The following is a 72,089-nucleotide window of genomic DNA, read 5'->3' as shown; positions in this document are numbered from 1 at the left end:
AACATCAATTAAAAATTCTACAAAAGATTCTAAAGTAAATATGGAGACCTCATTTGATTTTTTGTTTTTGTTTTTTTAAAATTAAACCTATTTCATCCATATTTCTTACCATGATTTGCAAATTTTTTAAATATAAGAGTTGAATTCTTAACCAAATTCAAAAAAAAAAAAAATATTTTGAAAGTTTTTTTTAGTTCTCAAAATTTGGCTTTTATTTTTAAACTTTTGGTGAAAAGTAAATAATAAAAAAGAAATTTGAATGTGAAGGTAGTGTCTATAAGTTTAATTTTAAAAAACAAAATGATTACCAAATAAAGCCGAAATTAAGGTGTTTTTAAAAATAATTTAAAAAAATTTAATTTAAATATGTTTTGCGAAACGCAAAAAACGATTAAATTTTTTTTATAACTTTTTGATACAACTAACACAATAATCAAACGTAACCTTTAACTATTTAAAAATCATTTATAAATATGTAGTATAATATATCAAAATAACTCATAATTTTTCATTTCCCCCGCAGAAGTAAGAAAAAGACGAAAACACCCTTCCTAATTGTTGAGTCGCTTCAATTGATATGGGAAACCGGAAAGCGAAACACCGTTGCTGCCGACTGGGATTTTTTTTTAGAAAAATTAAAAATTATTTTTCAACTGTTTTGCATTTATAGTTTACAAAAGGAACGAATATTCCTTAAGATTCCGTAAGGCTTAAAAAGGGGAAGAAAGAAAGAAGAAACAGAAAGTTTCATATTTTAAGTTTAATTAATATACTCCTCGATTTTTGGAGGCCCTTAAACTTTGAAAATTTTAACCTTCAAATTGCAGAAGTGTTGCAGTTTTTGTATGTGGTAAATTTTCGTTTGACCATTCGTGCTTATTTAAACATTTGTGAAAGTAGTAATTTAATGGGATTTTTTAAATATAAAAAAATATTTAAAAATATTTACCGTAGAAAGTAATATATATATATATATATATATATATATATATTTGTGTATTTAATTTAATATATAAACTTTAGTACGAAACAATTTAATTTGTATATTTTTAAGGTTGAAATAATTTAGTCCCTAACATAAAAAATAAAAAAAAACAAAATTAGTCGATTTTTATTATTTTATGATGTAGACTTTGTATTTATTAAAACATTAAGTCTCTAATTAGTTTATGAGTTTATTTAGGCAAAAAATCTCATTAGTCTTAACCTTAATTTCTACAATAGGGACTATTGGTTGAAAATTTTAAAGTACAAGAATTAATTTATATTATTTTATGATTTAGACTTTATTTTATGAAAATATTGAGTTTCTAATTAGTTTATTAGTTTATTTATGTAGAAAAAATCATTAAATCTAAAAGGGGCTAATGGTTACAAAATTTAAAATACAATAATTAAATTTCTATACAATAAATTTTAAGGATTAAATTATTATAAAATTAAAAGGGGCTTTTTTAAATATAAAAAAATATTTAAAAATATTTAAACTTTATAGTAAAAAGTTCCAAAAGTACAAAAACATTAAAAGGGACAATTTTTTCATTTATAAGAATTTTTCAAATTAAAAGTACAAGGACTAAAGTTCAAGGATTAAATTGTTATTTCTATCAAAATTTATGAACTCAAAGTGATTTTTAACCAAAATTCTTAGGAAGGGATTTTCATATGTTTTTGAAAAATATTAAACATAAAAAAATAATAAGATTTATAAGAAAGGAAAAAATAACAGATAAGAAAATAAAACATTAGAGTTTTTAATCTATTTAATCGTTAATTTGTACATTAATCAAACTCAAATAATATTATAAAATTTTGAGTTAAAAAACTTACATTTTTTTTTTAAAAAAAAAATTGGGTTAAATCACAAAATTGGAATCTATGATTTTGAGAACGGTAGAATTTAGTTCTCATGGTTTAAAAGTCTGAGTGTATCCCTGTTATGATTGATAAGACTTCATAAATAGTCCCTATGGTTTCATAAAATTCTCAAAAATAATGGTTATCGTATGCATTATTTATGTGATTTTTATCAAATCATAAAGACTAAACTTTAATATAAATAATATAGACTAAATTTTAACTTCATTCAAATGATTTGGACCAAATTTGTAATTTAACTTATAAATTGCAATATTTAACTAAGTCCATGGTCTAATTCGGGAAAAAAAAATTTAATAATTTTTGGTGATATTGATACAACATAGCTTGAGCATAAAAATTGAAATTTTCACAATATATATATATATATTTTTAAATATTTAAACTTTGAAATTATTCTAAAAAATACTATGCTAGATTTGTCTATTAAAATGATTATGAAAATAAATTGAATAACAAATATGCAATAATAAAAAAGCATGCATGACATGATATACAAGACCATTTATATAAATTCGCTTAGGGGTGTTTAGCTCACAAACATAAGTTGAGTTGAGTTGGTATAATACCAACTCAATATTTGGCCCACCAACATTAAATGTTGGTGGAGTTGAGTAGATATATTTTACCAACTCATGACAACTCTCACTTCTTCCAATATTTTCAATGACTCCACCCATCAACCACCGTCAGCGACTATCGTTACCATACTTCGAAAACCAATTCCAGTCTCCGAAAACCACCTCTGGTGAAAACTCCAGTGACTAATTCTAGGCTCTTGACAGCCACCTCTGATGACAGTTCCGGTGATCCGGCTCTGGCAACCACCTTTGTGACCAACCCCAATGACCAATTTTGGACTTTGACAACCACCTCCGACAACAAACTTCGATGACCAACTTCGACAATAATTTTCATGGCTCCGACTACAAACTCCGACGGAAATCACCTTTAATGATCACCTTCGAGCGAGCAACTTCGACAACCAACTTCCAATGACAAAACTCCGGTAACCAATTCTAATACACCTTCATGCGACCAACTTCGAGCTCCGACATCTACCTCCGATTACAAACTCCAATGAAAATCATTTTTGATAATCAACTTCGACAATCACCTTCGCGCGATCAACTCCGACGACTAACTTCGGGCTTCGAAAACTACCTTCGACGACAAACTCCACTTGCCAACTCTAATACCACTTTCATGTGACCAACTTCAAAATTCCAACAACCACCTCCAACTGTAAACTCTAGCGAAAATTATCATTGATAATCAACTTCTAGTAGGATGAAGAAGCAAGCAACGGAAGAAATCAAAATCAATAAGTACTCTAATTACATTTAATTTGAGTTTTAAAAGCATGCAAAACACAATTTTGAAGAGGGTTTGAAGAATTCCTCCAATCCAAGCTGCTCTTCACGAAATTTCAGCTCCAAATATTCAGTGAACCACCAAGAGATCTTCTCTATTATTCTCAGCCTTAAATTTAAGTGGTGGAAGTCAATATTGAAGTGAATTTGGTGAGAAAGTTTAGAAGGTTTTTAGAGCAAGAACTTTTATGCAAAATTTCACTAAATCCCGTAGCTCATCTCCTTTAACCTCAGCCATTCTGAGACTTTTAACCAACTCATACATGCAAAAGTTGAAGTTCATCCATTTGACACTTCAAATTGCATCACATTAGTGGGCTAGGTGGGATATTTAGAATTCATCCATTTCCTACTCACAAATTGTGGAAAAATCCACTAAGGTGTGTTTTGTTTTTTTCGATTTCTATTTTCAATCTTTAATTTTAATTCATTCAAACTTAACTAAAATAAAAATAATATTCCAATTTATGAAATTGAAATAAAAATGAAAATTAATTTGATTTTAATTAATTAAACAAATTTAATTAATTAAATAATAATTTAATATCAAATATTAAATTAATATCAAATAATAATTTAATATCAAATATTAAATTAATATCAAATAATAATCTAATATCAAATATTAAATTAATCACACACCTAATTTTAAACATAAATCCTATTCATGTGATTAATATTAAATAAATATTTAAATTTTATAGACTCTCCAATTTCGTTTAATTTCGATAAATTAAACGTTAATTAATTATATCGAATATAATTATACAAACCCTAATTTGAATTTGAACTGTTCAAATTCAAACCCCAAATTCACTTTGAACACTTCAAATTGAAATCATTCCAAATTCACTCAGTTTACTAATTCAAGGTGTTCATGTTTTACGAGCTAGTAGAGGGGTCTTATGAACCTACAGATCATGAGCTCCGACAATTTGAGATTAACTGGCTAAAACTCTTTAGACCGAATTAATCAATATTCGTTAACTATCGAGTCACACCACTATAGCTCAATAGTTGCACTCTCCTCACTGTAGACATATTTGTGTTCACTAGATTTAACCATAATCTCTAAGTCGACTCTTCACAAGTTGTTTGTAATTATGACTGGGTCAATATGTTGTTTTACCCTCGAAATTACGTCTTGCTCCTTAAGTTCCACTGATCATCTAATGAATAATTGATTTGTGATCCAATTACTAAACCGGATCCCTCTCGGGCCAATGAAAGAGTGGGGCCCTTCATTTAAATCTCGGTTTCAGTACTTAAGAGAACAACCTTTCTCCTATCCCTAAATAGACCATGTGTGAATTCCGTCTTGCACTCTATATCCCCATCTATCTACCCGATTTTATCCGTAAAATGGGAGGTTTATTGAGCCGACGTTGTTGATCACTTATGAAAATCTAAGAATAATCTCGAATAAATAAGAGTTCATAGTTACCTCAGGATTAAGATCGAGTTACCTAGGTCATCTAAGCGAAATAGTCAGTCTTAAACAGTAAACAATGATATCAAATAAAAGTGGCTTATTTCTTGGTCTGATCTTATGCAAACTCATTGCATAGGACGCCCCCACTTCTCATGTCAATACATGAATGAATTAGGATCACTTCGTTTGTAGCACTTTACAACAAATTGTAACTGTTGGGTTGATGCCTTAAATATCGTAGGGCCCTATAGTTTGTAAACACATATATGAACAAACATTTTGTGATTTATAATATATGATATTTTCTTCACTCAAATCTATGAAATATGAAATATTTTAGTTGCATTAACCATAAACCAATAAACTAAGATCCATGGTTATTGTTGTAACTTAAACATGTATGTGGAGACATACAAGTGGATCGTGTTTTAAGTGATAACCTAAATGGTTTGTAGTATATGGATAAAGGAGGGATACCTTATCCCAATGACCTATGAGTATGGCCCATTTTATAGGTATTACAGATATTGTAAAGTGCTACAAATGATCTGATCCTAATCATTCGTATATTAAACATGCGAGCGGGGATACTCTATACAAAGGAATTTGTATAAGACCAAACCACGAAATGTTTAGTCTCGTTATATGACGCCGTTCATAATTGAAACTTTCGTTTCACTAAGATGACCCTAGGTAACATGACCTTAATCTTGAGTGAGTTTTTAACTATTGCCTATGAGGGCGATCCTTTGATTTGCATGGGTGAGAGTGGCTAGATCACTGACTCGACAAGCCTACCATTTTGAGGATTTGTCTTATTGGGGAGCTGGGAACTAAGCTACACAAGATGAAATTCACTCCTTCTTGAAAGCAGGGGTAAGTAGATAAATTGATCCCTTAAGGGCTGATTCCGGAGCTTAAACAATGTGGCGCCACACCCTCTCTTGGCCCAAGAAGGTTTTAGTCATAGTGGAACTATGATCTATTATTCAATAAAGGAATAAGTGTAACTTAAGGAGTTGGATGTAATTACAAGGGCAAAACGATAATTTGGTCCAGCTATACTTACGAGCGATTTGTGAAGAGTCATCGTACTTTTGATTGGTTATATCTAAAGGACACAAAAATATATATGTAGTGTGAAGAGTGGAGCTGTCGGTCTTTAGTGGAGTGCCCGGCAGTTAATGAATGATGGATAATGTGATTAAAGAGTTTAGTCAGTTATTCACATATCGTTTGAGCTTCAAGATACAGGTCTATAAGATCCCCTTTATAGCTCAATGGATTTAAGTTGAGAATCAATTTTTGGGTTAATTTGAAATGTTGAAATTAATAAGAGGAAATTTGATTATATATGATATAATTAAATCAATTCAATTATATATGATATAATTGATATAATGTATTTGATACATTATTGTTTGATTGAAGGAACTAGTATTTGAATATGATTCAAATATAAATTCTATGAATAAGATTCATAGTTATTAAATTTAATATAAATATGATTTATATTAAATGCCATAAAAAGAGAAAAAGAAACTATGGTTTATGTATCCATATTAAAACTATAGGTTATAAATATAATATGATAAGTTAGTTATTGTATTTATTTTTAATTTGTTAATTATACGACAATTAAACTTCTTTTTCTCCAATAACCGACCTTAGTGGGTGGTTACACAGCTTTATGGCAATTGTGGGATAAAATGAAATTGGATTTCAGAATCTCACAAGACACACAACTTTCATTATTAACTATCAAGTGACTATACGATAGCGTCGAGTTTACTATACGATAGTACTCTTAACTAAACGATCGAGCATTGAGTCTATGCGATAGACTTTCATCTTCTACATGATAGTGTTGCCCTTTACTTGATCGTATTCCTCCTTCCCCCTAACCAAAATAAGCCAGAGCCCACCATTCCTGGATTCTCACACTGAGAATATCAAGGTAATCTAATGGTTGTGTCTTGATCTATTCGAGGATCGAGTTGATACTCATTGCTGTTCGAGGGAATTCGAGTTGCTTGTTGCATTTGAGTTTGTTTGAGGGATATTCTTGAATAAGTGTTCTTCAAAGGTATTGTCTCTCCAACCTTTGCATTTATTTCAAGAAGCATGTTGTAAATTATGTTTAATGCATGATCTGTTTAGTATGACTGTGAATGTATGAGTTCTTTCACATTGGAGTTTGGACAATCAATTTCCGCTCAAAGGTTCTCTGTAATTAGAGTTCCTTCAATTGGTATCAGAGCCAGGTTGTTCTGATTTCCAAATTCCTTTGCTGTATTGAATTTCATTTACAGTTTTGGTGGGTTTTAAGTATTATGCAATGCGTTTAAGTGTTAAGTGTGTTTGGATGTTATTGATGGATGCTTTGGGATGATTATCTCTGTTTAAAGCCTTTTTTTTTAATTACTTTTACATAAGTTAATTTGTAAGAGCCACTATGTTTTTGGGCATATTAACTTGCAATTGAGTATGTATTCTTCAAGTTTTTGTTTTTGAGTCATTTTTGAAGAAGCTTCAGAAGCAAAGAGTTGTTGTTCGATTTGAGGAAGAAGACGAATCGTTGATCGCATTGTTTAGCTCAAGCTAGACGATCGTTTAGATTTGGCTATGCGATAGTGTAGAAATGTTCTACTCGATCGTGTAGTGCTAAACGATAGCTATGCGATTGAGTAAAGAGTTTACTCGATTGTGTTGCGTTGGCTACTCGATCACGTAGACGCTTGGGAGTAAATAATCGCAGAGTATTTGATACTCGACGCATGGCATGTGTCCTAAATGATCGTTTCGGCTATCATGCTCATCGCATTGTCACTAGCTACACGATCACTTGGTATATGATACTCGACATTTGCTATTCAATCGTGTAGACTATCATGCTCATCAAATAGTCGTTAGCTACACGATCGCATGGCATACGTTACTCGATGTGCGCTGTACGATCGCGTGGACTTTCATGCTCATCATAGTCCTTAGCCACGCGATCATCACTACACGATAGTTTATACTAGATGTGCATTACTCGATGATCAGAAGGATTTGCTGCACGATCAAGTGACGAGGCTTTGAGCAGATGGTTCAATACCTGATTAACCTATTCGAACCTGTTGACTCAAATTTTTTTTGTAATAGTTAGCTTTTATTTCCAGTTTTGAGGCATATTATCTCGGTCCATCAACTTTTATTGGATGTGAAGGAAATTAGGCATGATGAGCAATGGAAGGATCGTTTCAAATTTCAATCATATTCGAACAATAACAATTACAGTACCAGAAACGGAAACGGAAACATACAGTCATGCATAAAGCGAAATTACAATATGCTTTTCTACAGATCAAGGGATAAAATCAACATACCTTTGAAGACTCATCTTCAAGATCCCTCAATCACGAACGCTCGAGCACAGCAACACAGCAACACACGAACACTCGTACACTATGATCGCTACACAGCACGATCACAACAAACTTGAACACCGCGATCTCCAAGATCATGAACACAATGGACTCCACACGAACACCATGAATGACCTTCAAAGAACCTTGACAGTGTTAAGTTGAGTATGACACCACCACAATGACTACCTTGGTATTCTCGGTATGAGAATCCAAAAGTATGGGCTCTGTGTGAACTTGGTTAGAGGACGAGATAGGGGGAGAACAATCGTGTAAACGATTGAGCAAATAGGAGATGACAATGCTTATCGCATAAATGATGCCCAATTGTTTAACAAAAGCTATGTGATCGTTTAGTATAAGCTGCACGATCGTTTAGCTCATTGGACAACTGAGTGTCTATCGTATAGAAATACTCCACGATCGTCTAGTCTCTCAAAGCTATGTTTAGTAAATCTTATTTACTTGACAACTTTCCATGAGTAAATTCTGAGAGTGGAAATCTCAAATAAAAAACTAACCAAATTTAAGAAAACATTTTTCTTTTTATCTCACGGTTACCATGAAACCACCAATAACCTCCCACTCAATTGGTTATTAGAGAAAAAGAGATAACTATCCAGTAATTAATATTATTATAAATATAAATGATAACCAACTTACCATACTATATTTATAACATGTAGTTTTAATATTTTATCTCATGAAACATATAAACCATAGCTCTTTTTCTATTCCATGGCACTTAATGTAAATTTCATTTACATTAATCCTCCACTAGATGTATCTTATACATCATACTGATCATATCATATATAATCAAATTACCTCTTGTGAATCTGAACATTTCAAATCAACACCAAGAACTGATCCTCAGTTTGAATCCATTGAGCAACCAAGGGGACCTTATGGACCTATAGCTCGAAGCTCCAACGGTATGTGAATAACTGACCAAACTCTTTAGTCACGGGATCTACCATCCGTTATCTGCCAGACACTTCACTAAAGACCGACAATTGCACTCTCCTTACTACATATATATTTTGTGTCCATATCAACCAATCAACAGTGCGATAACCCTTCACAGATCACTCGTAAGTACAGCTGGGCCAATCATCGTTATGCTCCTGTAGTTACATCTAACTTCTCAAGTACTACTGATCTCTTTAATGAACATAAGTCATAGTCCTACTATGACTGAGTCCTCTCTTCTAAATCGAAGTTGTGGCCACTATGTTCAAGCCTCGGAATTAGCCTTTAAGGGAGCAATCTATCTACTTACCCCTGCTTCAGGGAAGGAGTGACTTGTGTAACTGAGTTCCCAGCTCCCAAATAAGACAAGTCCCCAAAAAGGTAGGCATGTTGAGTTGGCAATCTGGCCACTCTCACTATACTAATCAAAAGACTATCCTCAAAGGCAGGAGTTCCCAAAACACTCAGGACTGAGGTCATGTCACCTATGGTCATTTAGGTGAGATGTAAGTCTCCAGTATCGACGTCGTTATATATAAGGACGAATCATCTCATGGTTCGGTCTTATACAAACTCTTTGTATAGGACACTCCCGCTCGCACGTCTCCACATGAATGGTCAGGATCTACCATCTGTAGTAGCTTACAACACTTGCAAACCTCTACAAAGTAAGTCGTATCCGTAATGTTACCAAGATAAGGTATCTCGTCTTAATCCTTATACTACATACCTATTTAGGTTATCACTTAAGACATGATCCACTTGTATATCTCATATACATGCTTAAGTTTACATACAATAACCATGGAGCTTTGTTTATTGGATATGAGTAAATGCCATAATGAAATAACTTCTATTTTATTCATAACAATGTGTATATTACAAACTACGAGACTCTGGAGCATTAGAAAACCAATCCCAATAATCTCCCACTTGTCCTAATGCTTCGGGAGACTAATGTACAATATAAGATAAATACATGTACAGTATACAATAAACTATGGTATACCTCAGTATCATCTCTCACTTGCCCTAGACAAGAAGCCACATGTCCCACATGAAGGAAATCGATCACGAGGATTTCCATGAGCAGCAAAAAAGTCATTCCAAATTATAATCATACATGAACTTTATAAATTACAGTCATAAACAGAAACAAATGGTTATGCATTCATTACAAAAATTACAGCATGATAAAACAAAATTCAAGGAGAAATCTACACACATTTGTAGATTCATCGCCCATGCTTCTTGATCATGAACACTCGAACACAGCAACCTCGAACGCTCGTCCAACACGACCGCTACATAGTACGAACACCACGCACTCAAACTTAGCGATCGCCTCGGTCACGAACACCCCAACAACATGAATGACCTCCACAAAATCTTGACGGCGTCAAGTTGAGTATGACACCACCAATAAGGCTACCTTGGTATTCTCGGTTTGAGAATCCAGAGGGTGGGCTCTGTGTGTACTTGGTTTAAGGTAAAAGACGAAGGAAACAATAATCGCATAAACGATTGAGCAAGTAGGAGATCATTGAACCTATCATATAGGTCGATGCCTAATCGTTTAGCAAAAGCTAAGCGATTGTCTAACAAAAGCTAAATGATAGTTTAAATGCGTGTCTGTCGCCTACAAACACTACACAATCATTTAGCTCGCTCCAAGTTATTGCTTAGTAAATCCTATTTACTTGACAACTTCGTGAGATTCTTTTTCGAGAGAGAAAATCTCAAAATAAATTTTTTTAACCTTTCTAAAATTAAGAAAATAATTTTCCTTTTTATCTCACGGTTACCATGAAACCACCAATAACCTCTTACTCAATTGGTTATTAGAGAAAAAGATTTAATTATCCAACAATTAATATTATTATAAATATAAATGATAACTAACTTATCACACTATATTTATAACCTATAGTTTTAATATTTCATCTCATGAAACATATAAACCATAGCTATTTTTCTATTCCGTGGTACTTAATGTAAATCTCATTTACATTAATCCTCTACTAGATGTATCTCTTTCATCATATCGATCATATCATATATAATCGAATTACGTCTTGTCAATTTAAACATTTTAAATTAACACCAAGAACTGATCCTCAACTAAATCTATTGAGCTACCAAGGGGACCTTATGGACCTACAACTCGAAGCTCCAATGGTACGTGAATAACTGGCTAAACTCTTTAGTCACGAGATCCACCATCTGTTAACTACCAGGCACTTCACTAAAGATCGACAACTGAACTCTCCTTACTACAGATATATTATTTGTTCATCTTAACCAATCAACAGTGCGACAACCCTTCATAGATCGCTCGTAAGTACAACTCGACCAATAACCATTATGCCTCTGTAGTTACATCTAATTCCTTAAGTACCACTGGTCCATCTAATGAACATAAGTCATAGTCCTACTATGACCGAGTCATAGATTCCAAAGAGAAGTTGTGGCCACTATGTTCAAGCCCCGAAATCAGCCCTTAAGGGAGCCATCTCTCTACTTATTCCTGCTTCGAGAAATGAGTGAATTTCATCTTGTGGATTGAGTTCCCAGCTCCCAAATCAGACAAATCCCCAAAAAGGTAGGCATGTTGAGTTGGCAATCTGGCCACTCTCACCCATACTAATCAAGGGACCGCCTTCAAAGGCAGAGTTCCCAAAACACTCAAGATTGAGGTCGTGTCACCTATGGTCGTTTAGATGAGATATAAGTCTCTAGTATCAACGGCGTTATATACAGAGTCGAGTCATCTTGTGGTCCGGTCTTATACAAACTCTTTGTATAGGACACCCCCGCTCGCACGTCTCCACATGAATGGTCAGGATCTACCATCTGTAATAGTTTACAACACTTGCAAACCTCTATAAAGCGGGCCATATCCGTAGTGTCACCAGGATCAGGTATCCCACCTTAATCCTTATACTAGACCTATTTAGATTATTACTTAAGGCATGATCCACTTGTATATCACATATACATGCTTAAGTTCATATGAGATAACCAAGGAGCTTTGTTTATTGGATATGAGTAAATGCCAAAATGAAATAACATTTATTTTATTCATCAAACAATGTGTATCATTACAAACAACGAGACTCTGGGAGAATTAGGACACCAATCCCAACAATCTTCCACTTGTCCTAATGACTCGGGAGACTAATGTATAATACAATAGAAACATGTACAATATACAAAAAAATGCTACAAATGATATGATCCTAATCATTCATGTATTAGACATGCGAGCGAAGATATTCTATACAAAGAAGTTTGTATAAGACTGTAAGAGTTAAACAACATGAAAGGGAAGTATCAAGGATCCATAAGCATGCAAAAACTAAAGCATACTCTTCATAAAAAAATGGGTTTTCAGAACATACCTTTGATGAACTCTCCAAGAAAACGTCTGTTCAACTGCTATCTTCACTTGATATCAACGTGAACCACCTCAAATTCTTCCTTACTATGCTCTTGGAGATTTAGGCAGAGTTGTGGGGCTCAAGAACAACTCGTAGATGTAAAGAAACAAGAAAAGCTCACAACAGCAAATCGAAGAAGACAGTTTCTTCTTCACCGTGATTTTTCTCTCCGAATTCTGTATTCCTTTTTTTTTTTCCAACAACTCCAATCTTCTTTATATATTTAGATGAACATGCAAAGTGATGGAGTGCATGACTTGTAGCTCGTGCTTGGAGAATCAAAGTAGAGAAGATAATGGTATGTGTGTGAGCATAAAGATGATGGTAATGGAGAAAATCTATTTTCCATTTTGTGCAACCATGCAAAACATTTTTCCATTTTCTTTTTAAAATACAAAATGACTTTTAAATCATTTTAATTCAAAAAATTGATTTTCTTAAATTGATTTGATAAATTAATTTTAAAAAATTAATTAATTTAATATCAAATATTAAATTAATTTTTGCACAATAATCATCTTCATATATTTAAATCATATTTATATATTTATTCTTTTGTTCCGTTTAATTTGAACAATTAAAAGTAATTTCTCAAGCTACCCTAAAACTTACCCATTTACGAGCTAGTAGGAGGACCTCACGGACCTACAGATCATGAGCTCCAACGATTCGAGATTAATCGGCTAAACTCATTAGACCGATTTAACCCCCATTCGTCAACTAATGGGTGATTCCACTAAAGCTCATAGCTGAACTCCCTTCACTGTAGATATATTATGTCCACTCGATATAACCATGATTAGTAAGTTTACCCTTCACAGGTTGCTCGTAATAAAGATTGGGTCAAATCTTTGTTTTACCTCCGAAATTACCTCTTGTTCCTTAAGTTCCACTGATCCCCTAATGAACAATTGATTTGTGATCCATTCAACAAATCGAATCCCTCTCAGGCCAATAAGAGGGTGAGGCCTCTTGTTCAAGACCCAAAATCAGCACTTGAAGGGAACAACCTCTCTACTAACCCTAATCGGGTAGGAGTGAATTCCCTCTTGCACCCTATGTTTCCAACTATTCATCTGGTATTATCCCCAAAATGGTAAGCTTATTGAGTTGAGACAATTGATCTACTTTCACCGTTTGCAAATCAAAGGATAATCCCGAACAAACAGGAGTTCATTGTTAGCTCAGGATTAAGGTTAAGTTACCTAAGTCATCGCTTTGAAATAGTCAGTCTTAAACAACAAACAACATTATAAAATAAGAGCGACAGGTTTCATGGTCCGATCTTGCACAAAACTCATTTGCACAGGACACCCCCACTCCTCATATCTCAACATGCACGAATTAGGATCACTTCGTATGTAGCACTTTATAACACTTTGTAACAACTACAGAGTAGGCCACATTCAATAGTGTTACCAGAATAAGGTACCCAATTTTATTCATATACTATAGATCATTTTGACTATTTACTCGAACCTGATCCACTTGTATGTCTCCACACAAAATTCAAGTACTCGTATAATAGTCAAGAGACATAGGTTTATTGGATTTCTAAAAAAAAAAATATATTCAACAACAACTTTATCAAATTCTCATAATAAATTCTAATGTTTACAAACCACGAGTTTTAGGACATAAAACCCAACAAAGATCGAACCACAAAATGTTTAGTCTCGTTATATATCGCCATTCATAGTTGAAACTTTTATTTCACTAGGATGACCATAGATAACATGACCTTAATCCTGAGTGAGTTGTGAACTCCTGCCTATGAGGGCGATATTTATATTTACATGGGTGGGAGTGGCCAGATCGCCGACTCAACAAGCCTACCATTTTGGGGATTCGTCTAATTGGGGATCTGGGAACTCAACTACATAAGATGGAATCCACTTCTTCCCCGAAGTATGGGTAAGTAGATAAATTGCTCCCTTAAGGGCTGATTACGAGGCTTGAACAATGTGGCGCCATACCCGCTTTTGGTCTGAGACGGGTTTAGACATAGTAGGATCATGATCTATTGTTCATTAAAGGAATCAATGGTACTTAAAGAGTTAGATGTAACTACAAGGGCAAAATAGTAATTTGGCTCAAACTGTATTTACGAGTGATTTATGAAGAGTCATCGTACTATTGATTAGTTATATCCAATGAACACAGAAATATATCTGTAGTGCGAATAGCACAGTTTTCGGTCTTTAATGGAGTGTCTGACAGTTAACGAATAGTGGATAGTGTGATTAAAGAGTTTAGTCAGTTATTCACGTACCGTTGGAGCTTCAAGCTACAGGTCCATAAGGTCCCCTTGGTAGCTCAATGGATTCAAGTTGAGAATTAGTTTTTGGTTAATTTGAAATGTTCAAATTAATAAGAGAGAATTTTATTATATATGATATAATTAAATTAATTCAATTATATATGATATAATTGATATAATGTATTTGATACATTATTGTTTGATTGGAGGAACTAGTATTTGAATATGATTCAAATATAAATTTTATGAATAAGATTCATAGTTATTAAATTTAATATAAATATGATTTATATTAAATGCCATAAAAAGAGAAAAAGAATTATGGTTTATGTATTGTATATGATGCAAAATTAAAACTATAGGTTATAAATATAATATGATAAGTTAGTTATTGTATTTATTTATAACTTATTAATTATATGATAATTAAATTTCTTTTTCTCCAATAACTGACCTTAGTGGGTGGTTACATAGTTTTATGTCAATTGTGGGATAAAAAGAAATTGGATTTAAAAATCCCACAAGACACACGACTTTCATTATTAACTATCGAGTGACTATACGATAGCATCGAGTTTACCATACAATAGTACTCTTAACTAAATGATCGAGTATTAAGTCTATGCGATAGACTTCCATCTTCTACACAATAGAATTTCCCTTTACATGATCGTATTCCTCTTTCCCTCTAAGTAAAATAAGCCAGAGCCCACCACTCCTGGATTCTCACACTGAGAATACAAAAGTAATCTAGTGGTTGTGTCCTGATCTTTTTGGGGATTGAGTTTATACTCGTTGCTATTCGAGGGAGTTTCTCGTTGCTCATTGCGTTCGAGTTTGTTCGAGGGATATTCTTGAAGAAGTGTTCTTCAAAGGTATTGTCTTTCTAACCTTTTTATTTATTTCAAGAAGCATGCTATAATTTATGTTTAACGCATAATCTGTTTAGTATGACTGTGAATGTATGAGTTCTTTCACAATGGAGTTTGGACGATCCGCTTCTGCTCAAAGGTCCTCTGCAATTAGAATTCCTTCAGTAACAACTACAGAGTGGGCCATATCCGATAGTGTTACCAGAATAAGGCACCCAACCTTATTCGTACACTATAGACCATTTTGGCTATCTATTCGAACTTGATCCATCTTCATGTCTCTACATAAAGTTCAAGTATTCATATAATAGCTATGGATCTTAGTTTATTGGTTTTAGTCTTTACAAGTGCAATTTATAAATTCAATAACAACTTTATTGAAAAAATGTTGAATAATACCTTTATTGATAATAGAAAATGTTTAACTTTACAAACTGCGAGCTTTAGGACATACAACCCAACTTCGACCAATGGCTCTTAAAGTATGTTGTAGGGTTGTTGATTATGTAAATAATAGTATTTTATCTACAATAAATGCAATATTTGTATGTAGGAATTTGTAAAATATATTTTTATTTAATTGAATTCATGTATTAAATGAGTGTTAGTAATATTTAGAAAAGTATGTATGTAGTCGAATAATATGTAACACATAACAAATAAAACTGTCGAATGAAGATTTTTTTTCCTGGAACTTTTTATGGCAAGAAATAGTGAAAATTTGAGTTTTGTTCTCTAACGATCGTCCAAATTTGGAGAAATTGAAAGTGAAATTGTTGAAGAAATATGGTGACATTCCATTGACTACTATGATGATGGGGGAGATTCAATTAAAAAATTATGACAAAGTAAAACACAAAGCAACAATAGGAATAAAAAGAAAAAGAAGAAGATGATGATGAAATTCAAGGAGAAAAATTAGTAATCAAAAGTTCTGATTTCTTTTTGATTTTCTATTTTATATAACTATATTTCTACAAGAAATGTAGTGGGTTAATTGTTGTTCATTACCAAAAAGAAAGAAAGAAAGAAGTAAAGAAAAACTTTAGAAAATAAAAGAAATTGCAATCCATATTTTATTCAATGCAAAGATGGGTAGAATTATTGAATAAAAATTTTTCAAAACAAACATCATAAAAACAGATTATTTAGAGTTCGACAAACTACAACAAATACCATATATATATGAACTCAACTTTGTACCCTAAACATAGACATCTAAACTCAGACGAAATGACTCTGCACTCCAAACACAGATATATGAGCTCTACAGATATATGAACTTCAGACATTATATCTCAACTCAGTGTCTGAAACGATCCCTTAGCATTTAGTTATTGAAGATTGTTTTTCTAAATGGTGTGATAAATATTATGACAATATTTTCTTAGTTTAAATAAGTGACAACAATGGTCTAAATATAATTGAATTTGAGATATATAAACCATCAAGTTCATGAGTCCATTCTTTTAGATAAAAAAATATTAAATGTTGTGAATTTGAACAACACAACGGAATACATCTTTCTTCATTAGTGAATGAACTTCCATTGGAATATTCAATGTGAAAGATCCTATTGAAGGGCCCTTGAGCGGAAGCAAAGGATCATCCAAAACCTAATTTTTTTAGAATTAAATTTTACAGAAGAGTAAAAGGCTGTTCATGCATTTAATTCAAACACAACATGCTTAAACATAAAATAAAGAAGAAGCCTACCGTTTTAGGGATTCGTCTGGTTGGGAAGCTGGGAACTCAGCTACACAAGATGGAATTCACTCCTTCCCCGACGTAAGGGTAAGTAGATAAATTGCTCCTTTAAGGGTTGATTCTGGGTCTTGAACAATGTGGTGCCACACCCTCTCTTGGCTCGAGAGGAGTTTAATCAAGTGGAACTATGATCTATTGCTCATTAGAGGGATCAGTGGTACTTAAGGAGTTAGATGTAACTACAGGGGCAAAATGGTAATTTGGTCTAATTGTACTTACGAGCAATTTGTGAAGGGTCATCGTATCGTTGATTGGTTATATCCAATGGATATAGAAATATATTTGTAGTGCGAAGAAGGCAGCTGTCAGTCTTTAGTGAAGTACTCGGCAGTTAACGGATGGTGGATAATGTGATTAAGGAGTTTAATAAGTTATTCACGTACCGTTGAAGCTTCAAGCTACAGGTTCATAAGATCTCCTTGGTAGCTCAAAGGATTTAAGTTGAGAATCAATTTTTGGGTTAATTTGAAATGTTCAAATTAACAAGAGAAAATTTGATTCTATATGATATAATTCAATTAATTCAATTATATATGATGTAATTGACATAATGTATTTGATATAATATTGTTTAATTACATAAATAAATATTTGAATATGAATCGAATATATTTTTTATGAATAAGATTCATAGTTGTCAAATTTAATATAACTATGATTTATATTAAATGCCATAAAATAGAGAAAAAGAACTATAGTTTATATATTGTATAGGATGCAATATTAAAACTATAGGTTATAAATATAATATGATAAGTTGGTTATCATGTTTATTTATAATTATTAATTATTTGATAATTAAACCATATTTCTCTCTAACTACCCTTAGTAGGAAATTAATTAGTTTTGTGGCTTTTGGGATAAATAAAAAATGATTTTATTTTTTCCAGATGAGAGTTAGTGTTACACGATTGAGTATCTATACAATCAATCTTGAGAGCCTATGCGATAGATTCGGTTCACTAAATGATTGAAGTTTTTGTTATGCAATGGCTTTGCCTTCCTTGATCATCTTCCTCCTCCAAACCACAAACACCCTTGATAACTTGCAGAAATACAAGTTATCTATGTTGCCTTATCTAAATATTGCGGCCAAAAGAGAAGGAATATGCGAGATTGTATGAAAAGTAGCTCAGAAATACAATAATTATGAATTATCGCAATTACACCCACTAACAAGTCAATATGGTAGAAGAAGATATTTTTACTATGTTTTGCAGGAAACCAAGTCACCGCTTGCAATTAAGGCCAACGAGAAACTAAACAACGTATCTCTATTACATTGTGCCCGCCAAATCACAATGAGGAGATGATTAACGCAATGACGGCACAATACGACAGTCGATCTTGAGCTGAATTTCAACTGCACGCGGTAATAAAAACAACACCGCATGCGAGCAACCGATCAAAAGACGCAGCTGAGCAACGCAAACGCGGAGTATTGTGACACGTGTACAACTAACCGTTGTGCATATTTGACGGTCTGATTGCATACAAAAGGAAATTTATTCCTCCATCTTTGGAATTTTCATAACAAGAAGTGGGGTCCACAAGCCAAGAGTCAAAGCTTTTTCACCTATAAATACCCCATAGAATTTAGAGAAGATATACTGGATATGGGTATAATTGATACAAGGGCTAATTGTTTTTGAATTATTGAGAGAAAGGCTGAGTTGAGTACTGATCGGAAGAAATCCGGGAAGAGAAGAGACAAGGCTGAGAGGTGAGTCTCAGTACAAATCTGCCAGATCCCAGCCGTGAAGCTCTGTGCTTAGATCCCTGCTACCGGTTGAGCAAGCCTGAGAGGGAAGCTCATCCATTCGTTCACTTCATCCACGTCAGCAAGCAAATCTCCATCATGATCGGCACTAAGACGGTGACGCTTATTTGTATTTATTTCTAACTCTATTTCATAAAGTGTATTTCATCTTCTTAATCTCTTCATTCACAAATCATGTATCAGACGCTTAATAGTTTTATTGAATGTCTCGATCGCTTTCATTACCACTTTTCTGTCTATTTGCGTTCCTCCATTAATCGATTTCTCCATGAAGTTTTCTTAATACCTTGGTAATTAATATGGATTAGACGAATAACATAATATGAGCTAAATAAATAAATGCGTTTAGCTAAAGCATGCTAGACGACATCTTCACTTGTGAGAGCAGAAGTGAAGATGTCATTCTGATCTGTCGAGAGAAGGTTAGAAGAATGCGTTAAATAAAGCGAGTAGTACTTCCAGAGATGGAAGCAACCTTGCGTTCATTACGTTCATCCCTGTTTCACTACAGAGATGTAGGAACGTGGCTGATCACCGAGAGGTGTACGCCAAGGGAAAAGCGAAACAGTACTTATATCTTTAACGCAATTAAGGAACTTGTGCCATTTATATTAATTATCTTTTCTGTTTCTGCTTCGTACATAAGACTTGTCACCGCATTACACGATCTTTGCATAATCTTCACAGCCAGCCTTGACCTCAGTATCTTGTATCATGTATCATCTTAGCTTAGATTTACTTTATCGCAATTTACTTTAACGCAATTTATGTATTATCGCATTTTTACCGCTTTCTTTACTTCATCGCATTACTTGTACACAAAATCTTTATTAATTTGAAAAACCTCTAGTCGCATATATCACAAGCACAACGCAAAAATTTAAAACAATCCCTGTCTTCGACCTCGGATCACACCGAGAAACTTGCAGTAAAATTATACTTGGTTTCAATGCAAGAAAACTTGTGACAACGCACAACATACTACAAGAACATTTGTTAATAACGCATATCTAGAAGTAGTATCACATATCATCATCGCATAAAATTTGTGTTAACAAGTTTATGGCATGGACTTGCATCATTGCATACATTGCATTATACAAATTGCGTGTGCAAGTTTATGGCATCGTTGCCGGGGAACTGGTAATGGGGACATGGACTTGAACCTTGCGTGCATCATTTTATGTATAGTTTATGTCGTTACAATTGTTGGGATTGGTGTCTTAATTCTCCCGGAGTCTTGTAGTTTGTAAACTATACACATTGTTATGAATAAAATAAGAGTTATTTTATTTGGCATTTACTCATATCCAATAAACAAAACTCCATGGTTATTGTATGTAAACTTAAGCATGTATATGAGATATACAAGTGTATCATGCCTTAAGTGATAACCTAAAAAGGTCTATAGTATAAGGATTAAGGAGAGATATCTGATCCTGGTGACATTACGGATACGACCCGTTTTGTAGAGGTTTACAAGTGTTGTGAACTACTACAGATGGTAGATCCTGACCATTCATGTGGAGACATGCGAGCGAGGATGTCTCATACAAAGAGTTTATATAAGATCGAACTACGAGATGACTAGTCTCTTTATATAACGCTATTGATACTTGAGACTTACATCTCACCTAAACGACCATAGGTGACATAACCTTAATCCTGAGTGTTTTGAAAACTCCTACATTTGAGGGCGGTCATTTAATTAGTATGGGTGAGAGTGACCAGATTGCCAACTCAACAAGCCTACCTTTTTGGGGATTTGTCTGATTTGGGAGCTGGGAACTCAGTTACACAAGATGGAATTCACTCCTTCCCTGATGTAGGGGTAAGTAGATAGATTGCTCCCTCGAGGGCTGATTCCGGGTTTTGAACATGGTGGCCACAACTTCTCTTTGGAAGAGAGGATTCAGTAATAGTAGGACTATGACTTATGTTCATTAAAGAGATCAGTGGTACTTAAGGAGTTAGATGTAACTACAGGGGCATAACGGTTATTGGCCCAGATGTACTTACGAGCTATATGTGAAGGGTTATCAGACTGTTGATTGGTTGATATGGACACAAAATATATCTGTAGTAAGAAGAGTGCAACTATCGGTCTTTAGTAGAGTGCCTGGCAGTTAACAGATGGTGGATCCCGTGACTAAAAATTTTAGTAAGTTATTCACGTACCGTTGGAGCTTCAAGCTACAGATTCATAAGGTCCCCTTGTTAGCTCAATGGATTCAAGTTGAGAATCAGTTCTTGGTGTTAATTTGAAATGTTCAAATTGACAAGAGAAAATTTGATTATATATGATATGATCGGCGTGATGTATGAGATACATCAAGTGGAGGATTAATGTAAATGAGATTTACAATAAGTACCATGAAATAGAAAAAGAACTATGGTTTATATATTTTATGAGAAGAAATATTAAAACTATAGGTTATAAACATAATATGGTAAGTTGATTATTATATATATTTATAATAATATTAATTATTTGATAATTATATCTTTTTCTCTAATAACCAATTGAGTGGGAGGTTATTAGTGGCTTTATGATAACTGTGAGATAAAAGAAAAATGTTTTCCTAAATTTAGTAGATATTTGTGAGAGTTACTATTTTGGAAAAACTCACGGAATTGTTGTTAAGTGAATTTGATTCACTAAACGATAGTTGAAAGAGAGACTAAACGATCGTGGAGTGACACTATATGATAGTTCGCTAAACGATTGCAGGGATTTTGCTATACGATAACTTGCCTTCTTCTAAACGATTGAGCATTCATCTATACGATAGACTCTTGTCATCTCCCACTTGCTCAATCGTCTACACGATTATTATTCCTTCGGTCTTTTCCTCTAACTAAGTCCACACAGAGCCCACACTTCTGGATTCTCACACCGAGAATACTAAGGTAGCCATTGTGGTGGTGTCTTACTCAACTCGACTGAGGTTGAGGTTTTAAAGGCTGTTTGTTGGGTTCGTGATCTTGGAAGATCGTTGAGTTCGTGGTTGCTGTTGATCGTGCTGTGTTGCGGTTGCTGTGTTCGAGCATTCGTGTGTTGCTGTCTTGGAGACTGAATGAGTTTCATGATTAAGGGAGTTTGAAACTGAGTCTTAAAATGTATGTTTAATCTTTCCCTTGATTATCTGGTTAAACATATTGTAATTTCGTATTGTGCATGACCTGTAAGTTTCCGTTTCTTGACTGTAATTGTTTATGTTCAATTTCGAATAGAATTTGGAATGATTATTTCATTGCTCATAGAAATCTTCATGTCTGATTTCCTTCAAGCAGAGCCCACTACTCTTGGGTTCTCACATCGAGAATACTAAGGTAACCAAGTGGTTGTGTCCTCTACCTTTTGGTTTGAGTTGCGTTGTTGTTTGCTGTTGTTCGTTTGGAGTGTTCGTGACTTGTTCAACGAGTTCGTGAACGAGTTAGTTAGAGAGATTTACTTGAAGAAAAGTTCTTCAAATGTATAATCTCTAAACTCTTGTTTTATTATTCAAAAGCATGCTGTAATTTATGTTTTATACATAATTTGTTTATTTTACTGTAAATGTTTGCGTTCAATCGAAATGGGATTTTGACGATCTGTTTCAGCTCAAAAGTTCTCTGTAAAATGAGCTCCTTCAATGAAAATAACAATAAGTCTATATATTTTCAAAGTTCATTAATTCTGTCGATTTTCTCTTCAACAGATTCAAATAAGTCCACCACATCCAAATTTGTCATATGGGATGGGTCAAAATATCATTATCCTGATATGCAAAATTTGCTTTCACATTTTTCTCTTTTTCCTTCGGGGATGCTTTATAGAGATCAACTAAATATTTTGATATATGACAGGTACGTGACCAATGCCCAGTCATTCCACATCGGAAGCCTTTATTTTCAATAATTTTTGAACTCTATCTTGTGGAGCTTTTCTTTTGTGATCATCACTTTATGTGGTTCCTTAGAAATTTTAATGATTTGAACGATCGCCATAAAAATAATAATTATTTCTTCCTTTTCCACGGTCACAATCTCGACTATGACCACGACCTCAACCACGATTATTATTAAAATTCACAACATTCACTTTAAGGAATGGTGTTGTCCCGCTTGATCGAGATTCATGATTTCTAATTCATAACTCATCATTTTGTTTGGCCACAAGAAGACATGAAATTAGTTTAGAATATTGTTTAAAACCTTTATCTCGATATTGCTACTCTAGGAGCATATTCGAGATATGAAATGTACAAAATGTCTTCTCTAACCTATCAACATCAATAATTTTCTCTCCGCCTAACAACAGTTTCAAACTGATTTTAAATAATGAGGAGTTGTAATCACTTACTAATTTAAAATCTTGTAGCCTCAAATGCATCCACTCATAACGAGTTTTAGGAAGATTAACTATTTTTTTTTTATGATCATACCTCTCTTAAAAAAATTTTCACAAGATACGAGGATCTTTTATTGTAAAATACTTCATTTTTAATCCTTCATGAAGATGATGACAAAAGAAAATCATACCTTTTGCTTTGTCTTGATTAGATGTCATATTTCCTTCTTTATTAGTCTCTCCAAGATTCATAGCATCCAGGTGATTTTCGACATCAAGTATCCGTGACAAATAATTCTTGTCGTTAATATGGAGTGATAAATTCTAATTTTGTGAGATTTTTCATAGTAGAACTATCATAAAATATTGTATTTATATTAGAAATTTAATAGATATTAAATATGTAAAACAACTTTAAATTTATTAATTATAACGAAGAGGAAAAAATCGCCATACTTTTAAGACCTACTACTTTTAGCGAGAAAAACGATATAAACTCGTACCGATAACGTGTTGTGAATTTGAGGAGCACAATGACGCACAATGAACACACGAATATAGAGAAAATATAATATAATAAAAATATATAATAAAATAAATATATATTAAAATAAATATATAAAACAAATAAATAATAAAAATTAAATAAAATAACAAAGACCGGATTTTAATAGGTCATTATTTATAGGCAATTTGACAAATAGGAAGTGGATTATATGAACACTAATAATGTGTATCTTGAGATATATGAACAACACATGAATTAATGGATAAATGACACATGACCAATGCATATTAGTAATGGGCATCTACATGGAACCTAATTTAACATATTAATAATATTAAAAAAAATATTCTTCTTAAATTAAAAAATAAATAAATAAAAGAAGAGAAAAAACGCACCCTTATAATTTTAATAGTAAAAAATAATGTCACCATCCATCTTTAACGACTCAATCATTATACTTTTTAAAATACTTTTTTTCTTCTTGAAAAAAAAAAATACCTTTTTTTAAGTACTCTAAAAATATACAAAATAAAGCATGAAATATATATAAATTGAAAAGGAGAATAAATATTTAGATTATTGTCGTTATTATACTATCAATATTTCAATATTTACCCCACTCTATACCTACTTCAACCATTTACCCCACTCTATACCTACTTCAACTATCTTAATATAGCTTTAATACAAGTCTATGTCAAAACATTTTTTTCCTTTGTAGTTTAACAACGTAGAGAGTGGAATATTCATGATGGTCGAGATGGTACTCTATCAATTAATATGTACAATATCATAGTTAAATACGATTGTGAGAAGATTATTCTCCTTATTAATGATGAGTTCTTCGGACATTTAAGAGGTTTTCTTTTAAAAAAATATTAAGGAGATAAAATCTACGAGAGTGAATTAAGATTAGTTTTCTTTCTCTCATATGATGTGATGCCACAACTTTCTAGCTCATAGGGTGTTGGAAGAGCGAACTTCTTCTCTTCTTCTTTTTTCTTACCTTGAGTGATTTATCTTATTATTGTCTTGTGATATAATCTATAACTGTCCGTGCTTTTGTTTCCTAATAAAGAAAGAAAGAAAAAGAAAAAATGTAGGGGTAAAAAAGTCAAAGTTCTTAAGCTCTAATCTTTCAATCTCAGCAACAATATTTGTTAGAAGTACAAGAAATTGCAAAAATTAGTAAGTTAAATTACAAGAATGGTTGAGAATAGTGTATAATATGTCTCTAAATTGAGGTTTGAATTTGATAACATTTAGGTCTTTTTCGAACCATTGAGGTTTGTAAAAATGATTTATTTGTTTTGTGTTGTCAGTTTTTTGTTATTTTAGCTGTAAGAAAGTCGAAGTGTTTTTTTTTTTTGTTAATAAAAATATATATATTTATTTTTAATAGAAATTTATATATATATATATTCTCTGTCTTAGTTCCCAATCTTATTTTCTCCCTTCTCTCGTATGTTGTTGTCATCTCCCGCACTCGTCCTTCGCCCTACATCCTATTTAAAAATAAAATAAAATAAAAAATAAAAGAATGTCACGACAACTTCCTGTTAGCTACAATATTTAAAAAAAAATTAACAACAAATATCAAATAAACTATTTTTATAACCTAACACGAGTTAAAATGTTATATTTGAAAATTAAGGTCATGTCATGATAATCATTTGAAAACTAAGACTATTTTTTGTTTTTAAATTTTGAAAATTAAACGTATAAACACTCATTTCACCTCTTAATTTCTTGTTTTATCATCTACTTTTTATCATTGTTTTTAGAAAAAAAAAACAAGTCAAGTATTGAAAACTAAAAAAAAAAGTTTCTAAAAACTTTTATTCTTTTTTTAGGAATTTAGCTAATAATTGAGCTCTTTTATTTAAGAAAAATTCAAAACATTGTAAAAATGGAGAGAAAATAAGTTTAATTTATATAATTAAAAATTAAAAAACAAAATAAAATGATTACCAAATAAAGCCTAAAAAACTTAGAGGCAAATGCAATACAATTAAACTCGAACCTAAAAAGTGTATTTTCCTTGCATTATAACCACTTATTAAATAGTATGATGAGTAAACATGTAATTAACTATAAATAAAAATATTTCTCAAAGAAGTGGCAGTTGCAACCATAGGAAAAAAAACATTTGCAAATTTGTAAATTTTAACAATAGTTTATTGAAATGTACCAAATATAGCAAAAATATATCAGATCTAATTTATGTTTTTTATTATTCCAATTTTACCTTTTTTGATGTATCTATAAGACTTTGATACTTAATATTTGAAATATCAATTAACCGATATATTTTATATTTGATATATCAGTCAATCAATATACGTTATATTTGATAGTTTGGTTATTTATATAATTAATACACCAAATATATACGAATAATATCATATACAAATAGATAAAAGATAAATTTTATTTTTTTATTTTTTTGCTATATTTATAATTTAAAAAAACCATAGCTAGATTTATAGATGTCCTTTTAATATATATATATATATATACAGAGAGAGAGTTTTCTTTTTCTTTTTGCTACACAAATTTTTTGTTTGTATCACCAATTGAAGGCTTCACATGTTAATTTAATTTTAAAAAATATTATATATATATATATATATATATATATATATATATTAATGTAGATAAGAAAAAGGTAGCATGGACTTAGGTGCAGTCTTTGCTTCTCCGTGAAAAAAAATTGTAAATAAAAAAAATGGTGAGAGTTGTGGGTAAAAGAAGTGCGGTGGAAGAGAGAGAAATCTGAATGGGCGCCATGATCGAATCCATCTGGACGTTGGATAAACAGCTGAGACCTGTTTTTTTGACAGTTGGGTTCTTCACGTTCTGTAAATCACAAAACACAAGAAGCTCAAATCGAATCGAATTCGCTTTAATTTTTATATTAATTCTCTCACCTCATCCCAATTCTTCATCCTCTAATTCAAATTTAACTTCCCAACGGGGTCAATTCAATTCTTCTTGACCACATTCCGTCTTCTTTTGGTCAAAATTTTTCTTCATCTTCTCCACTGTTTTGCTTAGCTAAGCCATACGCTTCATCTCCCCTTTCACTCAGATATCAAAATTCTTGAGCTGTTAAAAAAAAGAAAAGCTATTACGTGACCATTACCCCACATGAAGCTGCTGATACCTTTCCTCATCATGTGGTTTTTTCCCCCATGTTGTGTTTTTAGAGCTTTCAATCCATTTACAAATGAGCCCTCTTTCTCACTCTGTTCTTCTCCTTCTCTGCTGCATTCTTTCTGATTCTCTCTGAAATGATGGAATGACCATCCACTCAAGTGTTTTTCTTCGTGGGGTTTATTCATTTTGAAATGGGGTTTTGCTTTGAGCTTCTTCTTCGTCGGCTGTGATTTTTGTTTGTTTGTTTGTTTGTTTGTTTGTTTTTTTTTTTTTTTTTTTTTATTTCTTGCAGTGTGTTTAAGAAATGGCGCCGAGATTGGGGTTTTTGTGTCGGTGGGGTAAAGAGACAGACCCTCAAAAGGGAACTCCGGTGGTTGTGACGATGGAGAAACCTAACTTCTCCGTCGTGGAGATCGACGGCCCCGACGCTGCATTCCGGCCGGTGGAGAAAAGTAGAGGCAAAAATGCCAAACAGGTCACGTGGGTTCTTCTTCTAAAGGCCAATCGAGCCGTCGGTTGCATAACTTGGCTTGTTACTGTTCTTTGGGCATTGTTGGGAACAATCAAGAAGAGACTGATCTACAGACAAGGAGTCGCCATTGAAGGCGGGAAGTTAGGAAGAGGGAAGTTATTGTTTGGAGTTATTAGAGTTTTCTTAGTAACTTCCATTGCGATTCTTGCTTTTGAAATGCTTGCTTATTTCAAAGGCTGGCATTATTTTCAGAATTCCAATCTGCATATTCCTCAAGCTTCTGAGTTGCAAGGATTGCTTCATGCACTCTATGTTGCTTGGTTAACTTTTAGAGCAGACTACATTGCTCCCCTCATTCAAACCCTCTCTAAATTTTGCATTGTTCTGTTCCTTATCCAATCGGTGGATCGTATGATCCTTTGTTTTGGTTGCCTGTGGATAAAATACAAAAGAATTGAACCCAAAATTGAAGGGGATCCCTTCAAGTTGGACGATGTGGAGGGCGCTGGGTACAAGTATCCAATGGTTCTTGTTCAAATTCCCATGTGCAACGAGCGGGAGGTAATACCCTTTTCGATCTATTTCCACTTTGTTTCTCTATTTTTTAGTATGCGACAAATCTGAGTTAAGGATTCTTCATATTTGTTTAGCTTTTAAGAGATTTGATAATTGCAGGAGAGATGGGGAGAGAACATAGCATGTGAGAGCAATAGAGCATAGATATTTAAATAAATTAGGCATTAAACAGGCATAAAAAACAATTCTCTTATGTTGAAGTAGCTTTTATAAGTTTTATCTGTATGTTGGAGTAATCAACGATAATTAGCAATAGCCGTTGTAGTTCAGAAGATTATGTTAGATTCCAAAATATAACTGGTTTTACAACTACTTCATGCAGGTTTATGAGCAATCTATATCTGCAGTCTGTCAGATTGATTGGCCAAGGGACCGCTTACTAATTCAAGTTCTTGATGATTCTGATGATGAGAGCATCCAACTGTTAATTAAGGCAGAGGTTGCTAAATGGAGCCAAAAGGGGGTAAACATAGTGTATCGCCATCGATTAGTAAGAACAGGATATAAAGCTGGGAATCTCAAGTCTGCAATGAGTTGTGATTATGTTAGAGACTATGAGTTTGTAGCAATTTTTGATGCTGACTTTCAACCTAATCCAGATTTTCTTAAACTGACCGTCCCCCATTTCAAGGTGGAAACAACAAAAAACAGTTTTTTTCTCTCCCTGTTCTTTGGCCTTGTAATTTTTGTTAATTTTCCTGATCCTTTTGTTTTTTCTTTTTGCAGGATAACCCGGAGCTAGGTTTGGTTCAGGCCAGATGGTCTTTCGTGAACAGGGATGAAAACTTGTTGACACGCCTTCAAAATATTAACTTGTGTTTCCACTTTGAGGTAGAACAGCAGGTTAATGGGGTGTTCCTTAATTTCTTTGGTTTCAATGGCACTGCTGGTGTTTGGAGGATTAAAGCCCTGGAGGAATCTGGAGGGTGGCTCGAAAGAACCACAGTAGAGGATATGGATATAGCTGTGAGAGCCCATCTTAACGGCTGGAAATTTGTATTCCTAAATGACGTTAAGGTAATCGAATCTGTCACTTCATTAGCTTGAAGAAACTATGATGACAGCTTGACTTGTCTAAGTATCTATCTTTTTGGTTAACAACTTGAGCATAACTTCAATGATCAAAAGAAAATCTGTCTTAATACAGTTGAATATGCTCGTTTTCATTTAATTTGAACCTTCAGAACTTTTCGAATTAATTCAGGTCCTTTGTGAAGTTCCTGAGTCCTATGAAGCTTACAGGAAACAGCAACATCGTTGGCATTCTGGTCCTATGCAACTATTCAGGTTGTGTCTTCCAGCAGTCATAAGTTCTAAGGTACGGTCTTTATGTTCGTGTTGTGATACTTTAACTATTAGTCGCCTCACCATTGCATTACGATGAAGAGATGATGTCTTGAACCTTTCATAATGCAGATATCAAGATGGAAGAAGGCAAATTTGATACTGTTGTTCTTTCTATTAAGGAAACTTATCCTTCCATTCTATTCCTTCACGTTGTTCTGCATAATTCTTCCTCTAACCATGTTCGTACCAGAAGCCGAGCTTCCTGTATGGGTGATCTGTTATGTGCCTGTCTTCATGTCATTACTCAACATTCTTCCATCCCCAAAATCTTTTCCTTTTATTGTCCCCTACCTGCTTTTTGAGAACACTATGTCCGTCACCAAATTCAATGCCATGGTATCTGGCTTATTTCAGTTAGGTAGCTCTTATGAGTGGATTGTGACCAAAAAGGCTGGCAGATCCTCCGAATCCGACTTACTGACCGCTGCTGAAAGGGACTCTAAGACAATGAATCAAGCTCAGATCTGTAGAGGTGCTTCCGAGAGTGAGATTTCTGAGTTGGCTCACTTAAAGGAACGCAAAGAAGTCGTCTCTGCACCTGTCAAAAAAGTTAACAAGATATATCGGAAAGAGCTAGCGCTCGCGTTTCTTTTACTGTTAGCCTCACTAAGGAGTCTCTTGGCTGCACAAGGAGTCCACTTCTACTTCTTGATGTTCCAAGGTGTGACCTTCCTCCTTGTAGGCCTTGATCTAATTGGAGAGCAAATGAGCTGACGTTGCACAATTGAATCCAAGATCAAGATGGATAAAAAAACATTTTCTTGTGCTATAGCAGCAAAAGTTCTGTTTGTGCAGTATAATTTGTCCCACCGAGGGGATTTAACCCTCGGTAATCAAAGATGCTGAACCCGACCTCTGATTCAATAAAGCAGTCGATATCGAAGTCTTCTAAAGAACATCTTCTTTTGGATCACCCTTCATACCATACACACCATTCACCACCTTCATTCTTCCCTTACATACTCATACAGCATCTGTGATTGTAATCATTCATAAGCTGTTTCAGCAGTTTAGTGTTTGTTATGCAAATAAGTTCTGCTTTATTATCCCACAGCCACCATTAATTCTTTCTTGGGTGTAATTTTGGCCTTTCCAAGACCCCGTCGTTCACAGGAACCGAACCAAACCAATTGATCAGTTTGAATCAAGCTGCCTTTGTTGTAGCATTCTGGTTTTCAAGACATGTAAGACTTCAAACTTCTCTGTAAATGTACTATTTTATCCAGTCTAATATATATCATATTTTCCACTACTTCAATCTACTGCAATTTACTTGTGCTGCAAAGTACAAAGCTAGTGTCGGCAGGTTAAGTTGATTAGAAGAAGGTTGAATGTTTTGGGTGGCTAAGATTGTTGGTTCAGATACATTTTCAATCCTTATTAGAAGGCTAAAGAAATATTTGTGGGGGCCAGGATCTGGTGTGGGCATATGCTCTGATTCTTTTTTCTTTTTTATTGTGTTGTGGATAGTGCCTACTATTGCTATTGTCACTGGTTGGTGGAATGATTAATGACAAATTTGCCCATTGTTTTCTTGACTGGTTATGTATGGCCCTTTTTATTAAAAGCTTTGTCTTTAGCTTATTCAACCTCTATCTATGGAAAAACTATGATTTGACAAACTGAGTCATGACCCACCTCTCCTTGCACGTTTTCAAGTTGGCAAGTTGCACATAAACTGGATTTTCATTCCAAAAGTTTAGGGTACCAGTGGACCAGCTTTCTTTTAACTACCTAATATTATCTCTGTCTAAGATTACTCTCTTAAGCCAAATACTACCTGCCGAAACTCTCTTACGGAGTATTATATCCTTAAAGCGTTCTCAACGAGTTAAAGAATGTTTCTCGACCTTTTCACTTATATCCAGGACATCTCTCACAAGGTAATGAATTGTTAGCAACAAAATATATTGTCCCTGTTTGGTTTAGATTGGAAAAACCACGCTCTTGGTTACTCTAGTCTAATTTTGGTGCTCTGTTAAGTAGAAGTGTAGCAGCTACAGTGAAAATTGTTTGAAAGCCCACCCGAATTGGTTGAGTTCCAATATCAAAATATAAAGTTAGAAATGAATGAATGAAAGGTAAAAAAAAATAATATACAAGTGAATATCTTATTAAAGTCAAAGATGAGGCTTTTCTAGAATGTTTTTTTTTTCTTTTTTTTTTTCCCCTCTCCTCCAACAAGTTAATCGTCTGGTTCTTCAGAAAAGTCTGGCTCATCAGGCTTTCGCAGCTTGGATAAGTTGACATCCTTGAGCTTTTGTGCTCCTCTACGTGTGTTTGCAGCAAACCTCGAAGCCAATATGGTGACACCGAGGTTTTGTTTTGCTTGAGAGTAATTGGTGCGTGGAGTATTATGTTCTTCCTCTTCTTGTTCGGCTTCGTCAGCCACTGGCTTCTCGGGAGTCAACGAGAAAGACTCCTGCAAGCTGAGTGACTTCGCTATGATTCGCCTTTTGAAGCGACGCCATGCTGCCTGAATGAAGCAGGCAGCCCAGGTTCTCCAGTGATAAGAGTAAAACCTGAAGGTATGCTGAAGCTTCTTGCTATGAAGTCGTCGAAACTGGTTAGCCACAAATTTGAGATCCTCTGCACGCAGAGCAAAGGCTTCCACTTCAGTGATTGCTCTGACTGTTCTAGTAGAAGATGGCAAGCTGATTGATGATTTTGGTAGCAATGCCCAAGCGAGAAGCTCTTCTCCACAAAAATCCCCAGGTCTTAAGGTTATCGAATTGAAAAAACCTGACCGTCCTCCATCCGTCGTGGAACTCTCGAGCATTCCTCGAATGATAAAGAGCATCTCAGTAACAGGATCTCCTTCACGAACAATGTAAGTACGTTGTGTACATAGAGAGGATGCCAGTCGCTCACAAATTGCATCAAGTAGCTGATCATCCATCTGTGCGAAAAAAGGAACCTGCAATCTCGAAAAACAAGTGGATTTCATACAAAGTAGAATTTTGTTCACAAGCATATTTCATGTTCATGTGTGTGTGATGTGTGCATGTCAAACAGAAGAGAAAACGTTTCAGGATGAGAGGTACAAATAAGAATAAGAGATTCAGAAAAGAGCTTACACGTCGAACGAGGTCGAGGCACAAGTGGCGCTGAATATCTCGACGGAGATCTGTTGGAAGGCCTTGTAAGATCGATTCTTCGTCCACTCCTCGTGTTGCAAGCCACTTATATTGAACAAATCTCCTCACACGTTCTTGTAAATCTTGAGGGAGCTGTCGATGTTTCATCCATTCCTCAGTGTCTCGACGCTTGACCCTCCACTCCTCCAGCCTCACAGTGATGGATTGCAAATAGGTCTGCACCATAACACAAGTTTCAGAGAGAGAATAAAAAGTATATTTTAAACCTATTTTATGATAGATAAATTTTGAGGGGAACCAGACAACTACCAAAGATAAAACATACTCTTTATGCTATATATGAATGTAAGACAAACTATGAGAACCAAGTTGACATGTTGATTAAGAAGTTTATAGAAGCATGACAAAGCTTATCATAAAATGACCTCTCTACTTTTCAAAAAATTGCCTTCGAAAATGAAGAAGATGGTCAATTGAAAGGCAATGAACATAAACATTGAACCTAATAGGAGAGCCACTGTATTGGTTTATCATATAAAACTATATAGTGCATATCAATTACCACTGAGTTAAGCTCATTTTGGTGTAAAATATTACGCAACAACTACAAGAAAAATACAGAAAAGGCAAAGGTCTAAATTTCTAAGTTTACCCCAGAAAACTAATGAGTTCAAACGTACCTGCATGTTTCCGATCAAATGCGCAAACAAGACCAAACCCATTATAGCAATGAGGATAGCAAATAAAGTTTCTCCTATGAAGATACTCGTTTCCAAACCCTGACCATAGGAACTGGAAAATTTATAGATGAAACATGCCGAAGTTTAGAAAGCAATCTGAGTAGCAAAGACACAAAAATACAAGTAGCTCAACTACTCACATATATATACATACCTCAAGTTCTGTAAGCCCCACCATAAACAATAGAAATACTTCTGAAGGAACCTGGAGGAGATGACATCTTTTGCAATCGCATCGGCAAATATCCCATAATTGAAAACGACGTCTTCATCTGGAGAACATTGGCTAAAAACGGTAGTATTCACTTCCCATATCCTGCGGTCTACATCATTTAAAGTACCACAATCCAGATAGTCAAGAAGGCATTTCATAGGACTGAATTCTCTCCTGCAGGTGAACTTCCAGCACATGGCATGGCGCTCCACAGAAAGTAAATACCATGCTGCTCCTAAGATCTATATGAACAAAAGAAACTTCAAACAGGTTGCATTTGAAGTATATTTAGAATGTAAAAACGAGGAACGAGACGAAAGGTGCTTGGGTTCGTTACATACATGACTAGCTAGCATATACAATATAAGGTTATATTCAGCCCCAGCCCAAGCAGTCTTTGTGACAACACCAGTAGTTTTGATAATGTGGGAACTTAATGGGAAAATCAGGTAAAATCTTGGAATATACTGAAGCAGGACAATTAACACAAGTGTATTGTTTGTATGGTCTGCATGAGAGCTTCTAATTGCTGGCATGATAAACCATATCATAATCTGCCAAAATAAGTTACAAAAAAAAAAAAAAAAAAAAAAAAAAAAAAAAATTCAAACTACCGTGGAAATAAAAATAACATCATGTATGACCTCAGTTGAGATATAAAAACAAAATATAGAAAACTGTTGCTTCAGATGAAATAGCTGCAGTACAGCTCACGCACAAATCTGAAATCTGGGTCTACATGAAAGAAACTGCAAATCTCAAAGCCAGTCATATTGGGACAGACTGAAATCACATTTAAGAATTGATTGATAACATAGTCTCAAACAGATTTTTCAGTATAATTTACACAAACTCCTTTAAATAACCAATTGGCTTCCTTTTTTTTCTGTGTTCGAAAATTATGTTTAGTTTCTCACTATTTCTTAGTTTTCATCTTTTCTAACCAAATCTTATTCTTAACATTGAAAACAAGTACACTTTTTTCCCTTAGTTTTAAAAATTTTGACTTTGATTTTGAAAACACTCATCATGAAAAGTAGGTAACAAATAAAGAATCTAATAGATAGACGTAGTGTTCGTACACTTAATTTTCAAAAACTAAAAATCAAAAATCAAAAATAAAAATCCCTTTTGATAACCATTTAGTTTTTGGTTTTTGAAAATGAAACTCATACACACTATTTCCACTTACTAGTTTCTTTATTATGTTGTCTTATCTTTATGAATATTTTCAAAATCAAAACAAACTAAAACAAGTAGATTTTAAAAGTTTTTTGTTTTAAAAATAAAAAACAAAAAACAATAATTTAGAATTCAAATGTTTACCTAGAAAAGATAAGAGATGATTATCATTATGAAAAAAAAATGTGAGAAAAACAACTTAATTTTCAATATAAATAAATACATAACTAAATAGTTATTGAAGGAGCACAAATGGTTAACAAACCTACCTAAGATTTAAAGCTGAATTTCAAACATGAAGTTGTGATGAACTAATACAAAGATCTTGTTGGTTAGCGATATCATTTTTCAGTCTTCGAAAACTTAGCTTTGATTTTGAAAATAATAGTTAAAGGTAGATAACAATCTAGAAATTTAAAAAATCAAATGCTTATCAAAACGGAGGGAGTTGTGATGAACAGATAGCAAACAAATGTGTTTGTTAAAATACCTGAGGAAGAGGCAGAGAAGCAATGAGATCTATACAGAAATCTGACTTCAAATAGCGTTTAGCAATCTTCTTTGGATCAGTAACAAGTTCACCTTTGCCAAAAACTCTTGAAGTTGGTGATACATAAGCAATCCGGAACTTCAAAATCATATGCAACAGATAAAAAACATCGGCAAAAGTGCGAAAAACAGTCACAACAATTCCCAAATTGAAATCAGTTGTCATACAAGATGACCTGTTATGATGAATCACTGAAGGAAGGTAGAAGAACAATGGGTCAACGAAAAGAGCTGTCAAACAAGAGAAGAGAAAAACCCTATTCCATCTCAGAATCCTTTCACTTTCAGGATTAAGAATCCTCTTATTCTTCTGTTCTTGTAACCCATTAGTCTCCACAAAAACCTTCGACCTCCCTGAAGAATCCGAGTTCATAACTTTACTTTCATTCTCTAATTTCTTCCCCATTCTAAAAACTGGTAATGGGAACTCAACACGCCTCTTATTCCCATCATTTTTCTCCAGATTAGAGTGAAACCTAAAGAAACGAAAAACCCATCAACCAAAATCTCAAATAAGTAGAGGGAAATTACAGGATATACATTACCTGACGAATTTCCCTTTCTTCAGTTCCATGCTGGTTTGAAGATCAGTGAAATGCATTCATCCATGAAGCGAATTCAGGGAAGAAGAAAAGTGGGAAGGATTCATATTGAGAGAAAAAGTTGATTGTGAGAAAGAATCCCGCAAAGGGTGCGGAGAAATAATGATTTAGATTGTCGTATGTGGTTGACTTCTCACTAAAAAGAGCTGGCAGAGGGGAAAAAAAACTAAAAAAAAAAAAAGGTAAAAATGGAGGAAGTAGAAGAAGAAGAAGTAAGAAGGCAGAGATTTAGGGTTAAAAAATTGAGTTTAGAGTGAGGGAGGACCTTGAATAACGTGTAGAGCATAAAGAAGAAGGAAATGGAAAAAGAAGGGATTGATGATTTGGATTGAATCCATTGATTGACCAATGACAGCTACAATTACAAAAATTTTGTTCACATTTTGGGGGAAGAAGAAGAAGATGATGATGATGAAGAAGATTTCCCTTGGAATTCAAGATTTCAGTTGTAGAAAGAACCTTCAAAGGGACCCAGTTGCAGGCGGGAAGTAAGGTTTTTCCTTCTTTTTTTTTTTTTTCCTTTTCTTTTTTAAATAATAATAATTATATATTTTTTCTTGAATTTTTAACCATCTGTTTATTTACGTCAGCTTCGAATCTGCCTCCCACGCACACCGTCTGTTTATTTGTTTATTAAATAATGTTTTAGGTTGTAAAAAGAGAAATTTTTACTAATATAACAAAAGTAAAAAAAATATTTACAGAAATAACAAAATAATAATAATAATAATGATAGACATTTATCTATCAATATTAATTTTTTTTGTTATTTTTGTAAATAATTTGACACTTATTATTATTGATAGGCAGATAGACTTCTATCAGTTTCAAAATAATTGTCAAAATGAATATAACTCAATTAGCATAATGTTTGTACTATCAACTTTACTCACGTATTTAATTCAATATCTTTGCAAAAGAAAAAAAATCAAAATTATCTAGTAGGTTGGATTTTGTGACTACTCGGCCTTAACGTATTAAAAATATTTGAAAATTATGTTTTTTAAAAAATATTTGAAAATTAGTTGATCTATTAGACAAAAATTTAAATGTGATATAATGGAACTTTAAAATTAATTTATGTTTTGGAAGGAAATGAGAAACATGTCACAAAACTATTAGATACATAATTGAAAATTAAGATATCTATTGGATAGTGGAGTTGAAAGTTAAGTTATCTATTAGACGCGCTTATTAAAAAGTATGAATACTAAATAAATGCAAACCTCAAAGTCTAAGGACTAATGAGTCCAGCTTCAAAAATAATCAAAATTTTGTTCATAATTTTTTAAGTTCGTGTCTATTTAGGAATTAAACTTTATATTTTATATCTAACCGACCTTAAAACTTTCAATTCTATACGTCACTATATTTCAAAATATATCTAACAGATTTTCAAGTTTTCAATTTATCTAATAATTATTTTTTTTAATTTTCATTGTAAGAAAAAACGTCATCCAAGAGCTAATGAGTTGTGAACGGTGAATAAGTTAGGTAAGTAAGTAAATTTTGGTATTGGTTTACTTTTTTTTCTTTTTCCTTTTAAAATAAGTTTCAAAGTATAAAGATCAAAATAAAATAATAATAATAAAAATAAAGATATAGAGAAATGAGATTTTATGTCTTATTTAAAAGTAGATCAATTCGTCGAGTTTTGAAATAAGGGATTTGATTCTACTCTAAATTAAAAAATAATAATAATAATAATATACTTAAAAAGATTTAAATATTGTTTGTCTCTTGTAATGCAAATGAATTACTATTCCTCCAAATATTATATATAAAATTGAGAACATCCAAAAAGTGGATTCTTATGGATATTTCAATTATTGGAATAAAAATCGTCAAAGGAAAGGTAACGTTTGGCACTAAATGGTAAATACAGCCGGCTTCCAATTTAAAGAAAATTTACTTTTACTTAAAGAAATTATAAACAACTAAATCTTTCTTTTATTGAAAGAAAGATTTTGTGCTGAGTTTGTATAATCGAAGTCGTTTGTAGACAAAATTCCAACTGTCATAACAAATTTAATTATAACACAACTTGTGAATGTAATCACAAACTGACACCCAACTAATCCCCCAACTATAATTTTCTTTGGGAACAGATTCTGCTCCAATTTTGTCACATTTAATTCCCTAATTAATTACAGGTTTAGTGCAACTTTATTATTAATATCATTGTTCCACAGTTGCCTCCCTTTGCATCCCCACCTACTATTGCCTTTCACAACCTCCTCTTTTAAATCTCTACGTCAATTTTCAACCTATAACGAGTGTTTGTTTATTAATAATGAATTATAGATATCTAAAACTATGGATGTTTGACATCCTTATATGATCGTATTTATTTTGTACAAGCAAATATTTGAATGGTTACGTTTGTTTTTGTAATATTTTTACTTGAGGATGTTTCAAATTTGTATTATGTTCCAATAATACCCTTGTGTCTATTTATTAATTTATAATTAATTTAATATAATTTAAACTTATATAACATAATTGTTTTTATGAATTTGAATTCTTTTTAAAAAGTTAATATAGTTTTTTTTATTTTATTTGTTATTTTTCTCAACGAAATAGTATATACTAATTTAAGATTTTTTATAAAATAAAATATTAATGTGAATTTGAATATTAATATCTTTCTAAAAAATAAAAACTACAAAAATATAGTTGAATGAGAAATTTTAGACAATTAAATTTTTCCACGTCATCACAAACGAAAGCCCAAGCTTATTGTGGAAATTATAAATTGGATCGAGTCGTGTAGCCGGACGGAGGATCACTTTTTCTTTGAACGAATCTTGCTCTCTTATCTGCTTCTTCTTTTATTGACAATTCTTCTGTTGTCGTAGAGGGAATTATAATTGCTCAAGCCCAACCTAATTCAAACTCGTGATAGAATTTCAGGCCAAATAAAAGATTGGGCCCAAGCCTATGTAAGACCCATGAGGAACCTCTATAAATAGAGTCCTCATCCTTTCATTTTGGGGAGAGGAAGATATGGATGTAGGAGGCTCTAAATATTGAAAGCTCTGAAGATTATAAGCTCTAGATAGGGGTGGAAACGGTTCGGTTTGGTGGTCAAATCAAACCGAGTCGAATTTTTTAAAATGTGAAACCGAACAACATATATGTGGTTCAAATCGGTTTCAAATTTGGTTTTGATATTTTTAAAAAATCCATGTTATATTATTTTTTAATTAAAAAACGGTTCGGTTTGGTTCGGTTTTGTTCTTTAAATTAAAAGCGGTTCGATTTTACTCTTTATATATATATATATATATATATATATATATATATATAAAAGTTAAAAACGGTTCAGTTCGATTTCAAAATTTCTTCAAATCGGATCAAACTGCATTTTTCGGCTTCACCGAGTTTTTTATTCGATTTGGTTTGGTTTTTAAAAACGGTTCAGTTTTTTGCAGTTTGAATGACCGCCTCTAACTCTAGAGACTTGAAGCTCTGAAAAATTAAAGTTTGAAGCTCCAAAGTCTGAAGTTCCCTAGCTTTCACATTCCGAAGTCTGAAACTCCAAACTTCTCAAGCTTTAAAGTTCGAAGCTCCCAAAGTTCTCAAGCTCCAAACTTTGAAGCTCTCAATCTTAAAGACTAGAAGATCGAAACTTTAAAGGCTAATCCAAACAATCAACAAACCAAAGGTCGATCCAAGACAATCAATAAGCCAGGGAACGATCCAAGTTGATCAACAAGCCGAGGCTTATCCAAGTTGATCAACAAGTCAAAGATCGATCCAAGTCGATCAATAAGCTAGAGGTCGATCCAACTTGATAAATAAATCGGAGGTAGATCAAAATTAATCAACGAGATCAACAAGTCCAAAGGTTGATCCTCCAAGAAGACCAATAAGCCCACCAGGTCGATCCTCCAAGAAGATCAATAAACCCAAAGGTCGATCCTCCAAGTATATCATCAAGCTCAAAAGTCGATCCTCTAAGAAGATCATCAAACCCAAAAACCGATTATCTAAGAAGATCAACAAAGATTAAAGTTTATTTTTTGAGAGAAAGCATCAAAGGATTATGAATTAGATATTGTACTCACTATACTGAAAGTAATACAAATACAAAGTTCAAATTTCACGAGTTAAATTTCTCTAGAAATCTCGTGTAAACAGATTGACACGCCTCTATACCTTTCATCTCTTTCTCTCATACAAGATCAAATGTCAACTAAAGAAAATGCCTCCAAAACTTCAATTACTCATAAATGCTCCAAGGAAGTTCAACAATCTAGAGAGAAACCAACCATTGAAATCACAAGTAATATATGGAAGCAACTGTTGAAATCAACAAACAACGGGATTGTCATAAAAAAGAATCCATTGTCTCTATTTCATCTTCTGAAAAATCAAGCAAGATGACAGGCTTGGGTATAGATGAAGAAAGAATAGTTGAACTAGAAAAAAAGGCGGGCATGCTAATAAAGGCAATCAAAGAGAGAGATTATGAAATCACGTCTCTAAAGAATCACATCGAAAGTTGTGATGCTATCGAATCAAGCCAAACACCTACTGTCAAGGATAACGGCAAAGGGAAGACAATCTTGCAAGAAAGTCAACAACAACAATTGCTTTGTTGTCGGTACAACAATTGAAAGATATGATCACGAATTTCATCAGAGCTTAGTATGATGCTCTTTAAAGTTCTCTCTTGTATTCTAAACCATATACAAAAAGAATCGATAATTTAATAATGTCAACCAGATACCAGCCACCTAAGTTTAAGTAATTTGATGAGAAGGACAATCCAAAGCAACACGTCGCTCATTTTATCGAAACATGTGAAAATGTTGGTACACTAGGGGCCTTATTGGAACTTTGAAAGGAAATTTTATTTTATTAGTACACTGACTTGGTGTTTGAGTCAATTGACAGCTGAGAACAACTAGAAAAAAAGAGTTTCTAAATTGCTTCTACAACACAAGACGAATAGTCAGTATGTTCAAGCCCACAAACACCAAACAACTAAAATGTGAACTTATCATCGATTACATAAATCGTTGGAGAGCCGCAAGTTTGGATTGATGGAATGTACAAGCAAGCAATGAAAGTAATCAGAATCAATAAGCACTCTAATTACACTTAATTTGAGTTCTAAAAGTATGCAAAAACAGTTTTTACAGAAAAAGGTTTCAAGAAGTTATACCTTTGAAGAATTCCTCTGAATCCAAGCTGCTCTCCATGAATTTTGAGCTTTAAATCTATAGTGAACCACTAAGAGATCTTCTCTATTATTATCAGCTTTGGATTTAAGTGGTGGAACTTAGACTTGAGATGAATTGTGAAGAGAATAAAGAGGATTTCAGCAGAAACTTTTTCTACATCAATTTTTGGAGAGTTCAGCTTCTTCTCCTTTTCTAATTTGAAAATTGATGTGTTTTATATATCTCATACATGCAGCCATTAAGCTATAATGCTGAATGCCACTTTAATTTACAAAGAGAAAGTACGAAAAGTGTTTGGTTAAGAAGCCACCAAGCTACTTTAATTTTGTGGATTTCTCCACTAAAATTGATTTTCAATTTTCTTTTTATTTAATCCAAAATTAAATAAAATACAAAATTCAATTTCTAAAATGAATTTGAAAATTTGAAAATTAATTGATTAAAAAAATTTAATTAATTAAAAAATAATTTAATATCAAATATTAAATTAATCAAACACCTAACATGAATTCTATTCATGTAATCAATATTTATATATTTTAAACTCTCCAACTACGTTTAATTTTGATAAATTAGATATAATTATGCAAACCCTAATTTGAAGTTGAACATTTCAAATTCAAATCCTAATTAACAATTTGAACACCTCAAATTGAAACCCTAAATTCAATTTGAACATTTCAAATTAAAATTCAATTTGAACACTTCAAATTGAAAATTTAATTATGATTTTGAACATTTCAAAATCATTCAATTCATTAATCCAGAGTGTTCATGTTTTACGAGCTAGTAAAGGGACCTTATGGACCTACAGATCATGAGCTCCAATGATTTGAGATTAATTGGCTAAACTCTTTAGACCGAATTAATCAATATTCGTTAACTATCGAGACATACCTCGATGCACTATCTTCACTGTAGATATATTTTTATCCACTTGATTTGACCATAATTAGTAAGTTAACTCTTCACATGTTGTTCGTAATAATGGTTGTGTCAAATGTTGTTTTACCCCCGAAATTATATCTTGCTCCTTAAGTTCCATTGGTCCTCTAATGAAAAATTGGCTTGTGATCCAATCATTAAATCGAATCCCTCTCGGGCCAATGAGAGGATGGGACCCCTTGTTCAAGACCTGGATTCAACACTTAAGCACTTAAGATCACTTATGTCCCCAACTATCTACCCGGTCTTACCCCTGAAATGGGAGGCTTATTGAGCCACATTGTTGAATCAACCCTCACCTATGCAAATCTAAGGATAATCCTGAATAAACAGGAGTTCAAAATTAGCTCAGGATTATGGTCGAGTTACCTAGGTCATCTAATTGAAACAGACAGTCTTAAACAGTAAACGGTGTTATAAAGTAAGAGTGACTTATTTCTTGGTCTAATCTTATGAAACTCATTGTATAGGATGCCTTTACTTCTCATGTCTCCACATGAACGATTCAGGATCACATCGTTCGTACTATCTACAAAGCGGGTTGCATCCAATAGTGTTACCAGATTGTTTTGGCTATTTACTTGAACTTGATTTATCTTTATGTCTCCACATAAAGTTCAAGTATTCATATAATATCCATGGATCTTAGTTTATTGGATTTAATCTTTATAAGTGCAACTTATATATTTAACAACACTTTTATCGAATAAAAGTCTTTAACATCTTTATTGATAATAGAAAATGTTTAACTTTACAAACCGCGAGTTTTAGGACATACAACCCAACATGGATTACAAAGACCATCCCACTGAACTATCTGTTGATGAGATATGCATCCAAGTTATGCATTGGGGTCTTCTTTACTTACTTCAAGGTATAAAGCCTCGCACTTTTAAAGAGCTAGCAACTCGAGCCCACGAAATGAAGCTTAGCATTGCTAATTAAGGAAACCAAAACATTTTAGTCCCTACGTGGAGAATGAATAAAATGATGTCAATGTGACTTTAGAAGAGTCTATAGTTATACACAACCCCTCTTAAGTCATCCTTCAGGAAAAAGGACAAGAAGATTGAAAAACATTAAGAATATGACATGCATCATTTAACTTTGAAAAAAAGACAGAAAAAAGTCTATCCTTTTCCTGATTATGATATTCTTGATATGTTTGAACAATTACAGAAAGCACGGTTGATTCAACTTCCTGAGTCTAAACGACCGAAAGAGATGCAAAAAATTCGATGATCCAAAATATTGTAAGTATCATGAAGTCATCAGTCACCTAGTGGAAAGATGCTTCGTTCTAAAATTAGCTCAAGAAGGAAAAATTGAGCTAGACTTTAATGAAACAACTGAGTCAAATCATATTGCAGTAAGAATAAATAGTTGCAATCAAATAAACTTATAAGTCCATATCATATTAATGTCGAAGAAGTCAATGACTCAAAAGAAATCAAGCAAAGAACTTCTATCTTCGATCCTATTCAACCTCAACTATTCGATCTTCAATCTTCCAAAGATTGTGTATGGCCGCGAGAAAAGAAGAAAATCAATGTTTAACGTCCACTTCCACTCGAACTTTAGCTTTCAGAAGGCTAAGTATCTTCATATCAAAGAAAGATCAACCTTCAACATCTGGTTTTGATTACCTTAAACCAACAAACAATCAACATGAAAGAAAGATGAAAACTTTGAAGGCAAAATTATTTTATGAAGCAAACGATGATGAGAAAATTGAGAAAATTCACGGTCTTGTCCTTTCACACGTGAAGAGAAAGTTGTCTATTATCATAAGTACAGAAGGTTCTTTGACTATGAAGCCTAAACTCATTATATTGATGAATCCTACAAATGAAGAGAAGGATTAAAGCCATGATGAAAATAAAAGCTTATGAAATATAAATATAACAACTCTTTATCACAAGTTTTACGAGATCGATAATTAAAGAATACAAAAGAATGTAAAAGAATCAACACACACACATATATATGGTTCACTAACAGTATGTTAGCTATGTCCACGGGTAGAGAGAGAACAACATTATTAGAGATAATGTATTATGAATACAAAAAATGGCACCACTAGGGTTAGATAGTTTATATAGTACACTTCTCTAAACCCCAGAGTCATAATCGTAAATAACCATAAATAATTAAAATGTTAAATATAAATTCTGAATAGGTTTCGAGGCGTTGTCCCCAATCCACCACGAGGGTGCGTACTTGGTTGTTTGTATTGCCAGACAATAAATTCAAGACATTTCAACAAATATCCAACTTGACTTGAATTCTCTCCCAAATAACAGATGTACCAGATGCAACAAAAGCAACATTGCCAGACGTACCCAAACTTCTCCCTCATGCCTCAAAGTGTCCTATAAAGGACCACTAACAATTCAAAACATTAAGCAAGTTCAAACAATGTTGGAACTTGCCTTGTGGAACTGGTTTGGTGAATACATCAGCAGGATTATCAATAGTACCAATTTTCATCACTTTAACTCTCTACTCACTTATTAAGAAGTGATATCCTACATCAACGTGCTTAATTCTTTCATGATGAACTTGATCCTTAGCTAGACATATTGCAATCAAACTATCACAATATATAATAGCTTGGTCATGATGAAAATCAAGATCACCAACTAGCCCTCTCAGTTATATTCCCTTTTTAGCAGCTTCTGTTAAGGCCATGTACTCTACTTCAGTAGTAGACGTAGTAACTGTAGGTTGTAAGGTTATCTTCCAACTAACAGCAGAACAACCTAGAATGAACACATAGCGAGTCATAGACCTCCTACTGTCAACATCTCCAACATAGTTAGAATTAGAATAACTGGTCAGAAAACACTTTGTGTCATTCCCATAAACAGGATCAACATCAGATGTACCTCCAAGGTAACGAAAAATCCTCTTGACAACTTGTCAATGCTTCTTCCTAGGTTGACTCATGAACTTGCTGATGAAACTAACGGCATGGACAAGATTATGCCTAGTACAGACCATAACATACATCAACTAGCATAAGAAACTCGAGACATATACTCTTTCTTAGGTTCAGACATGGTGAAAGCACAAATGACAAACGAGCATTTGCAGCACTAGGAGTATTTATAGGCTTAGTTGATGACATACCAAACCTGGACAATATTTTCTGAATATAGCCTTTTTATGACAGCAAGACCTTATTTTTATCTTTGTCCTTATAGATCTCCATAACCAAAATTTTATGAATAGCATCCAAATCCTTTATATCAGACTCAGACTTGAACTTTACAAATATGAGCATATCATCTACACATAAAAGTGGATAAATCATCAAACCATCATCAACTTTGTTGTGATATATACAACAATCATATGGGCTTCTGTTTAGCCAATTTCAACCATATAGTTGTCAAATCGTTTGTACCAATACCTTGGAGACCACTTTAGCCCATACAAAGTCTTCTTCAACTTGTAAACATGATCTTTTTTACCTAAACACTGGAACCCATCTGGCTAGGTCATATAAATCTCTTCTTCTAACTCTCCATGTAAGAAAGTTGTCTTTACATCTAGTTGCTTAAGTTCTAAATTCTGATGTGCTACTATAACTAGTAACACCCTGATAGATGTATGTCTGACTACTGGTGAGAATATCTCATTATAATCAACTCTTTCTCTCTATGTGAACCCTCTACCAATAACTCGAGTTTTATATTTAATGCCCTCTGAAGGTGATATTCCCTCCTTTTTCTTGAAGACCCATTTACAGGTGACAATTTTTCTCTCATTAGGTCGTTTAACTAATTCTCAAGTCTGATTTTTGTTAAGAGATTCCATCTCATCCCCCATTGCAGCAAGCTATTGAGTAGACTCTCTAAATGACACAACTTCTCTATAGATGGATGGCTCATGAGGATCCACCATCCCAACAACCTATAGTGCAAAACAAACCATATATCAAAACCATACCTCTTAGAAGGTCCAAGACCAACTCTTCTAGCTCTGTCACGAGCTATACTCGATTGATCTACTTGTGAATAGGATTTTTAGGTGGAACAAATTCTAATGTTTCAGTTACATCAGTTTCTGTAAAATGTGTTGATCTTCTCCACCTTGATGTTGTAATTAATTCACAACATAAGTGAATTTCATCTCCACCTGTTTATCAACATTGCTACTTTCTCCCACATCAATAGACGTCATACAGGCTTCATAGTTGAGTTAAGCATGGAATTTTCATCAAATATCACATTTCTACTAAGTATAACTCTATTCTCAGAAGGTGACCAGACTCTATACCCCTTAATTTCATTCCTAAATTCCACAAATATACCCTTCTTAAATCTTGGTTCTAATTTACCTTCATTAACATGATAGTAGACAACACAACCTAAAACTCTTAAGGTGTTTTAGAATCAATATTGTGTGAGGTCCATGGTTGTAAGGTGTTTTACAATTTGCAAGCTTGCCAGATCACACCTTGTAAGGTGTTTTACAATCAATATTGTGTGAGGTCCACGGTTGATCAAATAAGATGTTGTATTTACTGCTTCTACCCAAAACCTTGTAGACAATACTGCATTAGAGAGCATGCATCTTACTCTCTTCAACAACGTCTAATTCATACGTTTTGCAATCCTATTTTGTTGCAGTATCCCTAACAGTATGATGGTGAACAAACCCATCAGCTTTATAGAACTCATTAAACTCAGACCTGCAAAATTCCAAGTCATTATAAGTTTGTAACATTTTGATCTTATTCCCAGTTTGATTTTCAATCAATGTCTTCCACTGCTTGAAATTTTTTAAGGCTTCACTTTTATGTTTCATCATAAAAACCCAAGTCATTCTTGATTAATCATCAATTATAGACATAAAGTACCTACTACCACCAATGGACTCGACTCTAGAAGGTCCCCAAAAATTCGAATGGATATAGTCAAGTGTTCCATTTGTACAATGAACACCTCTTGGAAACTTGTTGCGATGAAACTTTGCAAATACACAATGTTCACATAACTCAATATCTTGCACCTTGTGCCCACATAAAAGATCCCTCTTTGAAAGAATTTGCATCCCTTTTTCATCAATTGACCAAGTCTCATATGCCATAACTTGGTCATATCATCCTTGTGAACGACAAATAATGCGACAACAAATAACCTGTTATTGTGGAACCTGATAGAAAGTATAATGTTCCACGTTTTATGCCTCTCAGAACTATCTTATAACCCTTATAGACATACATTACTCCACATTTACCTTTGAAACTCTAACCCTTACTATCGAGTACATTAAAGGATATCAAACTTTTCGTCATTAAATGAACATATCTAACCTAGTTCAATGTGTATAAAATACCATCATGTGTTCGTATCTTGACCGAGTCGATTCTAACTATTTTGCATACTGCACCATTAGCCATGCTAACATTCTATCCATCTATTTGCTGATATGTTGAAAACCACTCTCTATTTGGATACATATGATAAGATGTCCAAGAGTCAAGAACCCACACATCATCATAATGTGAATGTTCATTCATAAGTAAAGCTAGATCATCTTCAGAATCAATCTCAAATTCTTCAAGATCAATATCAACTTGTGCAACAAACGTAGATGCTTCCTTTTTGTCACTATTTTCTTCTTTTCCCGATACCTTTTCATCTTAGAATATTTGATTTTGCAATGCCTATTTTCTTTACAATAGTGACAAACATCATTCGACTTAGAACCTTTGGACTTCGGAGATTTATGAATCTGGTTGGACTTTTGCTTACCAGAATTCCTATGTCCCTTGCTCCTTGTAGCGGCTAACTCAGATGCTTGACTATATGTACCTGAACTTACTAAATTCTGACGGTTCTCTCTCATAAGCAACGTGGACTTTGTATCTTTTAAGGTCAGATTTTTTTTCCTCCAATATATGAGTCAACAAAAGTCTCATACGATGGGGGCAAAGAAGTCAACAAAATTAAGGTAGCATCCTCATCATCAACTTTAATCTCTATTACGCAGATCTAATAAGATTTTATTTAATAGATCAAGATGGTCTTGAAGAGATGTACCTTCCTGCATACATAGATGATATAAATGTTTCTTCATAAACAATTTCTTGGTTAAAGATTGAAGGACTTTAATAGGGAGAGAACCTCGAGTGGAAGCGGATCGACCAAATCCCATTTTTATTAAATATAAATTTTACAGAAAAAAAAAGAAACAAGATATGCATTTAATTCTAAATTACATCATGCTTTAGAAAGAATTAAAGAGTTTCAAGAAACCTCACCTTTGAAGACCTTTTTTTCATGTTTTCCCTCGAACAAATCACAAACAACTTGAAGACCTTCTTCAAGATTAACCTGAGCAAGTATGAATACTACCACGAATGTTATCTTAGTATTCTCAGGGTGAGAACAGGAGTGGTGAATTTTGGCTATTTTGGATTTAGAGGGAAAACTTAATATAGAGGAGGGATTGAGAATTTTCATACAAAACTCAAAAACACAGAATACTTCTGTCGTTTTCACTTTCTCAATCGTTCAACAACCAACAACCAGAAGAAGAAGAAAACATTGTTCTTTTATTCTCTTTGCCAAAAATAACCACCACCCACTTACGTGGGTGGAGAGAAAAGAATGGGAAGGGAGTTAACTCCCTTCCTTATTATTAAAATAATAATAATAATATAAATATAAATATGATAACTAACTTATCATATTATATATATATATATTAAATTATATATTATATCAAATATAACATATAACCTATAGTTTTAATATTGTATCACATACAATATAGAATATAGTTTCTTTTCTCTTTAATGTGACATTTAGTATAAATTTTATTTATATTAAATTTAACAACTATGAATTTCATTCATAGAAACTATATTTGAATCTCATTCAAATATTTATTTCCTCTCATTAAGTTATAATGTATCAAATACATTATGATAATTAAATCACATATAACTGAAACAACTTAATTATATCATCTATAATTAAATTCCTCTATTGATTTAAAGAATTCAAATTAATCCAAAAATTGAATCTCAACTAAATCCTATTGAGCTACCAAGGGGACTTCATGAACCTGTAGCTTGAAGCTCCAACGGTACATGAATAATTAATTAAACTCTTTAATTACATTATTCACCATTCGTTAACTGTCGGGCATTCCACAAAAGACCGACAGCTGCACTCTTTACACTACAGATATATTTCTGTGTCCATTGGATATAACCAATCAATAGTACGATGACCCTTCACAAATTACTCGTAAGTATAACTAGGCCAAATTACCGTTTTGCCCCTATAGTTACATCTAACCCCTTAAGTACCACCGATCCCTCTAATGAATAAGAGATCATAGTCCTACTATGACTAAACCTCTCTTGGGCCAGGAGAGGGTGTGGTGCCACATTGTTCAATACCCAAAATCAGCCCTTAAGGGAGCAATTTATCTACTTACCCTTGCCTCGGGGAAGGAGTGAATTCCATCTTGTGTAGCTGTGTTCCCAGCTCCTCAATAAGACGAATCCCCAAAATGGTAGGTTTGTTGAGTCGGAAATCTGGCCACTCTCACCCATACAAATCAAAGGATTACCTTCATAAACAGGAGTTCACAACTCACTCAAGATTCAGGTCATGTTACCTATGGTCATCCTAGTGAAGGTGTTATATAATGAGACTAAACATTTCGTGGTCCGGTTTTATACAAACTCCTTTGTATAGAATATCTCCGCGCATGTCTATATATGAATGATCAGGATCAGATCATTTGTAGCACTTTACAACAATTAACACCAACAAAGCGGGTCATACTCGTAGTGTCACCAGGATAAGGTATCCAACCTTATCCATCTACTACAGACCATTTAGGTTATCACTTAAACATGATCCACCAGTATGTCTCTACATACATATTTAAGTTACAATAACCTTGGATATTAGTTTATTGGTTTCTGGTTAATGAAACTAAAATATCATATATTTTATGGACAATGAATAAAATATCGTCAACCCAACAAAAATTTCGTCATGTAAAGACTTTCCAACTTCAACCAAAGACTAGTGATGGTTTCTTCATTTGCAACCTCGACAATAACGTCATTAAATAAACATAGCATGATCGTCGAATGAGCCTTCTCATCAAGAGTCTGCCATTCCTGGTCATCACGGCAGCTTTCTTCAACTTACCAGTCAACGACGCCCACAACTTCTGCTCCTTTAGCAGGGATCGCATCTTGATCTGCCATAAATCGAAACTGTTCCTCCCAGTGAATTTGTCGATTTTTATGTTCACTCCAAACATATTTAATCGTCGAACAAATGAAAATTTTTGAAAAAACCTTTGTTGGCCTTTTGGCCCTTAACCTCAAATTAATTAATTTTAATCAATTAATCAACTAATATTTTGATGATAACAAATATACTTTTATTTATTAACAATTTGATTTTTTTTTTTTGAAGTTTTTATTGTGCGGAGCTTGGAACAACGAATCCAACGCAATTTGAATCGCCCAAATCGGAGCTCAAATGAATAAGATATAGGCAAAACAAGCTTAACGGAAAAATCCTGAGCTAATGACGTGGCATATTTTTTTCATCAAAGTGGACCAAATGAAAGGTGCCACTTGGAGCATGGAAGGAATAACACATAGTAGCCTTTTGATTTTTGGATTGGTTTAAAATGAAAATGAATTTAAAAAGAAAATGAATATAATATAATTTTATATTTGTGTCTAATGGCTAGTTGACTCATGATGAACTTTTACTTTTTGTTGGGTTTTAAAAGAAAATGATTTAAAATATATATTTATATATAATATTATGTTTATGTCTAACGGCTAGTTGGGTTTAAATCTCCATCATTAAATTTTCTTTTCCAAGATCCAATGGCCCAAATTAAATATGGTTTTCAACAATTTGTCCTCTTTATTTAAACTCATATTCTTCTCCAAATCATAATAACAATTACATATTTTTACAATCCTCAAAGCCACTATTGTTATTCTCTCAAAGCTCTCAAAGCACTCTTCGCACTACAAATATATTTCCTTGTCCATTTGATATAACCAATCAATAATACGATGACCCTTCACAAATTGCTCGTAAGATAGTTGGACCAAATTACCGTTTTGCCCCTATAGTTACATCTAACTTCTTAAGTACCACTGATACTTCTAATGAACAATAGATCATAGTCCCACTATGACTAAACCCTTCTTGGGCCAAGAAAGGGTGTAGCACCACATTGTTCAAAACCCGGAATCAGCCCTTAAGGAAGCAATTTATCCACTTACCTTTACCTCGGGGAAGGAGTGAATTTCATCTTGTGTAGCTGTGTTCCCAGCTCCCCAATAAGACGAATCCCCAAAATGGTAGGTTTGTTGAGTCGGCGATCTAGCCACTCTCACCCATACAAATTAAAGAATCGCCCTCATAGACAGGAGTTCACAACTCACTCAGGATTCAGGTCATGTTACCTATGGTCATCCTAGTGAAATGTAAGTCTCTATTATGAACGGTGTTATATAATGAGACTAAATATTTCGTGGTCTAGTCTTATACAAACTTCTTTATATAGAATATTTCCATTCGCATGTCTAATACATGAATGATTAGGATCAAATCATTTGTAGCACTTTACAACAATTGTAACACCTACAAAGCGGGCCATACTCGTAGTGTCACCAGGATAAGGTACCCAACCTTATCCATCTACTACAAACCATTTAGGTTATCACTTAAACATGGCCCACCTGTATGTCTCCACATACATGTTTAAGTTACAACGATAATCTTGGATGTTAGTTTATTGGTTTGTAGTTAATGCAACTAAAATATCACATATTTTATAGATAAAGTGAATAAAATGTCATATATTATTAATCACATAAAAGTTTGTTCATACAAAGTTTACAAACTAGAGGACCTATGAGATTTAGGGCATCAAACCCAACAAAGAGAGCTTGAGAGCCTTCCCCTCCCTCTACAAAACAAAATTCTTTTGTCAAAGAGAGGGATGGTGAGAGAAGGAGAGAATAACGTGGGATTCTCTATTTTGGGATTTGGGAATATCACAGAACGATTTTTCTTTCTTTTCTCAGGAAGAAGAAAACACACACATCATGAGAGCTTTCTCCTCCCTCTGGAAAACAAAACTTTTTTTGTTAGAGAGATGGTGAGAGAGGGAGAGAGAAACGTGGGATTGATCCCACGTTTTCTCACAACTTCCCTAAAATGGGGAGTTAATTTGTTTAAATTAAATCAAATTAAATTTATTAATTAAATCATATTTAATTAAATGGTCATTTAAATCATATTTAAATGATTTTCTCTCACATAACCTATAGTTTTAATGTGCATCTAATGTACATTACATTTAACCTATAGTTTTGATTTAATCAATTTAATTAAATTCAAATTTTAATTAAATAAATTGAATTAAATAATTAAATAATTATTAAATTAATTAATCATCCAATTGTATATCACATATTTTATTTAATTTCCCATTTGAATCATATTAAAAAAAATATTTCTCTCATTTAACCAATAGTTTTAATGCATCCAATGCACATTATTTTTAACTTATAGTTTTCAATATGAATCTTATTCATATTAAATTAATATTTGAACTCCCTTTAAATATTTCATTCTATCATTTATTAATTGTGAATCATATCCTAAATTAATAAAAAAAGTCTAAAATTAAACTTTATATTAAAATGTATCAACATACATTATAAAATTTCCAATTATGAATTTGAACATTTCAAATTTAATTTAATGATGAATTATTTTAATACCCTTGACAAGCTAGGAAGGGGACCTAATGGATTTGCAAATCAGAAACTCCAACGATGTGAGATTAATTGACTAAACTCATTAACCAAATTAATAAATATTCGTTAACTGTGGGTACACTCCACTAAAGACCCACAATTGCACTCTTCTCACTATAAATATGTTTATGTGTCCACAAATATAGACCAATAACAACAAGTTAGTCTTTCATGAGTGTTTGTAACATTAACTGGGTCAAATTACCATTTACCCCTGGGTTACCTCTACATTCTTAAGTATCAGTGTTTCTCTAATGAACAACCTATTTATGGTCCAACCATTAAACAGAAACCCCTCTCGGGCCAGTGAGAGGGTAGGACCATTTGTTCAAGTTTCGGAGACACCACTTAAGGGAACACTCATCTACTTACCCTGAAGTCGAGAAGGAGTGAAATCCATCTTATATGATTATATTTCCAGCTACCCACTCGGTCTTATCCCCAAAATGGTATGCATATTAAGTCGGCGAACTAGCCACTCTCTCCCATACAAATCACAGGACAATCCCTCGTGAACATGAGTTCATAATATACTCAAGAGTAAGACTAAGTTGCCTAGGTCATCTTATTGAAATAGAAACCTAACTACTCAACAGAGCTACATCTAGTGGTTACTATTTCGTGGTCCAGTCTTGTGCAAAGTCATTGCACAGGATACCTCACTCGCATGTCTCCTACACGAATGCGTTGGATCACTGTGTTTGTATCAAATACAAAGTGGGTCGTATCTATGGTGTTACCAGGATGAGGTACCCAACCTTATCTGTATATTATAGACCCTTTAGGTTATATCTTGAACATTGATCCTTATATGTCTCTACATATAGTTCAAGACTCATAAGACAACCTAGGATGTTAGTTTATTGGATTTTAGGGTTAATAAGATAAAATTAAATAAAACATCAATAACACTTATTGATAAAAACATTAATAACTATTTATTATAACGACCATTTAATTACATTCACTATCTTCGAGTTTTAGGGCAGAAGACTCAAAAAACTCCCACTTGAACTAAAACTCTAGTTAGTGGGATATACATTACATGGAACAAATACAAAGTAAAATACAATAAACTAGGGCATCTCATACCTATTACACATCTCCCACTTGCCCTAGATTACACAATGAACATATCTCATAGACCTAGATTCTTTAGATGACTCTCAAATACTTTAGCCGAGAGAGCCTTCGTAAATGGATCGACAATGTTTTGCTCCGAACCGATCTTTGTGACGATCATATCTTCTCGTTGCACAATCTCTCGTATCAGGTGATACTTCCTCTCAATGTGCTTTCCTCAATTGTGGCTACGAGGTTCTTTCGAATTGGCCACAGCCCTACTGTTGCACCGTATAAGGTGATCGGCAAGTTCATGTTCGGAACAACTTCCAAATCACTTATAAACTTTCTTAGCCAAATTGCCTCATTTTCTACTTCACAAGCAACTATATACTCAGCCTCTATGGTTGAGTCTGTAATACATCCTTGCTTGATGCTACGCCATATGCAGCTCCCCCATTTAGGGTGAACACTGATCCGAATGTGAACTTCCTAGAATCCTTGTCAGTTTGAAAATTAGAGTTCGTGTATCTCGTAAGGATAAAATCCTTAGCTCCATACACGAGCATATAGTCCCTCGTTCTCCTAAGATATTTAAGGATATTCTTAACCGCAGTCTAGTAGTCTAACCTTGGATTGGACTGGTACCTACTGACTATTCTCACTACATAACAATTGTCCGGCCTTGTGCAGAGCATCACAGATATTAAGCTGCCCACAGTTGAGGCATAGGGAATATGTCTCATGTTCTCAACTCCTTGAGGTGTCTTAGGACACTTTTCTTTAGACAAGTGAATTCCATGCCTGAAAGGCAATGAATCCTTCTTAGAGTTCTACATCGAGTATCGAATCAACATCTTGTCGATATAAGTTGTTTGAGATATATGTAGCTTTTTTTTCTTACAATCTCTAATGATTTGGATCCCAAGAACATATTGTGCCTCTCCCAAATCTCTTATTTGAAATTGAGCTGCTAACCACTTTTTAACATCAATAAGGTATCCTACACCATTCCCAATGAGTAGGATATCATTCACATAAAGTACTAAGAAAGCTACTTTATCGTTGATGATTTTCTTGTATACATAAGACTCATCAATGTTTTGGTCAAACCAAAAGATTTAATCGCAGTATCAAACCTAATATTCCAAGATCTGGATGCCTGTTTCAACCCATAAATGGATCGATTCACTTTGCAAAATTTTTGCTCCTGACCTTGGGCTATGAACCCCTCAGACTGAGACATAAAGATATTCTCTTCAAGATTGCCATTTAAAAAGACTGTCATGAAATTCATTTGTCATATCTCATAGTCATAATATATGGCTATGGATATGAGAATTCTTATAGACTTAAGCATAACAACAGGGGAAAAAGCTTCCTCATAATCAACCCCTTCCTTTTGGATATAACCCTTTACTACGAGTCTAGCTTTGAAAGTTTGTACCTTACCAGCTAAATCTCTCTTTCTCTTTTAGATCCATTTACACCCTATGGGTTTAACCCCTTCGGATAGATCTACAAGATCCCATACTGAATTGAAGTACATCAAGGTCCCTGGCTTTGACCCATTTGTCCTTGTCTATGTCATTAATTGCCTACCTGTAAGACAATAGATTCTCAACACCATCATCTGGTATGACGACCTGAGTTTCAGTTAAACCCAAGTAACGGTCAGGTTGTGCTACGACCCTCCCACTACGTCGAGGCATTCTCAGTTGAGAAGGACGAGACTGACTTGAAATGCTAGTTCTCTCATTAATTCTTGATGAAGGACCAACATCATCATCATCAACAACCATTATTAATTCTTTAGTAACTTCATTTAGTACTAATTTGCTTCATGGTTTATGATATCTCATGTGGTCTTCTTCCAAAAATGTAGCATTTTTCAATACATACACTTTGTTTTCTTGTAGATCGAAGAATAGACCACCTCTTATTTCCTTAAGGTAACCAAAAAATTGGCATAATCTTGAACGGGGTTCCAATTTCTTAGGATTTATCAATAGCACATGTGCTGGACAACCTCAGATTCTGAAGTAGCACAGACCAGGTTTACGCCCCCTTCATAACTCGAAAGGTGTTTCAGAAACACTCTTCGATAAAACATTGTTCAAGATATGAAGTTCAATCTCTGTTGTATACCCCAGAACAAGCTAGGCAATTGAGCATAGCTCATCTAGAACGAACCATGTCTAATAAGATTCTATTTCTCCTTTATGATACATCGTTTTACTGAGGTGTACCAGGTGCTGAGAGTTTAAATTGGATTTCATGTTCTATCATATAGTCTTGGAATCTTAAATCCATATACTCCCCACATCTACATACTTTCAACTTCTGCCTTATAATCTTTGAACTTTTCAAGGGCTTCAGATTTCTGTTCTATTAGGTATAAGTAATCATACCTTCAATAATCATCTATAAAAGAGATGAAGTATTCATACCCTCTTCGAGCTTTTACATTCATTGACCGCAAAGATCCGAATGTATGAGCTCTAAGGGCTCTTTGGCTTTATAACCTTTTCTACTAAAATGTTTTTTTAGTCATTTTACCCTCAAGGTAAGATTCACATGGAGATAATGAATCATCTTTTGACTCATTTAGAAGTCAATTCTTTACCAATCTCTTGATCCTATCGAGATTAATGTGACCTAATCTTAAGTGCCAAAGATAAGTATTTTTGTTACTTGGAGAAATTCTTTGCCTTTTAGTTTAAATATTAGCAGTCTTAAACATCTCATGATTTAAAAGTGCACATCTCATGATTTAAAAGTTCTTTTATTTCTATTGGTCTTAACACATAAAAGTTGTTTTCTAATTTAGCTGAACAAATATGTACCCCATTTTTTGAAATGAACGCTTCACTACTCGTAAAAGATACTGAATACATATGTTCTATTAAACAGGAAATAGATACTAAGTTTATTTTCATTTTAGGAACAATATATAGACTTTCTAAGAAAAGAAATCTATTTCCAAAAAACAACTTCGTAGCTGCCACTACACGAGCTGAAATGACATCTTTAGTTTCAATCTTGAGTGTCATTGCACCATCAACAGGTTGTTGGAAGGAACTAATTCCCTGTAAAGAAGAACAAAAATTATCAGTGGCTTTTGAATCAAGTATCCAGACATTATGGTCATTTTCCACTAAATATGTTTCTAAAATAAGTAAATCATATTCACCTTCATTTTCATTCTTCTTCTCAGCAAGGTACTTTAGGTAGTTCTGCTTCTAGTGACCTTCCACATTGCAATGAAACACTTGCCCTTTTCGGCCGCCATGGCCTTTCCATTACTATTCCCAGCAGAAAAAGCCTTCCTATTTCCTTCTTTCTTCTTTTGAACCTTCTTAAGACTAGAAGATGAGGGTATAGACTTAGTTCCTGAGGATGAACCCTTATGGAACTTTCTGGAATGGGAAACATTTGCCTCTTTTTCTCCTTCTACATGGGGATTTCCATGAGCAGTGGAATGATCGTTCCAAATACCTTTCGAAATTGAACAATAAAAATTATAGTCATAAAAACGGAAATTTACAGGTCATGCACAAAACAAAATTACAATATGCTTTACCAGATAATCAAGAGAAATATTAGACATACATTTGAAGACTCATCTTCGAATGCCCTTGATCCTGAACGCTCGTTCAATCTCTAAGACTGCAACACACGAACGCTTGAACACAACGACTGCAACACAGCACGATCAACGGCAAACTCGAACTTAGCAATCTCCAAGATCACGAACCCAACGAACGACCTCCAAAAACCTCGACTCAGTCGAGTTGAGTAAGACACCACCACAATGACTACCTTGGTATTCTTGGTATGCGAATCCAGAAGTCAGACACTGTGTGGACTTGGTTAGAGGAAGAAATCGGAGGAATAACAATTATGTAAACGATTGAGCAAGTGGGAGATGACAAGAGTCAATCGTATAGACGAATGGCCAATCGTTTAAAAGACGGCAAGTGATCGTATAACAAAAGCCCCGCGATCGTTTAAAAGACGACCAACTGAGTTAACTATTGTGTAGTTCACCCCACGATCGTTTAGTCTTTCTTCAGCTATCGTTTAGTGAATCCTATTCACTTGACAACAATTCCATGAGGTTTTCTGAGAAAAATAAATTCTTTCTCAAAATCTCTACTAAAGTTAGGAAAACATTTTTCCTTTTATCTCACAGTTACCATGAAACCACCAATAACCTCCCACTCAATTGGTTATTAGAGAAAAAGATCTAATTATCTAATAATTAATATTATTATAAATATATATGATAACCAACTTACTATACTATATTTATAACCTATAGTTTTATTATTTTATCTCATGAAACATATAAACCATAACTCTTTTTCTATTCCATGGTACTTAATGTAAATCTCATTTACATTAACTCTCCACTTGATGTATCTCATACATCATACCGATCAGATCATATATAATCGAATTTCCTCTTGTCAATTTGAATATTTCAAATAAACACCAAGAATTTATTCTTAACTTGAATCCATTGAGCTACTAAAGGGACCTTGTGGACCTGTAGCTTAAAACTCCAACAGTACGTGAATAACTGACCAAACTTTTTAGTCACGTGATTTACCATCTGTTAACTGCCAGACACTTCACTAAAGACCGATAGCTGCACTCTCCTTACTACAAATATATTTTGTGTCCATATCAACCAATCACCAGTGTGATAACCCTTCACAGATCGCTCGTAAGTACAGCTGGGCCAATAAATGTTATGCCCCTGTAGTTACATCTAACTTCTTAAGTACCACTGAGCCCTCTAATGAACATAAGTCATAGTTCTACTATGACTGAGTCCTCTATTCCAAAGAGAAGTTGTGGCCACTATGTTCAAGCCCTGGAATCAGTCCTTAAGGGTGTCATCTCTCTACTTATCCCTGCTTCGGGAAAGGAGTGAATTCCATCTTGTGGATTTAGTTCCCAGCTCCCAAATCAGACAAATCCCCAAAAAGGTAGGCATGTTGAGTTGGCAATCTGGCCACTCTCACCCATACTAATCAAAGGACCGCCCTCAAAGGCAAGAGTTCCCAAAACACTCAGGATTGAGGTCATGTCACCTATGGTCATTTAGGTGAGATGTAAGTCTCAATTATCAACGATGTTATATAAAAAGACTAGTCATATAAACTCTTTGTATAAGACACCCCCGCTCGCATGTCTCCACATGAATGGTCAGGATCTACCATTTATAGTAGTTCACAACACTTGCAAACCTCTACAAAGCGGGCTGTATCCGCAGTGTCACTAAGATCAGGTATCCCTCTTTAATCCTTATACTACAGACCTTTTTAGGTTAATCACTTAAGGCAGATCACTTGTATTTCTCATGTACATGCTTAAGTTTACATACTATAACCATGGAGCTTTGTTTATTGGATATGAATAAATGCCAGATAAAATAACTCTTATTTTATTCATAACAATGTATACAGTTCACAAACTACGAGACTCCGGAAGAATTAGGACACCAATCCCAACAGAATGGACAGTTACCCAAATAATACCCTGGAGGGACTCCATGATCTCACGAGTAGTGAGCATGGTATTAGGTTGTATGTCCTAAAACTCGCAGTTTGTAAAGTTAAACATTTTCTATTATCGATAAAGATATTATTCAACATTTCTTCAATAAAGTTGTTATTGAATTTGTAAATTACACTTGTAAAGACTAAATCAATAAACTAAGATCTATTGTTATTATATGAATACTTTAACTTTATGTGGAGACATAAAAATGGATCAAGTTTGAATGAATAGCCAAAACGGTCTATAGTATACGAATAAGATTGGTTGCGTTATTCTGGTAACACTATTGGATACGACTCACTTTGTAGTTGTTACAATTTGTTGTAAGGTGCTACAAACGAAATGATCCTGATTCGTTTATGTATTGACATGAGGAGTGGGGGTGTCCTATGCAATGAGTTTACATAAGATCAGACCAAGAAATAAGTCACTCTTACTTTATAACGTTGTTTACTGTATAAGACTGACTATTTTGCATAAATGACCTAGGTAACTCGATCTTAATCCTGAGCCTATGAACTCCTGTTTATTTGGGATTATCCTTAGATTTTCATAGGTGAGAGTTGGCTCAATAAGCCTCCCATTTTAGGGGTAAGACCAGGTAGATAGCTGGGGACATATAGTGCAAGACGGAATTCACACCTCCCCGATTTAGAGATAGGAGGAAGGTTGTTCTCTTAAGTGCTGAATTCAGGTCTTGAAGAAGGGACCCCACCCTCTCATCGACCTAAGAGGGATCCGGTTTAGGGATTGGATCACAAACCAATTGTTTATTACAGGATCAGTGGAATTTAAGGAGCAAGATGTAATTTTGAGGGTAAACAACATATTGACCCAGCTGATATTATGAACAACCTGTGAATGGTCGACTTATTGATTATGGTTAAATCAAGTGGATACAAATATATTTACAGTGAGGAAAGTGCAACTATCGAGCTATAGTAGTATGACTATGTAGTTAATGAATATTGATTAATTTGGTCTAAAGAGTTTTAGCCAATTAATCTCAAATCGTTAGAGCTTATGATCTGTAGGTCCATAAGGTTCCTCTACTAGCTCGTAAAACATGAACACCTTGAATTAGTAAATTGAGTGAATTTGAAAATGATTTCAATTTGAAATGTTCAAAATTGATTTTAGAGTTTTTCAATTTGAAGTGTTCAAATTGTAATTAAGGTTTGTATAATTATATTCGATATAATTAACGTTTAATCTGTCAAAATTAAACAAAATTAGAGAGTTTATAATATTTAAAAATTGATTCAAATATTAATTACATGAGTAGAATTCCTATTTAAAATTAGGTGTTTGATTAATTTAATATTTGATATTAAATTATTATTTAATTAATTAAATTTGGTTAATTAATTAAAATCAAATTAATTTCATTTTTATTCAATTTCAGAAATTGAATTATGATTTTTGAGTTTAATTAATTGTGAATGAATTCAAATAAAAAAATGGAAATTAAGATTGATAATGAAACTATCCAAGTTTGGATATTTTGATATGTTTTGACATTATTCTAACACCTAGCCCATCAACAAGCAAGAAGGAGGTGTCAATCAATATTAGAGCTGATTAGTTGCATATATATGATACATAAAATACCTCAATTTGATCTGATATGGGGCGTTTTGATGCTGAAAAATTGGTTTTCTGCAAAAAATTGTTTTTCCGCACAAACCCTCTCTAATCCCTTCACATTTCAGTTGAATCTCAAGTTTCACCACTCAAATTCAAGGCTGGGAATAGTAGAGAAGATCTCTTGGTGGTTCACTGAGGTTTTGAAGCTAAGAATTCGTGAGGAGCAGCTTGGATTTGGAGGACTTCAACAAAGGTATGATGGTCTTGAAACCCTCTTCAGAAAAATATGTTTTGCATGCTTTTAGAACTCAAATTAAATATAATTAGAGTACTCATTGATTTTGATTGCTTCCATTACATGCTTATATATCCCATCACATGGTCTCATGCTTCTTGCTAAGTACATCGGATAGACTTGCCAAGATATAGACTTGGGCCTTTTCATTGGTCTTTGTCCAACGGTCATATGCATCCCTAACATTTAGGAGTGCACTTCGAGGGGGGACCTAAGGACACTTCTCAGTTAAGACAAACTGTAAATCATCGATAGTAAGAATCGTATTCAAGATCAATTTCTACGTCGCGTAATTTTTGTTAGTTAATTTTTCGTTTTTAAGTAAAGCAATAATTGAGGAAGGCTTGCTAAAAAACAAACAAACGACCGTTTTAGTTATCTTTGCCTTAACTCATCACACAAACATCCAATCAGTTTAGCAAAACTAGATAATCATAGAACCCTAAATAAACTATTGATTCGATTTTGCATTGATACTTCAGAGGTTTAGGACAACAACCACCGAAGAGTGATCAGCCACCAAAGGGTGCTCCTCCATCTTCAAGTTCACAGGCATCGTTGATGCTCCTCCATCTTCAAGCTTCGAGGCTTCATCAATGCTTTTCGATCTTCAACAGGTCGAGGTCCCACGGGGACCCGCCCCGAACAAGCTGGAGAATCCCGATTACATGGGGATTGGGGGAGGGAATGGGGAATTTCTTTTTTCCCCATTTGTAATTTGGGGCCAAGGACGGGAAATATATTTCCTGACCCCAACCCCGATCTCGTCCCGTGTCTCTGCCCTATCCCGATTTTTGTATATAAATTATAAATTTATAATATATATATATATATTAATATTGTAGACTTTGTTAGGATAATTATAGAGGTTGTAATTATTTAAGTTTAAGATTTTATTACTTTAATTCCTTAGATGTTATAATATTTAAGATTAGATGCTCTAATTGTTGAATTTTAATCTATAAAAATTATGAGAATTTAGTATTTTAATTATGCTTTTTTAAATTAAACGTGTATTATTGTTTTTATTACCAAAATTGATAATATTTTATTTAAATAAAAGTTGTATTGGATATGTTTAAGAAAATTTTAAAAATATATATTTAATTGAAAAAATTGTTAGAAAAAAATGATGGCGGAAAAATTTTCCCTACAGGGAACTCGATCCCTGCGAAATCCCCGTGGGGAATCCTCGTCCCGTTCCACGTGGAAAAATTCGCAGGGATAGAAAATAAAATAGGGGCGCGGGGAAGGGGAGGGCTTCCCCGTCCCTACCTCGCCTCGTGGACATCTCTTAATATTCCTTGGTGGGAGAGTTTAATTCAAATCCAAACTATATTTTATTAGATTGATTTTTTTTACCAAGAAAAAAAGGATTTTTGGATTCAACTCAAATTACATTCAAAATCAGTTACTTTTCGAGTCAAAAATTGACATGCTCCAAATTTTATGTCAAATCAAAATTGGAATAAGATTAAAATCATATTCCTAATTCAAATCGAGATTCGGTACCAATCAAATTTTGACATTGGTACCAAATTTGACCCAATGTCAAAATTTTGGTATGTGTAGTATTACCTCAAACCATAATATGGGCTCATTTCAAACATTCACTACATCAAAGTTGTACTGAAGCCAAAGAAGTCAAAGTTTTACTCAACATTTGCCTTCGAATTTCATGAAAATCCAAACTGGAATTAAACAAAGTACCAATCCAAGTTCAAGTCAATATTTGGGTATCAATCAAATTTTATCCTAATGTCAAAACTGCAGCATAATTTAAGCGTGGTCTTAAATCAAAATATTGACACACTACAAGAATTCTCCAAATCAAAGTTGAAATGAAATTCTACATCAAATTCACATCAAGAATTGAGTATATTCCAAAGCCAAAAAAATTATAGAATTTGGAATACTACTCAAAATTCATTTTGCAATTAAAGTGGAGCATATATTTTCTACTTTAATTCAAATTAAAGTTTACTTAAGAATAAGAAGATCAATCTTAACTAAAATTCATCTTTTGTTTACTTAGTGAAAAGTGCGTCAACCAAGCAAAATGTCAAATCAAAATTTTGAACTAGATTCTCATATTTTGATAAAGATAATGCACCAAATTAAAGGATTCAAAATCATACTTTGATTCCAATTTGTCTTTTTCAAGATCCACCCACCGTATAGACGCGCATAAATATCAAAAATGGGTATTTGTTGAATGAGAAATTTTGGCCGGTTAAATTTAGCCTCGTATCACAACGAAAGCCCAAGTTTATAGTAGAAATTATAAATTGGATCGAAATTGCTCGGGCCCAACCCAATTTAAGCTCATGATGAAAATTCAAGCCAAATAAAAGATTGGGCCCAAACCCAATTTTTTGGCCCAAAAAGCAATTAGGTCCAAGCCTATGTAAGACATACTAGGAACCTCTATAAATAAAGTCATCACCTCTTCATTTGAGGAGAGAAGAAACTCTAAAGATATGAGGCTATGAAGATTGGAAGCAATGGAGATAGGAGGCTCTGAATAATGGAGATAAGAGGCTATGAAGATTAGAAGCTCTGAACAATTGAAGTTAGAACCCTCTAAGTTCTCAAGCTCCAAAGTCTGAGGCTCTCAAGTTTTTGTGTTCTGAAGACTGAGGCTCCAAAGTTTGAAGCCCCCAAAATTTTTAAACTCCAAAGCTTGAAGCTCCCAAGTTCTCAAGCTCCAAAGTTTGAAACTCTCAAGCTCTCAAGCTTAAAGACTAGAAGATTGAAGCTCCAAAGCCTGATCCAAACAATCAACAAGCCAGGGCTGATCCAAGACAATGAACAAGCCAGGAGTTGATCCAAGTTGATCAACAAGCCAAAGGTCGGTCCAAGTCAATCAACAAGTCAAAGATTGATCCAAGCTGATCAATAAGCCAAAGGTCGATCCAAGCTGATAAACAAGTTACCAAGACAATCAACAAACCAGGGGTCGATCCAAGTCGATCCACAAGAGGTCGGTTCAAGTCGATCAACAAGCCAAATGCTGATACAAATCGATCAATAAGTCAGAGGTCGATCCAAGTTGATGATCAATAAGCCTATGTGTGTGTGAGAGAGAGAGATCGATCCAAGCTTATAAACAAGTTAGAGTGGATTAATCAACGAGATCAACAAGTCCAAAGGTTGATCCTCCAAGAATGTCATTAAGCCTGTATGTGTGTTAGTGTGATGCTTTCCATATGGGCATCCTAGGATGCTCTAGAATCTCTAGATGCTTGGGCATTATACATTACCAAAAAAAAAAACAAACAGGATATCCAAACGTCCACTCCATAGAAATCATGAATTCCTACAAAACAAAGATCCCAATAGAATTTCAATTATGTCCAGTAATAGATCCACATTCAACTTTTTAAAAAAAAGAATATATATATATATATATATATATATATATATATATATGATATTAATCTATGTGTCAAATACAAATATTAACATAAAACTTCTAATTTCATGTCAAAATGAAAAATAAAGGAAAAATTACCTTCTTGGTCCCTGAATTTTTAGTTATTGGTTCATTTGTCCCTCAGTTTTTTAAATAAACCTTTTTAGTCACTAAATTTTAAGAAATTGGTTTAAATGGTCTCTAGGGTTAATTTCACCATTTGTTATCATAAATAACTATATATATATATATATATATATATATATATATATATATATATATATATATTATCGTTGGCATGGAAAGTTTAAAATGTAAAAAATAATAAAAATATTGAAAACAAAAATCTCTCTCCCCCATCTCTTAAATGTGTGATGGACATGAAGATTCGTTTACTTTTTCTTATTTCTTAAACTAAAAACAAGAATACATTTGATAATTATTCTTGTTTCTTGTTGTTTTTAGAAAAAAAAAATAGAAACATAAACTTACTTGATAACTATTTCCTATTTATCGTTTTTTTTAAAAAAATAATATAATATAAGAAAGATATGCCATACATTAAACATCAATTTGTTTTTATCAAAAGTTTATATCATCTAATACAAACAAGTCTTGATACACAACTAAGAATAATAGCAAAATTGCATTTATCCTTCAATGTTGCTCAAATTTGATTGACAATATTATCTCTCACTCGAGCCATTTGTAAATTATTTAGACTAAAAACATAGCAATGTCTTAAATTATTACGACTCACATTTAACTCAATTATACTACTCTACAAATTGTCTAGCAAACTTTGTGTATCTTCAACAATCATTTGATTCCTTGCTAAAGTTATTGAATAGATCATCTTAACGATTATGCAATCTAATATAATTAAGAATCGTGCAACATTGTATTAAGACAAGTTTTGTTTGTTGAGTGGATAAGGAGGCATTTGTTGATAATAATTGATCAAATATGTAACAAAGAAATATTAGAGTGAAGTTAAATGAAATTTTTAGTGAGAAAATGTATATATTATAAAATTGTAGTTGGTTTTAAATGTAATAAAAATAAAAATAAAAATAATATATAAATGTGCATATTGCAAAATATAAATTAATTTTTTTAAAAAAAAAAACTATTTATATATTAAAAAATTGAAAAGCTGAAAAATAATATACAGAGAGATTTTTTTAATTTCAAAATTAAACTAATATAAAAATTTTAAAAAAAATAAGAAGTACAAGAAATACAAATAAAACAAAAATAAAATGCTATCGTTTGAATTTGGATGCCACGACCTTCCCGTCACAAACATTTCAGGAGCACATTCTTACCAGCAGGCCAGACAGCATTATTGAATATTGGAGAAACAGAAAAGGTAAAACAACAGAATAGTGATAAACGTACTTTTTACGATTCTTCAAATTTCACTCATTTTTAAGGATTTTTTTTTTAAAATTTTAAAAACAAGAAATGGAAGCAGTTATAAAAAAAATGTCTTTCTCAGATGAGAACATTATCGTTCAGACCCTAATAGATTTCATTTTCTTAGAAGAGGAGGAAGAGAATGAGACTTTTAGAGAAAGATGACAAAGATGATTTTTTGTTTTCATTATTTATTTTATTACTTATTATCTTTAAAACTTTCCGGTCGGCATGATAAAATTAACTCCAACATTTAAACATATTTCTTAAAACTCGGGGACTAATTGGAACTAAAGAGATCCATTCTAAAAACTCAAGAGCCAAATATACGTCACATATGACAACGCCATAACGCACAACTAAAATTGTAATAGACATTTTACACAAATGACGAAAATTGTAACTTAACTCGGATTGATTTCAAAACTCTGACCTCTTTTCCCCCTTTACTCTTAAAATTACGAGGGGCGATTAGAGTATATTCCACTATTAAAATCAATTTTTAAAATATTTACGACCTATCCTCCAAAAATGTTCATTTACTGGATGTGATAGGCAGTAACAGAATCTAATTTTCTCCTGCTGCATTACATCAAACAATTTCGAGAAAATTCCTTCATTCCTATATAATTTTCAATAGAATTTTCAGTCTGTTTCAAAAGGAAACCAAGAAAAAACATGCAGCTACATGAAGTATGAACGCCCAAGAATTAACAAAACCAAGAAATTTGATTAGCTAACAAAGAAACAATTTAAGAATTAGACGACATTCCGGAAAGAAAACTAAGAAGCTAATTCCTTAAATACAACTTAATATGTCATTAGGAGAAAAATAGCCTGGACTCAAAAAAAGAAAGAAGAGTGGATCTAAGGATAAATAATAATAATTAATTTCAATATCAATATGTCCAATTATAAATCAAAATTAATTATTCATAATAAAAAGCAAGGCATTTACCCCCCAAACCCTTCAAAAATCCACGAAAAAAAGTCCAAAATTTAGAAAATACGTTTCTTAAAGGAATAGTCGAGGTAAGCATTTCCAGCTGCGGCTATATTCAAATATTCTAAGAAACCTGTTAAATTCAAATGATCCAGCCTGGCAATATATATAAAACATTCGGAAAAGATAAAAACAAAAGCAAATTACAAATCTCAAATTACATAAAACGTGCATAATTTATGTAGGCAGAAGGACCCTAGCAGCTGCATACTAAGACGAAGGAAAATTCGCGGGCACATCGACTTCCAATGACAACCCCCCACAGGAACTTATGTTTCTCTTTGAGAGATAGGTGGGAAACGAACCCAAATGGCCTCTGCTAGAGGTGCAGAGCTTGAACACGAACGCAATAATCTAAAGAATAGTTGAATGGCACAGAAGAGAACTCCCACTAGCCACTCAGTTGGGAAGAGGTTGCTCATCTTGGGACAATTCACTTAAAGACATCGCCAAGAGACCACGGCATAGCAACCGACCCAGCATACAAGCAATCGCAATCAAGAAGAAAATTAACATGTATAGAAGATGAAATAAAATTTCAAAAGAAATCCCTGTTCACCAAATACCGACTCTCCTAGGCTTAATCCCCCCCTCACTTAACAGAACCATACTTGAGTAGTAGATGCAAACGTCCTAAACCACACGATCATATATATAAAAAAGCAAGTTAATTCTCGAGATTCGAAGAAACAGATCAGATGGTGATAAATGATACTGAAAAAAATCCTTCTAATATGATGATGCAAATGCCATGAAGAGAAGAATGCCATGCAGATGCCTAAAAAATCTGATTTTCTGTAATAATCCCAACCCAAACTTCTGTAGAACAGTTTTTCATGTACCTGCCAGAAGTATTTGATGTCGTTCCTCATGCCTCAAGTTAATTAAAAAGGAATCCCATAAACATTATGAGAGCGTGCAACACAACCGCAGAGATTCAATCAATAGCTGGCTGGGACCTACAACCTTTCAAATTGAAGATCCCAGAGCAGGGCAGTGTAGAACGAAATCCCAGGATAGGGCAGAAGCAGAAAAGCAGTGAAGCAGAAGCAGACGACTAGAAGCAGAAAAGCAGTGAAGCAGAACGAGACGACACCTCAACAAGGAAAAAAACATACATCTTTAGCAGTGCCCTTCAAGACATTTGCTTAATAACATTATCAAAATAAATATGAACTAATGATATTTTAGTAATATATAGATTCCTACAACTATACTGATGGACTAAAAGAAAAACAATTCAAACAGAAGATAGAAAGGACTTATCCAAACTCAAAAGTAGAGGCTGAGGGCGTCGCCCGATTAAAAAAGTCCGTTACGAAGTCCAAGCACTAAAAACATATAGAACCGGAGTAATCCTCTAAAAATCCTGTGTTATCTAAGGCAGGTTGACAAGTTGGGGGTCCTCAGCTCCTGCTCCGACGCCGGTCCTTTATGCCATTTCTGTACAAAATTTTAATACTGAATATCAAAACAATGAATATGATCAAAATAAGTTAATGATTGGAAAAGAGAATATCTGGATATGCATGCAGAAGACTAATTGCAAATTTGGTGCACAGTGGAGGTCTTTCACACTATTATATAGCAAAGAAAAACTAACATAAAGCATGTACCACCAACTGGGGAACAAAGAAGAAAAATAACACAATAAACAAATTCTCCATTAAAACCAAAACCAAAAGGTCATGCATCCAAGACATTACAGAAACGAATAAAAAGAACAAATACCTAAAGTTGGAGAACATCTTTTGCTGCAACTATTTATCAAGCAGACCAGGCAGACACATTCATGGAGAAGGAATTAGATGTACAAAAGCAAAATATTTTAAAGAGCCTCACCCATTGGCATAAGGTAGCTCCTCTCTACCACGGTATGGAGGTGATCTGCTAAAGCTACGCCCACGAGGTGACAAGCTGCGGCGTCTTGGAGATCTTCCACGGGGACTGTAACTCCTGAAAAGAAATTAAAGACATCAAAAACCCCAGAGTATAAATAATACCAAAGGGAACTATTAACAAGAGCCAAATGCAGATAACTGGGAATATAAAAACTAGCAGGATTCAGCCTCAATGTTCAGACCTGCGACCATAACTTGGACTCCGGCGGTATCGAGGACTGCGGCTACGTCTTCTTCCAGCTCCGCCACCCCCACCCCCACCCCCACCGCCACCGCCACGTAAACGGCACTCACGAGCAAAATGACCAGGCTCACCACACTCATAGCATTTCAAATCAGAACCACCAGATCGACCACGACCCCCTCCTCCACGGCCACCTCCACCACCTCTAGAATTGTGGGAAAGTTCAACTCTCCAGCCATTCTTCCCTGATTCAGAATTGACAATTGTTAATTATGCATGAGTCACAACAAACCGTATATGTTAAAACATGACAACAATTTAGTGAAAATGCATGAACAAAAACTTCAATAATATAAGCCATCTTTTATTTAGAATATTAAAAACATAAAACCATTGCGTAAACATATCATAATAAGGAAACTTGGTTATTTACAATAGACTGAAGAATAAAGATCAACAAAATCATAGGAGATTCAGCAAAGTGTATATACTAAAATAAAGGGGACGCCCTAAAGCTTTTATATAGAATATTAAAAACATAAAACCATTGCAAAATCTCATCAATGAATTAAAAACAAAAGTCGGATAAGATGGCATATCAGAAGGTAAAAATGCATCATGTACTGGAACTTGGTTCACTTATTCAATGGGCACATAACAAATCAGTTACTGAGTTCTGTATAAACCATGCCATTATTAAATGTCATTGCTAATAATAAGGGTATGAAACAATGCACCAATGACTAAAAAATGAAAAATGCATCCAAATATGGAGTCATGTACCAATCCCCAAAAAACAAAACAAAACAAAACAAAAAGCAGAAAAGCCACACATACCATCTAATTCATGGATCGCATCCCGTGCATCTCTGGGGTCATCAAAATCTATAAAGGCATAACCTGGGGGTCTTCGTGCAACCCATACACTGAAAAAAAAAAACATTGGAAGATTGAATAACCAAATGACAAAAATAGATAAAATCTTTATCAATTAGCCTAACACCCAGAATGTAGGATTTCATTGTCCCCTATATTAGTAGTTTAACCCTGAAAGTACATCAGATTACAAATCTCGGAGTGTCAACAAACCTTATAGCACCTGGGCAGATAAACTGGTGGATAAATCAAGGATCCCTATAGATAACCACGTTCCTATGAGATTATGATCATGACCACTCATCAAAATCTAGAGACAGGCATTACGATTATTAGCTCCTATTCTTAATAGCTACCACCAAAAAGGCAAAAAGCAGATACGATGAAAAGAGATCTTGACCCAGCCCAGTGAAACCTTGAAAATTAGAAGTTGAGGTCTTAAATCCAGTTGAATACCCAATCCATAAATATTAAGTACATAGTATTATGGGACTAAGTTGCAGGTCCCTTGCGCATGAACTTTATCAATTTCCCAGCAGTATGCTAATGTCCACCAGATGACCAAAATAGCATCAAACTTATTTGGTATTAGCTTCCGAATGTAAATTGGACCTTCTAAGGCAAATTTTATGTCAAATATTTATAATCTAACTTCATGTAAATGTGCATGGCAACGGCCAAAAGGTTGGTAGTTGAGGACTTCGGTTGATGTTTGGAATTCTTGAAAGCATAGATTTTATGGCACTAAGCCAAGTAGAGTGGCTGGTAATAAAATTTACCAAGAATGTAAGTGTTTAAATTTGCCGCATATAGGTATGTACCTAGACCATATTATTTCAACACAAATAACCAAAGAATATGTATTATCTTGTCTAGCAGATGGCGTTTCAACAATTGAAGAAGAAAAAACAAACCGTTAGCCACGAATTTAAAATATTCCACACCTTCGAATAACACCAAACACACGAAATTCATCTTCAAGCTCGCGCTCAGAGACCCTTGGATCCAAATTCCCAACATATACACGAGACATTTCTTTTCAGGAAACCTGTCAATCACATAAAGAATCAAACAAGTAGCCCAAAAATAAACTCAAGATCAGCTACATGACATCGTCCATTAAAGAACAAAAAGACAATACAATACACTAATTCACACATTATCCTCCTAAAAGTATATAAAAACACACAAACAGAACTTCTCAGAAGAAACCGTTCAAAGAATGGTTGCTTCTCGAATTCAATTACAGAAAAATCGAGCATTGGCCCTAGGGTCAACAATCCGATATCAGGAAAATGACCGGAGGCTTGAGGGGGGAAAATATCTTTCAAGATGATAATTTACTTGAAGCAGGCATGAAAATCCATTAAAGAAAAATGAATTCGAAGAGACATACGAACAGATCGGAGCCGATGATGCACGGACCAGAAAAAACCCTAGCTAGCAGCCCAACGGGTTTCTCTCTTCAAGGTGCAGATATTTTGGGTTTCTGGTACTACGGAATGCTTTATATCCCCGACGAATTTAGGTCGGAGTCCTTAACTTTTTTATAATTAGTAAATGGCCCCATATTCTTATGTAAATTTCTTATTTTAAACCCGCTACTGCCCTTGGCTTTTGTTTTTGTTCTGGTGATTTAAAAGGTAACATCGAAATTAATTTTGATAATATAAAAATTACATAAAATATTATAAAATTATTTTAAAATGGTAAAATTGTTGAAAATATTTACAATATATAGACAAAATTTAGAATTATCAATGATGACGTTGATAGATACAAGTCTATCAATATCTATCTGTATCTATCATTGATACTTCTAAAATTTTGTTATA

General features: G+C 33.6%; 3 protein-coding genes across 5 annotated transcripts; 1 reads left to right on the top strand and 2 right to left on the bottom strand.

Annotated features, from left to right (window-relative positions):
- The first annotated feature begins 26,700 nt into the window (after window positions 1-26,700).
- LOC120086214 (putative xyloglucan glycosyltransferase 5) lies at window positions 26,701-30,831 on the top strand. The gene is made up of 5 exons (XM_039042749.2): window positions 26,701-28,217; window positions 28,555-28,863; window positions 28,959-29,249; window positions 29,437-29,550; window positions 29,649-30,831. Exons 1-5 carry the CDS (start codon window positions 27,489-27,491, stop codon window positions 30,291-30,293), a joined length of 2,088 nt encoding a protein of 695 aa, XP_038898677.1. The 5' UTR covers window positions 26,701-27,488; the 3' UTR covers window positions 30,294-30,831.
- Window positions 30,832-31,588: 757 nt separating this feature from the next.
- CNGC14 (cyclic nucleotide-gated channel 14) lies at window positions 31,589-36,425 on the bottom strand. 2 transcript variants are annotated; one of them, XM_039040646.2, is made up of 7 exons: window positions 35,908-36,425; window positions 35,304-35,838; window positions 33,973-34,185; window positions 33,572-33,873; window positions 33,358-33,469; window positions 32,657-32,893; window positions 31,589-32,496 (listed from the first exon to the last, which is right to left on the bottom strand). In XM_039040646.2, exons 1-7 carry the CDS (start codon window positions 35,961-35,963, stop codon window positions 31,765-31,767), a joined length of 2,187 nt encoding a protein of 728 aa, XP_038896574.2. In that variant the 5' UTR covers window positions 35,964-36,425; the 3' UTR covers window positions 31,589-31,764. The 2 variants fall into 2 exon arrangements, with proteins under 2 accessions (XP_038896574.2, XP_038896575.1); XM_039040647.2 differs by lacking the exon at window positions 33,973-34,185 and having other exon boundaries at window positions 35,908-36,377.
- A 30,889-nt stretch (window positions 36,426-67,314) lies between these two features.
- Window positions 67,315-71,816, bottom strand: RSZ22A (RNA recognition motif and CCHC-type zinc finger domains containing protein). Of its 2 annotated transcripts, XR_016532234.1 has the most exons (7): window positions 71,651-71,816; window positions 71,199-71,302; window positions 70,216-70,304; window positions 69,377-69,623; window positions 69,136-69,249; window positions 68,136-68,736; window positions 67,315-67,729 (listed from the first exon to the last, which is right to left on the bottom strand). XR_016532234.1 is itself a non-coding variant. In XM_090317956.1 (6 exons), the coding sequence occupies exons 2-6, from the start codon at window positions 71,285-71,287 to the stop codon at window positions 68,700-68,702; spliced, it is 576 nt and encodes a 191-aa protein (XP_090174082.1). In that variant the 5' UTR covers window positions 71,288-71,302; window positions 71,651-71,816; the 3' UTR covers window positions 67,315-68,699. The 2 variants fall into 2 exon arrangements, 1 of the variants encoding a protein (XP_090174082.1); XM_090317956.1 differs by having other exon boundaries at window positions 67,315-68,736.
- Window positions 71,817-72,089: the final 273 nt, after the last annotated feature.

The sequence above is a fragment of the Benincasa hispida genome, chromosome 9 (genome assembly GCF_027475165.1).
Source record: "Benincasa hispida cultivar pf3 chromosome 9, pf3_genome.v1.1, whole genome shotgun sequence".
NCBI classification, from domain to species: domain Eukaryota; kingdom Viridiplantae; phylum Streptophyta; class Magnoliopsida; order Cucurbitales; family Cucurbitaceae; genus Benincasa; species Benincasa hispida.
The sequence above is the reverse complement of the archived record's forward strand: the minus strand, read 5'-3'. Positions and strand labels throughout refer to the sequence as shown.

Coding starts and splice junctions, on each gene's coding strand:
- LOC120086214 (XM_039042749.2), top strand. CDS start 27,489: ATGGCGCCGAGATTGGGGTTTTTGTGTCGGTGGGGTAAAGAGACAGAC. Junction 28,218..28,554: donor CCATGTGCAACGAGCGGGAG/GTAATACCCTTT, acceptor TACTTCATGCAG/GTTTATGAGCAATCTATATC. Junction 29,250..29,436: donor TATTCCTAAATGACGTTAAG/GTAATCGAATCT, acceptor GAATTAATTCAG/GTCCTTTGTGAAGTTCCTGA.
- CNGC14 (XM_039040646.2), bottom strand. CDS start 35,963: ATGCATTTCACTGATCTTCAAACCAGCATGGAACTGAAGAAAGGGAAA. Junction 33,470..33,571: donor TGGGGCTTACAGAACTTGAG/GTATGTATATAT, acceptor TAAATTTTCCAG/TTCCTATGGTCAGGGTTTGG. Junction 32,894..33,357: donor ATTTGATCGGAAACATGCAG/GTACGTTTGAAC, acceptor GTTATGGTGCAG/ACCTATTTGCAATCCATCAC.
- RSZ22A (XM_090317956.1), bottom strand. CDS start 71,287: ATGTCTCGTGTATATGTTGGGAATTTGGATCCAAGGGTCTCTGAGCGC. Junction 70,305..71,198: donor GTGTTTGGTGTTATTCGAAG/GTGTGGAATATT, acceptor TTTTTTTTTCAG/TGTATGGGTTGCACGAAGAC. Junction 69,624..70,215: donor TGCGATCCATGAATTAGATG/GTATGTGTGGCT, acceptor ATTCTGAATCAG/GGAAGAATGGCTGGAGAGTT.